At 53.8% G+C, this 67,061-nt stretch overlaps 10 protein-coding genes across 10 annotated transcripts; 6 read left to right on the top strand and 4 right to left on the bottom strand.

Moving 5' to 3' along the window:
- Positions 1–16,044: 16,044 nt before the first annotated feature.
- IUM83_12525 (Transposase) lies at positions 16,045–16,932 on the top strand (the record flags this gene model as incomplete). Its single annotated transcript, XM_067937154.1, has 1 exon — positions 16,045–16,932. One exon carries the CDS (start codon positions 16,045–16,047, stop codon positions 16,930–16,932), a length of 888 nt encoding a protein of 295 aa, XP_067785332.1.
- A 13,263-nt stretch (positions 16,933–30,195) lies between these two features.
- IUM83_12524 (Ca2+-binding protein/EF-hand superfamily protein) lies at positions 30,196–31,411 on the top strand (the record flags this gene model as incomplete). The annotated part of the gene is made up of 3 exons (XM_067937153.1): positions 30,196–30,672; positions 30,758–31,051; positions 31,124–31,411. The coding sequence occupies 3 exons, from the start codon at positions 30,196–30,198 to the stop codon at positions 31,409–31,411; spliced, it is 1,059 nt and encodes a 352-aa protein (XP_067785283.1).
- A 799-nt stretch (positions 31,412–32,210) lies between these two features.
- On the top strand, positions 32,211–32,636 carry IUM83_12523 (Molybdopterin synthase catalytic subunit; the record flags this gene model as incomplete). Its single annotated transcript, XM_067937152.1, has 1 exon — positions 32,211–32,636. One exon carries the CDS (start codon positions 32,211–32,213, stop codon positions 32,634–32,636), a length of 426 nt encoding a protein of 141 aa, XP_067785217.1.
- A 572-nt stretch (positions 32,637–33,208) lies between these two features.
- On the bottom strand, positions 33,209–33,613 carry IUM83_12522 (Beta-glucan synthesis-associated protein SKN1; the record flags this gene model as incomplete). Its single annotated transcript, XM_067937151.1, has 2 exons — positions 33,209–33,450; positions 33,571–33,613. 2 exons carry the CDS (start codon positions 33,611–33,613, stop codon positions 33,209–33,211), a joined length of 285 nt encoding a protein of 94 aa, XP_067785280.1.
- A 177-nt stretch (positions 33,614–33,790) lies between these two features.
- Positions 33,791–42,404, top strand: IUM83_12521 (Kinase A-anchor protein; the record flags this gene model as incomplete). Its single annotated transcript, XM_067937150.1, has 3 exons — positions 33,791–34,782; positions 39,637–41,955; positions 42,035–42,404. The coding sequence occupies 3 exons, from the start codon at positions 33,791–33,793 to the stop codon at positions 42,402–42,404; spliced, it is 3,681 nt and encodes a 1,226-aa protein (XP_067785282.1).
- A 1,459-nt stretch (positions 42,405–43,863) lies between these two features.
- Positions 43,864–45,735, top strand: IUM83_12520 (Proton-dependent Oligopeptide Transporter (POT) Family; the record flags this gene model as incomplete). The annotated part of the gene is made up of 1 exon (XM_067937149.1): positions 43,864–45,735. One exon carries the CDS (start codon positions 43,864–43,866, stop codon positions 45,733–45,735), a length of 1,872 nt encoding a protein of 623 aa, XP_067785281.1.
- Positions 45,736–46,147: 412 nt separating this feature from the next.
- On the bottom strand, positions 46,148–46,738 carry IUM83_12519 (uncharacterized protein; the record flags this gene model as incomplete). The annotated part of the gene is made up of 1 exon (XM_067937148.1): positions 46,148–46,738. The coding sequence occupies one exon, from the start codon at positions 46,736–46,738 to the stop codon at positions 46,148–46,150; it is 591 nt and encodes a 196-aa protein (XP_067785166.1).
- A 1,042-nt stretch (positions 46,739–47,780) lies between these two features.
- IUM83_12518 (Transmembrane protein) lies at positions 47,781–51,572 on the bottom strand (the record flags this gene model as incomplete). Its single annotated transcript, XM_067937147.1, has 1 exon — positions 47,781–51,572. One exon carries the CDS (start codon positions 51,570–51,572, stop codon positions 47,781–47,783), a length of 3,792 nt encoding a protein of 1,263 aa, XP_067785167.1.
- Positions 51,573–53,507: 1,935 nt separating this feature from the next.
- IUM83_12517 (uncharacterized protein) lies at positions 53,508–54,812 on the bottom strand (the record flags this gene model as incomplete). The annotated part of the gene is made up of 1 exon (XM_067937146.1): positions 53,508–54,812. One exon carries the CDS (start codon positions 54,810–54,812, stop codon positions 53,508–53,510), a length of 1,305 nt encoding a protein of 434 aa, XP_067785169.1.
- A 2,598-nt stretch (positions 54,813–57,410) lies between these two features.
- IUM83_12516 (uncharacterized protein) lies at positions 57,411–66,556 on the top strand (the record flags this gene model as incomplete). Its single annotated transcript, XM_067937145.1, has 3 exons — positions 57,411–57,586; positions 57,638–57,910; positions 66,205–66,556. The coding sequence occupies 3 exons, from the start codon at positions 57,411–57,413 to the stop codon at positions 66,554–66,556; spliced, it is 801 nt and encodes a 266-aa protein (XP_067785241.1).
- Between the last annotated feature and the right edge of the window lie 505 nt (positions 66,557–67,061).

Raw genomic sequence — 67,061 nt, 5'->3', positions numbered from 1 at the left:
GTGCCCCATGGCTCCTTGAATGCGATACGCGTATACGCCTCGTTGTCCCGCGACGCTCTCGTCCTGGTTCACGTCCCTGAAGTTGTACTGGCCGCTACAGGAAGCCCCAATCGACGTGAAGGCAAACACTTGGTTGTAGGCACGGATGCGGCGCCGAAACTCGGCGTCCGTGTACAACTGGTGCAATCGCGGAGGCGCAGCTGGTAGTGAAGGTAGCTGCACCGCTCCCTCTAAACAGCAGCCTTTCTTGATCTCCGCAGGCCATTTCCACGCGTTGCAATGAGGGCAGACCGTAGTCGGAGGCAGTCTGTGGCGCCCATTGACGATATTGGAACCGCTGAGCATAGAGACTCTGAAATCCTCTTGGTTTGCGAGTGCATGACCTCTGCGAAGAGTGCTGCGCCGTATACGCTCCTGTTGTCGTCGTTCCTCTCTCTCCTCTGCGTCTAGAGCATCACGAACCACGGCATGGTATTCTCGATCGGCTGCTCGCTCCGCTTCAGCTTCCTCTTGCGTCATGTTACCCCGACGTTCTTCACGGCGAGTACGATCGCGTTCTTGGCGCTCTTCACGTTCATCAGGAGTTTCCCGTTGACGGCGTTGTTGGTGCCTAAGCCGATCAACCTCCTGTACAGCCCGCCGTTCATTCTCCGGCAGATTCTCACGTCTCTCCGACTCTCGCGTACGCTCTCGATCAGATTCAGTTCGTAAAGCCCTACGTGCCCGTTGTCGTTCTGCATCTCTACGTCTCTGACGCTCGCGCTGGGATCCCGTCATGTTAGCCCTTCTAACTCGTGCTCTCTCTCTTTCGCGTGTACGGTTTCGTTCTGTCTGAGACGCTGTCATTGCTGCGCGCCGCCTACGCGCTAGCTCCGCCGGGGTTGGGCCAGGAACTTGCTCCGTTGTACCGGTATCTGCCGCTACAACTGTAGAAGCAACAGGCGCGGCTACCGCGACCGGAGGTCCTTCTCGGTGGGCTGGTGGAGGCTCAACAGACGTATTCCCGGCCACGGTGTGACTCTCGACTGCTGTGACCGTTACGGCTCTCTCTGTCACGTTAAGTGCTTGAAATCCCTTGTTCAAGTTGTATCGTTTAGCCCTCCGATGTCCCTGGCGACGCCTTTTAGCGGCAGGCTCCTCTGGGGCAGCGGGAGTTGCGTTGATACGCTCGTTGTCCCGCATGGCCTGCTCGATCTCCTCGCGTGTCCTTTTCATTTTGGTTCGACCCATTGTAGCCTACAAACACGTAACAGAGTCACATGGCGCGTTAGACATAAAGTCTAAGAACACCGTCGCCATTTCCAGGGTCCTATACACGCGCCCCGCCGGGGACACAGAAACGCAAATAGGTGCGTCCACCTAGAGCGCCGGTCCCATACACGACCACTGGCCCGGAGATGAGGCAGGTCACCCGGCTTCGCCGAGATCTGCCCCATTTACCCCGGATTGGTATGAGATTTCCCGCGCCGCTGGTGGGGGGACGTGGGAACCTCAGGATCGCGGCTCCCAAGAGCGGTCGCTGCGGCAAGGGCACGCGAAATCCTACGGCGGCGGCGGGTGCCAGCTGCAGTCTTTCTTATCATCTTAAAATGGGTATTGCTACCCACTTTAGAGAAGGTAACGGTCAGTATAGTGGAGAGCTGCAGTACCCAAATGCCATTCTCCAAGGTAATTAAAACCGGGATGCAAGCAAGAGAGCAATGTTGCAGATTCGGGACGGCCTGTCTGGCATCTGTGCACCAACGGGGGAGTCTCGACTACATGGCCGTGTCGTAGAACCCACTGCAACTCCCCCGTGGCCCCACCGGAGTAGGCACCAGGCCGCCCTTAATCCCACACTATAATACCTCGACTGCCCTGAAGGTACTAGTTATCCCAACAGGCGGAACTCCCGACACGGATACTTCTATTACAGTTAGGAAACTATGTTGCTAAGCGTACCTTAGTCCCTGTGCGGCGCTCGGGTCCTGTAGGGCTCGCAGCGGCGCCCGACGTCCGAGCACTTCCTCGCTCCGCTGCGCGCGAAATTCAAAAAAGGAAATGTGGGCGCAGAGGCAAAATCGGCCAATCACAGCACGAATAAAAATAACGCATGGCTATGCGCTGTAATTTCGAGCAAAGATAAGGCAGTCCGGAAGATGGTGAGATGCCGTAGGGCAGGCTACTAATGCGCTAATGCAGGGCGGTAAGATGATGCTCTACGGCAGGCTGATGCCCCAAGGGCGGAATACGACGGACACCAGACAAGCCGACTGGAGACTCTGTTAGTTGTAGGGGACTAGCCGATCGCCGCCGCTTCGCGGCGGTGTGTGTGTGGTTAGTCATAGGCGGTTACGCTCGCTGTTCCAGCTCGCTCCACTATTTGTCATAGCCCCCTCCGCATCGCTCCGGCGGGTCTACAGTTCGGCGCAACCCGTTACGCTACTTGACATACCGTTCGTCTCAACCCGTTACGCTCGCTGTTCCGGGTCGCTCCACTACTGAACATACCGTTCCTTGCAACCCGTTCCGCTCGCTGTGCTAGCTCGCTGTACCAGCTCGCTTCACTATTTGGACTACCATTCGTCTCAACCCGTTACGCTCGCTGTGCCAGCTCGCTCCACTACTACGCGATCGCGCTCGGTACTCGAATGTCCAGCATGCTTGAAGGTTCGGCGTGCTTGAAGGTCCTGTGCGAGGTGCTTGAAGGTCCGGGTTCACCCCTGTCCAGCGCACGTCTTGTATTTCGCGCGCTGTATCGCGAAATGTGTGTGGCACCCCGAATAGCAATATATTCTAACAGAGAGGATTTCGGCCAATCACAGAGCAGTAATAATATATTATGTATTTATCCAGTCAACGCTCAGGCCCAGAAGGTCGTCGTCTATTAACTTTAGAGCACATATGCAGGTTGCTATGTCGCACACGCAGCGCATTGTAGTCCCTGTGCGGCGCTCGCAGCGGCGCCCGACGTCCGAGCGCTTCCTCGCTCCGCTGCGCGCGAAATTCAAAAAAGGAAATGTGAGCGCAGAGGCAAAATCGGCCAATCACAGCACGAATAAAAATAACGCATGTCTATGCGCTGTAATTTCGAGCACAGATAAGGCAGTCCGGTAGATGGTGAGATGCCATAGGGCAGGCTACTAATGCGCTAATGCAGGGCGGTAGGACGATGCTCTACGGTAGGCTAAGGCCCGAAGACAGAGAACGGACGGACTGACGGACAAACACACAGGATACTCTGTTAGTTGTAGGGGATGCGCCGTCTTCTTGTTGTGCTGAGCCCGGCTCCGCACGGTGGTTCTTCTTGTCCAGGCCCGGCCATGGACGGTTGTTCGCCGGTGGACCCTGTCTGCGGGCGCGCGGTATCAAGCCCGGCTTGACCGCATGGCGCTTCGTCGTGCAGCCCGGATGCACGACAGCATGCAAATTGCGTCAGTGCGGTACGTTTGCAACCGTCCGTACTGTTTGCAGCGTCAACCCCCGGAGTTGACGCGTCGTCGTCGACCTGACCTCTTCGGGTCAGGGCCTGTCCCATGCGTACTTGAACGCGAGTGTTGGTTCCCGGAACCAGCACATCTTTTTCTTCTGACGTCGGCAAGGCTGCCGACGTTGGTCTCACTTGTGCGCACCCTCGCGCACTTCCTGGGCACTCCGGGACAGCAGCATTAAGCGCTGTCTCGACTGGTGAGCCGCGCGCACCTGCTGGTGCGTGCGCTGCGGTAACAGGGCCATCGCTCTCTGTTCCGCAGTTGCGACCGAAGTGTACGAGTGTGTGCTTCTTCCAGTCTATTACCGGATCATGCCGTGTAAGCCACGGCATGCCCATTACCACGTCGAACTTATCGTCCAGGTCCAGGACGATAAAGTGTTCGACAAACACTCGTTGTTTGTACGAGAAGCGCACGTTCACGATGCGCTTCTCGGTCTTCACGATGGCACCTGTTGCCAGTCGTACCTCCAGAAGACTTCGAGGTACATTTACCTCCTCGAAGTCAAGTCTCGACAGGCTCCGTAGTCGAACAAAGTTGTTCGACGCGCCTGAATCTACCAAAGCTCGAAGAGAGTCACTCGCTCTCTTCGAGTAAACCTTCAAGATGACTAGGTTCGGCCTGGCATCTTGTTTCTTGCAGTGAGAGCTGGTCTCACTGGGGGCTGCAGTCCTCAGTGTCGCGTGCCCGATGTCGGCACGCGTGACTGCATTACCAGTAGGGCGCCCCGCGCCTACTGGATGTTCACGTTTTTTGTTTGTTCGCGGCGATGCCCGGCATCGCCACGACGGCCACCATTGTAGTGCACGGGAGCCGTGCACTCTCTGGTAAAGTGACGGCGTCGTCAGGGACGATACCGCGTGCTCAACCATTAAAGTTGAGCATAAGCAATTACGTGGGAAGAGAGGGCGAGCCTCTTCTCCGGTGGCTTGTCGAGCTCGACACAGCCATAGCGGCTCGACGCATCGTCGACCCGTTGCCAAAGGTCGCGTTCGCCATGTCCTGCCTTGGCGGACGCGCAAGGGGTTGGGCGTACGGACGACGACTCTCCGATCCTACGTGCTTCAGCACGTACGAAGTATTCAAAGAGGAGCTCAGACAAGCGTTTGAGCCCCCGCAAAATGAGTTCCGGTCCAATGGACCTCTCGAACGCAACAACTGCTGGTTACCAGCAGCAGCGAGGCAACGTGCGATGCTTCCGTTGCGGAAGGATCGGTCACTTTGCACGGGAGTGCACAGCTCCCATGCCCCCTGGAGGTGGCCGTCGTGGCGATGCTAGGCATCGCCGCGGACCAACAAAAAACGCGAACATCCAGTAGGCGCGGGGCGCCCTACTGGTAATGCAGTCACGCGTGCCGACATCGGGCACGCGACACTGAGGACTGCAGCCCCCAGTGAGACCAGCTCTCACTGCAAGAAAGAAGATGACAGGCCGAACCTAGTCATCTTGAAGGTTTACTTGAAGAGAGCGAGGGACTCTCTTCGAGCTTGCTTTGATCCGGTAATAGACTGGAAGAAGCACACACTCGTACACTTCGGTCGCGACTACGGAACAGAGAGCGATGGCCCTGTTACCGCAGCGCACGCACCAGCAGGTGCGCGCGGCTCACCAATCGAGAGAGCACTTAATGCTGCTGTCCCGGCGTGCCCAAGGGGTGCGCGAGGATGCGCACAAGTGGAATCCACGTCGGCGGTGCTGCCGACGGCGGAAGATGAGGATGTGTCGGTTCCAGGAACCAACACTCACGTTCAAGTACGCATGGGACAGTCCCTGACCCGAAGAGGTCAGGTCGACGACGACGCGTCGACTCCGGGAGTCGACGCACCCTAGGTTACGAGGGGCTCCGCCAATAACTGGCGTCGAGGTGACAACGGCGTGTCAACTCCGGGGGTTGACGCTGCAAACAGTACGGACGGTTGCAAACGTCCCGTACTGACGCAATTTGTATGCTGTCGTGCAGCCGGGCTGCACGACGAAGCGCCTTGCGATCAAGCCGGGCTTGACACCGCGCGCCCGCGGACAGGGTCCGCCAGCGAACAACTGTCCACGGCCGGGCCTGGACCGGAAGAACAACTGTGCGGAGCCGGGCTCCGCACAACAAGAAGACGGCGCAAGCGGAGAACGCTGCGCAAGTCTCGGTCCGGACCGAGACGCATCAAAACCAGTCTGCTGGGCAGACTGAGGCGGTGACGCCGGATGTCGAGACGCTAAGCGTCTTGACACGCACCGATACTGGATTCCAGTATCGTGAGGTGGAACTCGCTAATCCTCCGACGTCGGCGTCGGAGTTGACTTCGCTTACAGCCATGAGCTGGAAGCGCTTCACACGCGACTTGCACGATGGACGCATCGAGTAGGTCTGCGTTCTTCGAACAGCGAAAGAACGGAGAGCGAGAGCGAAGGGCTGAGACAGCTCTTCATGGGAAGTACCACTGAGAGTGAAGACACTCTCAGTGCGAAGACGAAGCGAGGGCGCTTCGAGGAACAAGGTTGGGGCTCGTTAAAGTCGCGTCCCTATTACGCATTGTTGAGGGAGTACAAAGACGTACTCCCGGAAGAGATTCCTGCGGAGCTTCCGCAGGATAAAGGCATTCAGCACGAGATTGATCTCGTGCCGGGCACGAAGTACTGTGTCACGCGGCAGTGGCCACTGCCGCGAGAGCAAGTAAAAGCAATCGACGACTTCTTTGAAAGTCGTCGCAAAGCAGGACAAGTGCGGGAATCAAAGTCCACGCACAGTGCTCCGACGTTCTGTGTCAAAAAGCCACAGGGCGGATGGCGCATCGCTCATGCGTATAACAAGCTGAACGATGCGACGGTACCGGCGCAGACGCCGATACCGCGAAAAGATGTTATCATCGATTCGATGGCCGGGAGCACCGTTTACAGTGCTCTCGACTTGCGAGACGGATTCTATCAGATCCTAATGCGTGAGAGCGACATCCCGCTCACGGCAGTGAGCACGCCAATCGGCATGCTCTGGGAATGGCTAGTAATGCCACAGGGGCTTAAGAACGCCCCTGCGACCTTCAACAAGTGCGTGGCGCACTTGTTGCGCTCGGTGCGCGATTTCGCACCGAGCTACTTCGATGATGTATTCATCCACAGCCGGGCTGTGGACGGGAAGGCCGATGTAGAGATGCACCGGGTGCATCTCCGAAAGCTACGTGAGCTTATGCGAAAAGATAAGCTCTACGTGAACCTGAAGAAGTGTATCTTCGGGGCGAGCGAGATACCCGTCCTCGGGGTTCTCGTAGGGAAAAATGGCGTTCGCCCTGACCCGGAAAAGGTCAGAGTGATCAATGAATGGCGAACGCCTTCAAGTGTCAAAGAACTGAGGCAGTTCCTTGGCTTGGCCACGTACTTGTGCAAGTACGTGGAGGATTACGCGGGCAAGATCCGCCCGCTGTCACAGCTTCTTAAGAAGGAAGCTGTGTGGAATTGGACAACCGATTGCCAAAAGGCATTCGATGCAGTCATGCGGGGCTTGACTGATGCACCGATCTTGGCAGTGGCTGACCAAGATCGTCCATTCCACGTTGTATGTGACGCATCCGACTTCGCGATCGGATGTGCGTTGATGCAGCACGATCACGAGGGCCGTGATCGTGTCGTCTACTACCAATCGCGTCAGCTGAAAGCAGCTGAGAGTATTTATCCGGTACATGAGAAGGAACTCCTTGCCATGAAATACGCACTCGCAAAGTTCCGAGTGTATCTACTTGGAAGTAGACCATTTGCGGTCTACACCGACCATCCATCACTGCGCACCGCAGTGAAGTCGCCACACATATCACAAAGAATGGCGAGATGGATCTCATTCGTTGCGGAGTATAACTTCCGGGTCGAGTACAAACCCGGAAGATTGAATGTAGTGGCCGACGCGTTATCACGTCGGCCGGACTACGCAGAAGCTGCTGACGTCAATACCATTGACGTCATGCGATCGAGCAAACCCACATCGTCTCTGTTGGATGACGTGAAGGCCGCATACGCGCACGACGCGGACGCGAAGCTCTTGCTGGCCTATGGCACAGCACCTTCTGACAAGTCCCGTCAGAAGCTGCCCAAGCATCTTCGTGCGCGTGCATACCGCTTTCGGGTGCACGACGGACTACTGCTTTATAATGCAGTCGACGACAACGCGGATCGCGTTGCCGTGCCGAACGATCATGACCTGCGACTCAGGATCATGTACGAATATCATGATGCTCCGACTGCGGGACATCTCGGACGTGAGAAGACATACGTCCTTCTCACGCGCGACTTCTACTGGCACCACCAGTATAAGTGAGTGCGCAAGTACATCCGTGCTTGTGATGTATGCCAACGCGTAAAGCCTGCGCCATTCGCGCAGGCTCCGTTACAATCACTACCGACTCCGTCGGAGTGTTGGAAGTCCATGTCTCTGGACTTCATCTTTGGTCTTCCCCCGGACAACGGAGGGAATACCGGTGTTGTGGTCTTCGTCGACCGCTTCAGCAAGATGGTACATCTTGCTGCGGTGCCAGCAGAAGTGACCGCGAAGCAGACGGCCCGTCTGTTCGTCGACATGGTGTTCAAACACCATGGCATGCCGACCGACATTGTGTCGGACAGAGACCCGCGCTTCACAGCGCACCTGTGGCAAGAAGTGTTTACACTTCTTGGAAGCCAGCTTTCCATGTCGACTGCGGATCATCCGCAGACGGACGGCCAAACCGAGCGCGTGAATCGCGTGCTCGTCGATATGTTGAAGGGCTACGCTCACTCGTTACAATACTGGAGCGAGTGCTTATCGATGGCAGAATTTGCCATCAACAACTCAGTGCATGCCTCGACCGGGCATACACCGTTCTACGTGAATGCCATGCGGCATCCACGTCTACCGAGTTTACTCGGAGTGATGGCTCCCACTTTAAGTGGGGGAGGATCTACGACTGCAATACAGCAGCCGCAGAAAACCGCTGACACTTGCACAGTGTCAGCAGCAACAACGAACAAAACGCGTGGGTCTGCGCAGGGCGCAGACTCCTCCAGCAACAACGACAAAGACCACGGGTCTGCGCAGGGCGCAGACACCGCAAAGAATCACGCAGAGGCCGGGCCTCTAGCGGAGAGCGAGCTGAATGACTTCAGCTCGGATGCAACCAACTTCATTACCAAAAGACAAGCCGCGATTCGGTTTGTCCAAGATGCAATAACAGCTTCTGTTGATCAACAGAAGCTGAACGCAGACAATGTGGGCAGAGGCAACACAAATGCATTCAAAGTTAGTTCATTGGTTTTGTTAGCTACTCAAAACCTGCCTAAACATGCAGTTTCGGATTTCGGAGCAAGCAAGCTTGCTCCGCGCTCATCGGGCCATTCCCGGTGATGGCACGGCACGGTAACGCATACACGCTAGACATACCGTCCATCATGCGGCTCCACCCGACATAAATGTCGGGTGGTTAAAGCCATACCTCCAGCACGAGCCACATGGCTCGTCTGACCCGAAGAGACAGACTCGGCTGGGGAAACCGTCCTCCCAGCGCGACTACACGCTGGATCAGTTAATACGGTCGGGCCTACAGCCCGACCGGCACGTTCAAGGCGGTCTGGGAGACCGCCACAGCCGGGACACGAAGGTACAGAGCGGCAACCTCCGCGCTCTGAAGGTACTCCACGACCGTCACCTGGTCGTGGAGCGACACGAGATGAAGGTCAACACGGCGTTGACCATCGGGACGTGTTTCCATCACCTCCGCCACCGCTGCGAGACGCACGCGGAGAAATTCGCTGGATCGTCCAGCGAATTGTTGATCATAAGAAAACAATCCGAGGTCCGAATTGTTTTCGCATGGGCTGGAGAGGTTTCCCTCCCCAGCACGACACATAGGAACCACGGAACGTCCTGATGGAAGACGTTCCGGACGTGGTGAAGGAATACGAAGCCCAACAAACACTACCAGCAAGAAAGTAGTGCGAGCGCTGTAGTAATCTACAACGCGTGACGACTCGCGTGCTAGATAATTAGCACGGAGATCATTGAAGCTTTCAGGTATACACATAGTATACCTGTTGTGGTCGCGGCTGCTAATACGCACCGCCACCTGGACGAACAGGGCGCACGGCGCACGGACACCAGCCTCTACCGCAACAGCGTGGAGTGACTAATACTTGCCTCGCTTCGAGAAGGACTCGAAGTGCTTTGGCGCTTGCTTACCCGGTCACGGTAAGCAACATAAATTCGCTAAGAGATGTAGACGTACAGACGCGGTCGACATCGCAGAATCGTACACAGACACTGCGTTGTCTGTCCCCGTGGTAGCGGCGCACCTCGCCCTGCCGCGCATGGTACTCAGCAACAGAGAGCTTACCCTCTGTTGCAATGGCAGTCTTCAGCTAGGTCGTGTTCATTGCGGATGAGCACGGAAACCCCCAGCACAAACAATTGACAAGCAGTCAATATTAATTGACGTGTCGAGGCCAACACGTCTAAGCTTCACGGGGGGATGGTGTAACGGGGTTACACACACAAGTGACAATGGTCACTTGTGCATGACAACTGTCACTTATGCGTGACAATAGTCACTTATGGTTTTTGTTAAAGTGAAAGAACGCTTTTGTTTTGTTTGCCAATTGTCTTTATTAGCCACTTTACCGCTATTCTAATGCTATCTATCAGACGTGCTCAGTCCGAAGCAAAAGCGGAAGTGAGGACACCGTCCTCGCTTCCGATCCGCTGCTTCCGTTCCTCATCGCACAAATCCTGCCTCTGTATCAAAAGAGAGGAGGCAGTCTCCCTAACCCTAATGGCTCCATACCAGCCATTAGCGTAGTACCGTAGACTACATCGACACTTGCCTTCGTATACTGAAACTAAATATACCTAATCTTATTATGTCTGGCCCGGTGCTTGCGTACCCATCCCGGGAAGCCCAGTCGGTTTCCGAACCGCACCTAGCATTCCGCGGGGCTGGCACAGCACCGGCGCCAGGCCATCGAGCCCCAGACTCAACACTCCCACTAAGTGTCGTGAGTAGTCTTAAGATTTTTCACCCCTATTAGCTCCCTGAGCTTAGCAAACTGTGTTGCCGGTAGTGCCTTTGTCAGAATATCTGCTGCCATGTCATCCGTACGGCAGTAATGGATATTCAATCTTCCCTCTTCTACTAGTTCTCTAGTGAACAAATAGCGAATTTGAACATGCTTTGTCGCCTTATGGTTTCCTGCGTTTTTGACCGTGCTAATAGCAGATTTACTATCACACCACACCTGTACTGGTTGCTCTTGCGGAAATCCCATTTCCCTCAGTAGGTACCACAGCCATTCGCTTTCTTTTGCTCCTTCGCTTAGTGCAATGAGTTCTGCCTCTGCAGTTGAGAGAGAAACTGATGCCTGTTTGCTGCTACACCATGAGATACTGGTTCCAGCCATAGTGATCACATACCCAGTTACGGACTTACGTTCTTTGGGTTGACACGCGAAGCTTGCGTCTGTGTACACTTCATACGTCACCATTCTCGAATTTCCATCAAGAAGGAGACCGTACGTCGACGTCCCTTTCAAGTATTTGAGCACTCTCCTCGCTGCCTCCCAGAGGGTCTGATTGTAACACGAAAGGAATTTACTCAATTCTCTCACTGCATTTGCAATGTCCGGCCTTGTTCCTCTTACCAGATATTGCAGTGATCCGACTAGCCCTCTAAAGTCAAACTTTTGGGCCACTATTTCCTGAGCTGACATCTTCGTTTCAGCAACGAGCTCTACTCCTCTGAGCTGCGGTGTAGTCACTGCTGTACAATGCCCCATATTGAACTTTTCAATAGTTCATCAATGTACTTGTGCTGTGAGATTGTCATGGTTCTGTTCTTTCTGTTCCTTCTAACCTCCATCTTCAATATATAGTGGATGTCTCCTAGGTCTTTCATCTTAAATCTCCCCGAAAGATCCTGTTTGAGTTTGTTGATCAGTTCCATATCCTTCGACATGATCGTAAGATCGTCCACATATACCACTACAATGATCCAACTCTCTCCCACTTTTTGGACATAGATGCAGTATTCTTTATTGCATCGGACAAAACCAAGGTTGGTGAAGAACTTGTGGAGTACCTTGTACCAAATCTTAGGTGCTTGCTTCAACCCATATATGCTTTTCTTGAGCTCACAGACCAAATCCGCATGTCCTGCTAACATGTACTTCGGTGGTTGGTGCATATACACCTGCTGTTCACCCTCCATCGACCCATTGAGAAAGGCTGTACTCACATCCATCTGGTGAATATGGCAATCCAGGATTGTTCCAATTGCCAGTACAAGACGAAGCGATTCGAATCGTGCCACTGGCGCATAGACATCGTCACAGTTGACACCATACTCCTGATGGTTTCCTTGTGCAACTAATCTAGCCTTAAACCGCTCAATGGTGCCGTCAGCATTATACTTAACTGCTAATACCCAATGACATGGTAACGGCTTCTTGCCAGGAGGCAGCCGAGTTAACTTCCATGTTCCATTATCGAGTAGTGACTGGTACTCCAAATCCAGTGCCTTTCTCCATTGTGTCCTGTGTTCTCCGGTTAGTGCCTCCCGGAGACTTTTGGGAACTGAGATCCTATTCGCAATAGTATCTACTGCAATTGCCTTATCGATGTGGGTTTGAAAGCACTTGTTGTCCGAGTACAACACAGGAATGATCCGTGTACCGTCCTGTTGGGTTGGGCGTTGCGCGTTTATGGCTTTGATCCGGCTTGATCTGCGCTTAGCTCCCACTGATACTGACGATTTTCTCTTCTTTCGTTTGGCTCCCACTGCTCCTGATGACCCCCTCAGTTGTTCAATCACAGGAACAAACACATTGGTCACATCGTTGTTGGATAATGTATCTAGTACATCGATCTCCTTTAGCTCCTCCTTGCTGAGCTGATCCGGTTTTATCCCAAATGACCGAGTAATTATGCTCAAGCGGTTCTCTGTATCGAATGTTACCGACCTGGACACTAGGAACTTGCTGTTGTAAACATCAAACAGTCGGTATCCTTTAGTATCCTCAGATATTCCTAGGAATCTGCACTTGATTGCCCGTGCGGATAGCTTTTATCCTTTCGTACAACCTCTGGTACATATGCGAAACACACGCATCCCCATACCTGGAGTGTCTTTGGGTCTGGACCCACTCCTTTAACCAACTCATAGGGACTTTTGTTCTTTAGACGGCTCATTGGCGTGCAGTTCTGCACATACGTCATGTATTTCAGTGCTTCCGGCCACCATTTAGCCGGCATTTCTGCGTCACGTAGCGCACACCTTACTTTACTCATCTTAGTCTGATGGTCTCGCTCAGCCGCTCCATTTTCCTCTGGGCTGTACACATTCGAGGTCTGAAACGTTATTCCTTTATCAGTGCAGAATGTTTTCAGAGCTGCGTTCACGAACTCCTTCCCTCCGTCGGATCTTATACGACGAATCGTGAATTTTCCCTCTCTTTCCAACTGCAGTAGCAGCTCTTTGACCTTTATCTGAACCTCTGTTTTCTTGCGGAGGACAAACGTCCATCGCCACGACGTCTGGTCGTCAATGATACTGAGAAAATATCTGATCGATCCTAGGACTCCGTATACTCCTAACGTCCTCATGGGACCATTTGTATCCATGTGTATGGTGCTGATAGGTTTATCGTCCCTAGATCCCACCATATTTCTGTAACTCATTCTGCGCATTTTCATTTCGGTGCATGTATGGCAGAAGAACGGCACTTTCGTCAGTGCTGCTTTACTAAAGCTCGGTAGTCCTGGTATCAGATTTCCGCTCATTACCTCTATTAGTTTGTATTTATTGAGGTGTCCCAATTTTACATGCCACTCTCTAAAAGCAGTCTTTATTTGTCTGTACCCTGGTTCTTTTAATGGTGCAATCGGTTTTGCCTTTACTGCAGAGCAGTTTAATTGCCTGTCTCTCAGCGTGCGCGCCTGCACATAGTAAGCCCCGTTTACTGCAATGGCTACAAATGCCAACTTATGCTTCCAAAGTACAAACTTGTACTTCCCGTCTATACTTTCCACTATTTGGTAGCCTGTTTGTTTTAGCCAATATTCACTAAGTATATTTGCCTTTGCTTTAGGCACCAAAGCCATATTATTGAACTTAAAAGGACGAATTCCATCCGGACTACTCAAATAGAGCTGTATGGAGCCAACATGTGTATTGCTAAGTTTAGTCCCTTCTCCAAATGTAAACCTAAACTCTTGGCTCGGCCGTTTGCTCAAAACAGCGTTGCATCGGCGGTTAGTCCATAACCGCAGCCTGAATCTAGCACCCAATCATAACCGGTGATGTTAATTACATTTCGTTCTAACAAGTCAGGGTACAAATCTCTTACCGCCTCTTCAATGGCTTTCGCCGCCACTTCGATGTTGCCGGAAGCCTCCGAGACCTTTCCAGCAAGTGCCGGAACGATCGTTGGCTCAAAGTCCGCCACGTCGTCGTCGTCACTCATCGGCGTATCCGAAACGACTGGTGACCCAGGTGTCAGCGGTGGCGAAGCCATCAGCGCATCGACATCCGCCTTGGCTTGCTCCGGTGTCAGCGTATCGCTGTGTCGTGGCTCTTGCACATCGCTTGTCACTTGAGCGACCGCAACCTTCTTGGCCCTCTTGATTTGCCGAATCATCACAGCATCGACCGGAATTTCGACGCGCGCCGCCTTGGCCTTTTTCTTGGCGGCCGCTTTTGACCCCTTCACGTGAGCGACCGGCACTGGCTTCTGCAGCGTGGGGCTCTTGAAGATGTTGGTGCGATACACGCCCAAGCTTCTGTCCTTTTTCATCGCGGGGCAGTCACGTTTCATGTGCGCGAGACCGTCCCGGTTGTAGCGCCCTTCACAATAGAAGCACTCGTCTTCGCGTTTCCGCTCAACAACACGCGCCTTGCGCTTGCCCAGATGCTGCGACGCCCTCACATGATTTGCGGGCACAACCACCGCTTGCATAGCCTCAATTTCGCGGCGGCTCTTGTTCACGAAGACATTGCGCAGCAATGCTTCAACCTTGTCCAGATGGAACCCGCCGTTGGTGTAATCCACCTGGTTTCCCCAGTACTGGCTTGAGAACAAAGCCAGAACCTTCATCGCCGCGTACTGGTTCGGAATCATCGTCACGCCGTCCAGTGCCTCGCGCGATTGACGATTGATCCGATTACGCGCCTCCTTGACACGCAAGATGAGCTCGCCCACTGACGCAAAATCCATTGCCAGAGCCTCGTCAAACCTCGCAATCATTGCGGCCATCCCTTGCGCATTCGACTGACCGAACACAGTCTCGAGTCGCTTCCATGCAACAGGCAGACTTTCGTCATTGAACGAGACGCGCAGCGACTCCATGTACGACCTGGGCAGCGTCTGGTTGAGCAGCGACCTAATGTAGGTGTCTTGCTCGCTGAGATTTGCCAGCTGCCACTTGTATGTCCTCTGCGCTTCCGCATCGTCCGTGTCCATCGGACGGGGAATCTCGCAGCTTGTCCGCAGCAAATCCTCGTAAGCGAACGCTGGCTCTACCAGGCCCTTTACTAGCGCTTCACGTCGCATAGCCGCACTCTTCTGGCGAAGGTGCCCAACGATCAGGTCCTTCCACACCCCGAACTGTTTGGTGTCGCTCGGAAAGACGAGACGGTCGAACGGGTTGCTCGCGTTGTTGCTCATGATCACTTGTACTCTTAACTTGAAATGTTAAAGTGAAAGAACGCTTTTGTTTTGTTTGCCAATTGTCTTTATTAGCCACTTTACCGCTATTCTAATGCTATCTATCAGACGTGCTCAGTCCGAAGCAAAAGCGGAAGTGAGGACACCGTCCTCGCTTCCGATCCGCTGCTTCCGTTCCTCATCGCACAAATCCTGCCTCTGTATCAAAAGAGAGGAGGCAGTCTCCCTAACCCTAATGGCTCCATACCAGCCATTAGCGTAGTACCGTAGACTACATCGACACTTGCCTTCGTATACTGAAACTAAATATACCTAATCTTATTATGTCTGGCCCGGTGCTTGCGTACCCATCCCGGGAAGCCCAGTCGGTTTCCGAACCGCACCTAGCATTCCGCGGGGCTGGCACAGCACCGGCGCCAGGCCATCGAGCCCCAGACTCAACAGTTTTAACAGATAAATATCTGTTAAAAGTTTTAGACATTTCCTCACATTGGTGTAAGTCACACCAATGGATACATTGAAGTGGGCCACCACAATGAGTGGTTCACACATACCCTAAGATCCTATTGGTAGAAAGCAGCATCTTTCTACCAATTAGAGACGCGCATATTGGACACCAGCCGCTGCCAACCCCTTTCATAGATGATAAACAGTTTTAGCAGATTTAGGAGGAAGATCAATTTACAAACAATACAGTTCTCATTTTACCTTAAACTAACTACTTGGTGTTTTATTTGATTTATATTCTACTTGTGGACTCAAGTATAATTAATTTAAATTATTAATAAACTCCTACGCTTCCTCATACACGTAGCGCAACGTGTAAGCTAAAGTAGTGAGCCCAAGTAGGCCCACTACAGTCGAGGTCATGTCCAAGCTCGAGGAGTAGAGTACCTGGACGAGCAGGCGGACATGACCATGGCCGTCATGAAGGAGCGGTTGCTCAGCGACGTGTCAGCCGAGGTGAGCATATCCTCCATCCACCGCACTCTCCATAGGATGCTGTACACGGTGAAGGGACTCCGGAACGAGAAGGCCACCATGAACAACGATGTGAACAAGACGAAGAGCAAGGAGTTCGCCATCGCGCTGAACAAGCACGTGTCCGCGGGCGACATGATTGTTTACCACGATGAAGCAAATTTTAGTATCTACCTAGCGCGCAACCAGGGCTGGGCGCGCACAGGCGAGCGCGCGGTGGTAATGCTGCGGCCATCCAAGGACAAAACTCTGCACGTGCGGTGCGGCGTGTCGCCCGGCAACGGACTCGCGCTGCTTCGCACGCACGAAGGCTCCATCCGCATGGAGAAGAACGCGCGTTTCGTTGCGGACCTGTTTGTCGCCTCCCTCAACTCGGACGAGTACAAGGAGTGCTGTGTGGGCAAGAAGAGCGTCGTGGTTACCGACAATGCCCCCGCCCACAGAAAGGTGGAGACACTGGCATGTGAGCACCTTGTAGCTGATGGAATCGTCAACAGCAACAAGCTGGTCATCCTGCGTCTTGCGCCGTACAGCCCGATGTGCAATGCCATCGAGGGCTGTTTCAATGCACGCAAGGCGAGCATGAGACAGCATCTTGCAGTCAAGCCTCACGAGCTGCTCTTGCGAGGCGAGTATGACTCGCTGGCTTCGCACAGAGTGGCACTCATGAAGGAGGCCGTGGAACTGAGTAAGATGCTCTTGACTCAGCGCTTGGTCTGGCGCATGGAGCGACACTGCTTTAAAGCATTTTCCTGGCCGAGCGCGACGAGGACATGGAGCTCGGTAAGTAGCTTAAGTACGAACCACTTTGCTTGGTAAAAATATATCAGAAAACCACTTTGCCTGGCAATTGACCATTTTTCTTGAATAAACGATCAGTTTGCTTGAGAAAAGGTGTACTGTGGGATAGTGGGGGAGGGTCCTACCGGTGAGACACTAAAGCATAGGCTGCTTCGATTACAATTTCGAAGATGGCTGAAAACAAACCCAAAGCAGTACAAACGCATTTTGGTCGACTGTACGCACTATCTGCAGGTACTGCAGTTTTAGATGCTCACAATGATACAGACAAAGCTATCGCCAAATCTTACCCCTTAATCAGTAACTCTTAACGAAAGAGAAAAAAATCAATTCTCGTTCGTGTGCAAAACGTCCTTGTCGTTAGTGGTTGTGCTCATCAATCGCTGAGAATGTTGAGAAAAAGAGCTAAATCATTTGTGGACGTTTAACGCGCTTTTCATATCGCAATGTTTCGACAATGCCGTCACGTTGGACAAGCCGATCTCGAGGGCGAACTGCGTTAGTGTGGTTCCTCGATTTGGCATTATTATCTTGGCTTTTCTGTGGCCTAGCACATGGCATACGTCAAAGTTCCTCTGTCTGTAATGCTAGAAAGGATTTTGAACGAACCGCGAGGTGGGTTAGATTCTATCCACCCCTTCAAGTGATTGATTGGATATTCTGCTGCTGTTTTCACCATGCCCTTAAAAAAAGCATGCGGGACTCAAGCTGAACAAGCATCTTCACCGATGCGAAAGCACTATCGGCTACTACAGTACGCCCACTTCCTCGAAATGGTGTAGTCACTTTCAAAACTACTGCAATTCCCTCTCCATAATCAGCTGGGTATTGGGTTTGGCTTTGGTGTGCAACGCCCTCAACGACTTCCAAGCCTAGCATTGTTCTGGTATCACCATCCGCTATAGTTTTCATTTCAGCTCCCAGCCCTGTTGGTTTTGTTGCTTGTGTGGAAGAGGGGAAATACCGAAGCGAGATTTATCGTTAAGCCTAATTTTACTTTACTGTCCTCCTCTCCCTGTTGTTCTCCTTGCGCTCCTTGATGCCTCTCATCATGTTGTTTACCAGAAGCTGGATTCGACTTGATCTCATTGTGGTACCCAACCGAGATCTCAGTACCAGTCTTCGGTCCACCAAATCGCAACGTGGCGAGGAACGTGTCGTACTCGTTCACCATCAAGTCATCTCCGGGTGAGTCTTTGCCGTGTCCTTATCCTTCCTGATTGCACTGGCGGCGCACAATACCAACAAGTCCTTCATTTTTTCAGCAATCTTTGTCTTACGAGGTAATCTATCGTGACAATAATTCCCTTCTATTCCAGTCACTCATCGACCCGTCAACACATAACATAGTGTCCACTGAAATACTAGCTGGTGACATCCATTGAATCCGTCAAAAATTGGTCGGATTAGCAGCCATGGATCGGCATCTAAATCTACACTGCCAAATGTCATGCAGTATAATGTTTGTTCAAAGCAATGCCATGCCAAGAAGCGTGCTCCATAGAGTACAGGCGGAACTATAGCTCCCTCTCTAACATCACAACCCCAATACACCTTGAGCGGACCTGGTCGTGGTTCAATTACCATGGCAAGCTGGATTCCAATGCACTTGAACCAGTTCCCCTTTTGGTGCTTTGATACTGATTTCGTTCTAAGTTGATGTTCCCACAAGCTAGCGTATTCTCAGCAGTAGACATTGGATGTATGAGGTAGAAGTATTGGCCAAGTGTCTTCTCACCAAAAGCCAGTGACCGCAACCAAATCAGTAGAGATCTGCGAGGCTGAATGTGGGCACCAGGATCTAGCAAACAGAGGTAAAAGGAATCAACTTTCGCTTGTTAGCGAGTATGAATACATCCTCGTTGTGCTCGTCGTCAGCAGCATCTTCATCATCTGGTGATAACTCAGGATAGTCAATAGCAGCTGTAGTAACCGCGTTTGACAGTCGAAGAAGCTCCGTGAACGATAAGGTTGAGTTTTAGTCTCCGCTAGTAGATGCATTTTGGTCCGCCGCAATCCTATTTGCTCGCGCTGATACTGTCTAGGTCGTTCCCCAACTCCACTGAACATCAAATTTGTGGTAAAGTGGATTCCGGTAATTTTGGAAGATGGGAGAATGATAGATCCGGACCCAGTCACAAACCACAAGACTAACGAATTTGGATCTGGATCCGAGATATGAAAGTGGATTATTACAGGATGTGGGTCTAGACTACGGAAAAATCACAGCGATATGCGGAGCATGTAGAATTGACATTCAAGGAACCTTGAAGGCAACGTAGGGAACGAGGGGGCTGGATCAACAGGTTGGTCGGATCTGATTCCTGGATTCAACCTGATTATGGGATCTAGGGTTACGCCATGGATATTAGACTATGATTAGGCGGTATAGACAGTCAGTAGAGAATGATGAGAAGATTATATTCATAGAGATGATTGGACTTCGGGATAGGACCGAATTTAACGGTAAACAGACTCGAATTTGCTTGGACATCGGACTCCCTCCCTCCCTCGCCTAAAGCCGGAACTACATTGGCCCTACATGGCGTAGAGTGGCTATTGAAAGACCAGGAATAGAGCAAGTTTGGTTGTGAATTGTTTGGGTTGGGCGTCTCCGAGCTCTAAGGGAGTCGGGAACCTGTTGACTCAAAATTGAAACTCCTGCGCAGGTAACATTAAGCTCCCTGAACAACGCACACCTCGTCACACGACCGTGCCTTGTGTGCTCGCGTACAGCTTGCAGCGTACCACCTTTTAAGAACTGCAACAGAGGTTAGAGGTAGGAGCTACCGACGTTAACGCCACGAACGACACTTATACCGGACCTTTACCCCCCCCCCCCCCCCCAAAAAAAAAAAAAAAAAAAACACACACACACACACACATTTGGATGTAGATTGGACGGTGTGTGTGTGTCGTTTCGGCTGTGGGAGAGGGCGTTGCTGACGTTAAAGTGGGAGGGGGGCATCGCCTACCGAAGCATGGATAGGTCGAGTATAATTTTGAGAAAGTCACGACTAATCTTGTGTGAATACTATAGAATTGGGAGCTTTTGCAGAGTAGGATATGACAACGGTGGTGAAAGTGCCGGCCCTAATACGTGAAGCACTTCCGCTAATAGTGAGCGGAAGCCCGGCGTCTGTTGTATTGGCCCAGGTGGGCGAAATGAAGATGAACGAGACGGTGCTAGTCACTACTGCGGCTGGAGGAACTAGTCAATTTGTTGTGCAACTTGCCAAATTCGCGGGCAACTACGTGGATGGCACCACGATCTGAGATGCCGAGGCGACACAGTTAAAGTCGATTGGATGCGACCCCGAGTGATCAATTACAACACGGAGAATGTGGACGAACAGGTGAAGAAAGAGTATCCCATTGTCATCGACCTAATGTTCGAGACGGTCGGCGGTGACTTGATCCGGTCAGTGGAGGAGAAGGTGGCAATTAAGTGGCGTATCATTGCTGCTTTGGATCCATTTCGGGCTACCATGGTGCCAGGGACAACTTCACGGCTAGTGCCTTGTGTGGCGAGGTTGGAAGAATAGTTTCCGAACCCGTCAGTCGGCCACCCTAACCCACTCGGTCCGACCCACGATTGCCTACGCTAGACTTCAAGCAAACTGGCTCGTTCTTGGTGGATGGTCTGGTTAGGTCAGACTTGCTCGAAGCGTCCATCGTGCAAGTCGCGCGTGAAGCGCTTCCAGCTCATGACTGGAAGCGAAGTCAACTCCGACGCCGTCGTCGGAGGATTAGCGAGTTCCATTTCCTGATACTGGAATCCAGTATCGGTACGCGTCAAGACGTTGAGGTCTTGGCGTACCCCGCTCAGACTCTGGGCTGAACCGGCACATAGTCGAGACCCGGGGTGCTTGACGATGACCACCCATGATTTGAGCTGAGATCTCTGAGTCTGAGCCCAGCTCCCGCTGTGGTCATGCAGTCTCAATCGAGAGTCTGAGGTCTGGGTGGAGTCCGAAGCCTGGGCGTGTTGGCCCAGAGGGGTAAGGGTGTAGTGGGTCTAACTTGACTCACTACTTTAGCTTACACGTTGCGCTACGTGTATGAGGAAGCGTAAGTACTAAGTAATTACTTAGGTTAATTATATTTGAATACACAAATATAATTTAACTTTATATAAGACTCCAAGTAGCTAGTTTAAGGTAAAATGAGAACTGTATTGTTTGTAAATTGATCTTCCTTCTAAAACTTTATCATCTATGAAAGGGGTTGGCAGCGGCTGGCTGTCAGAGCCCCGCTAATATGCATGTCTCTGATTGGTAGAAAGATGCTTCTTTCTACCAATAGGATTTTTGGGTAGGTGTGGACCACTCATTGTGGTGGCCCACTTCAATGTATCCATTGGTGTGGCATACACCAAGGTGAGGAAGTATCTAAAACTTTAACAGATATCCTATCTGTTAAATTCACAAGTGGCTTGTAGCCACTTGTACGTGTAACCCCGTTACACCATCCCCCCCTTAAGGTTAGACGCGCGGGGTCTCCGCACGTCAATCTTCGGAATTGACCATTCGTCAATTCTTCGCGTTTGGAGAAGGAATCCGCGCTCATTCAACGATGAGCGCGCCTCAAGAGAAGAAGACTTCAAAGTCGTTGGGGAGTCATCTCTCCATCGACGACTGCTTTGAACGCCAGAAGGCGAAGTATGGCGACGTCGTCGACCTCGACGACGACGATGAAGATATGGAGGGCGAGGAGGACTCGCCCTCAAAGCACAAAGACTCAGTGTCGAGCGAATCGCTCGACCCTCATGCCAAGAACGTTCGCCCGCGTGAAGGGGACGAATCGGACGCTTCGAGTTCGAAGCGCTCGCGAACTGAGAGCGATACCCCACTCGCTTTCGCTGGGGCTCTCAGTACTCCGCGCACTGCTGCTGCAGCGCGTGATGTCAAAGCTCAATGCTCTCCGCGTGCTGCGCCTGCAGCGCGCGATCCGTGGATGCCGTCCGCGTCCAAGATCACGGACCGGTATGGGAACTCGGTACCTCCGAATGAGGTGCCGCTGTACGTATGCAGCGCCATCAAAGATGACGCTGTGGCTGCCGAGCTGCACTTTGATGCGGAAACGCATCAAAGGCGCGATTACTACATCGGACTCTTCCATGAGCTCCCATGGTTTCAAAGCAAGAAGCCATCTTCTCGCAGCAAAGTGCCCGAGTGGCAGGCGCTTTGTCAAAGTTGGAATGCTTTTGTTGAGAACTTCAACAAGAAGCCGAGTGCTTACCGTGATCGGATTAAGCAAGCGCGTGATCGCTTCGAGACGTACTCGAAGCGTGGAAAGTTGGAGCAACTCCACGTTGCTGCGGAGGAGGCTAACGTGCCGTGCGCTGTGCCCGAAGGCTTTCAGTGCACGAAGTGCTTCCCAGGCGCGGTCCGCTTGAGCGACCGCGACCTGAACGGGTACACGTCGTTCCGTGTGCCCGAGAGTCTCAAAGAGCTCCGTGCTAAGTTCTTAGCACGTGAGGGTTCGGGCGCTAGCGATGATCGCAGCGCTCGTATTACTTCCGCTGCGCCAGCGCGTACTGCTCTTCGTACGCCCTCACCATTTCCGGAACGTCCTCCAGCAAGCCGTTCCGCGGCTCCCATGTATCTTGATGGGGAGGAAATCCTCTCCAACGAATACGAAAACGAGCCCCTTGAGGGTTCGTTTTCGGGATACTATGGTCAACAATCCGCTCAACAATCCAGCGGGTTGAGCCGCGTGCGTCACGGATCGGCGGTGGTGGGGGTGGAAACATGCCCCGGGTATGATCAGCCCCGGGCTGATCAGTACGCGTCTCTCCACGACCGGGTGACCGCCGTGGGGCGTCTGCAGGGCGCTGAGTTCGCCGCCCTGAAGCAGGAGCTGGCGAGCCAGAAGGTCCAAGTCGCGGTGGTTTCGCAGACCGCCTCGAATATCCAGGTCGAGTTGGGGACCCAGATGAAGGGGTTGCTCCAGCGCGTCCGCGCGCTGGAGGAGAGGCTGCTCATCGCCGAGGCCAAGGCTTCCGCTTCTACTTCGGCGAGGCTTCGAGTCAGCCGAGCTAGATGGCTCGTGCTGCAGGTATGGCTTCCGCCGCCCGACGTAAAAGGTCGGATGGAGGCGCATGTTAGACGGTGTGTCTAGCGTGTAAGCGTTGCCGTGCCGTGCCAACACAGTGAACGGCCCGATGAGCGCGGAGCAAGCTTGCTTGCTCCGAAATCCGAAACTGCATGTTTAGGCAGGTTTTGAGTAGCTAACAAAACCAATGAACTAACCTTGAATTCATTTGTGTTGCCTCTGCCCACATTGTCTGCGTTCAGCTTCTGTTGATCAACAGAAGCTGTTCTTGCAGCCTGGACAAACCGGATCACGGCTTGTCTTTTGGTAATGAAGTTGGTTGCATCCGAGCTGAAGTCATTCAGCTCGCTCTCCGGTAGAGGCCCGGTCTCTGCGTTGTTCTTCGCGGTGTCTGCGCCCTGCGCAGACCCGTGGTCTTTGTCGTTGTTGCTGGAGGAGTCTGCGCCCTGCGCAGACTCATGTGGTTTGTTCGTTGTTGCTGCTGACACTGTGCAAGTGTCAGCGGTTTTCTGCGGCTGCTGTATTGCAGTCGTAGAACCTCCCCCACTTAAAGTGGGAGCCATCACTCCGAGTAAACTCGGTAGACGTGGATGCCGCATGGCATTCACGTAAAACGGTGTATGCCCGGTCGACGCATGCACTGAGTTATTGATGGCAAACTCTGCCATCGATAAGCACTCGCTCCAGTATTGTAACGAGTGAGCGTAGCCCTTCAACATATCGACGAGCACGCGATTCACGCGCTCGGTTTGGCCGTCCGTCTGCGGATGATCCGCAGTCGACATGGAAAGCTGGCTTCCAAGAAGTGTAAACACTTCTTGCCACAGGTGCGCTGTGAAGCGCGGGTCTCTGTCCGACACAATGTCGGTCGGCATGCCATGGTGTTTGAACACCATGTCGACGAACAGACGGGCCGTCTGCTTCGCGGTCATCTCTGCCGGCACCGCAGCAAGATGTACCATCTTGCTGAAGCGGTCGACGAAGACCACAACACCGGTATTCCCTCCGCTGTCCGGGGGAAGACCAAAGATGAAGTCCAAAGACATGGACTTCCAACACTCCGACGGAGTCGGTAGTGATTGTAACGGAGCCTGCGCGAATGGCGCAGGCTTTACGCGTTGGCATACATCACAAGCACGGATGTACTTGCGCACTCACTTATACTGGTGGTGCCAGTAGAAGTCGCGCGTTAGAAGGACGTATGTCTTCTCACGTCCGAGATGTCCCGCAGTCGGGGCATCATGATATTCGTACATGATCCTGAGTAGCAGGTCATGATCGTTCGGCACGGCAACGCGATCCGCGTTGTCGTCGACTGCATTATACAGCAGTAGTCCGTCGTGCACCCGAAAGCGGTGTGCACGCGCACGAAGATGCTTGGGCAGCTTCTGACGGGACTTGTCAGAAGGTGCTGTGCCATAGGCCAGCAAGAGCTTCGCGTCCGCGTCGTGCGCGTATGCGGCCTTCACGTCATCCAACAGAGACGATGTGGGTTTGCTCGATTGCATGACGTCAATGGTATTGACGTCAGCAGCTTCTGCGTAGTCCGGCCGACGTGATAACGCGTCGGCCACTACATTCAATCTTCCGGGTTTGTACTCGACCCGGAAGTTATACTCCGCAACGAATGAGATCCATCTCGCCATTCTTTGTGATATGTGTGGTGCCTTCACTGCAGTGCGCAGTGATGCATGGTCGGTGTAGACCACAAACGGTCTACTTCCAAGCTAATACACTCGGAACTTTGCGAGTGCGTATTTCATGGCAAGGAGTTCCTTGTCATGTACCGGATAAATACGCTCAGCTGGTTTCAGCTGACGCGATTGGTGGTAGACGACACGATCACGGCCCTCGTGATCGTGCTGCATCAACGCACATCCGATCGCGAAGTCGGATGCGTCACATACAACGTGGAATGGACGATCTTGGTCAGCCACTGCCAAGATCGGTGCATCAGTCAAGCCCCGCATGACTGCATCGAATGCCTTTTGGCAATCGGTTGTCCAATTCCACACAGCTTCCTTCTTAAGAAGCTGTGACAGCGGGCGGATCTTGCCCGCGTAATCCTCCACGTACTTGCACAAGTACGTGGTCAAGCCAAGGAACTGCCTCAGTTCTTTGACACTTGAAGGCGTTGGCCATTCATTGATCACTCTGACCTTTTCCGGGTCAGGGCGAACGCCATTTTTCCCTACGAGAACCCCGAGGACGGGTATCTCGCTCGCCCCGAAGATACACTTCTTCGGGTTCGCGTAGAGCTTATCTTTTCGCATAAGCTCACGTAGCTTTCGGAGATGCACCCGGTGCATCTAAATGTCGGTCTTCCCGTCCACAGCCCGGCTGTGGATGAATACATCATCGAAGTAGCTCGGTGCGAAATCGCGCACCGAGCGCAACAAGTGCGCCACGCACCTGTTGAAGGTCGCAGGGGCGTTCTTAAGCCCCTGTGGCATTACTAGCCATTCCCAGAGCATGCCGCTTGGTGTGCTCACTGCCGTGAGAGGGATATCGCTCTCACGCATTGGGATTTGATAAAATCCATCTCGCAAGTCGAGAGCACTGTAAACGGTGCTCCCGGCCATCGAATCGATGATAACATCTTTTCGCGGTATCGGCGTCTGCGCCGGTACCGTCGCATCGTTCAGCTTGTTATACGCATGAGCGATGCGCCATCCGCCCTGTGGCTTTTTGACACAGAACGTCGGAGCACTGTGCGGGGACTTTGACTCCTGCACTTGTCCCACTTTGCGACGACTTTCAAAGAAGTCGTCGATTGCTTTTACTTGCTCTCGCGGCAGTGGCCACTGCCGCGTGACACAGTACTTCGTGCCCGGCACGAGATCAATCTCGTGCTGAATGCCTTTATCCTGCGGAAGCTCCGCAGGAATCTCTTCCGGGAGTACGTCTTTGTACTCCCTCAACAATGCGTAATAGGGACGCGACTTTAACGAGCCCCAACCTTGTTCCTCGAAGCGCCCTCGCTTCGTCTTCGCACTGAGAGTGTCTTCACTCTCAGTGGTACTTCCCATGAAGAGCTGTCTCAGCCCTTCGCTCTCGCTCTCCGTTCTTTCGCTGTTCGAAAGAACGCAGACCTGCTCGATGCGTCCATCGTGCAAGTCGCGTGTGAAGCGCTTCCAGCTCATGGCTGTAAGCGAAGTCAACTCCGACGCCGACGTCGGAGGATTAGCGAGTTCCACCTCACGATACTGGAATCCAGTATCGGTGCGTGTCAAGACGCTTAGCGTCTCGACATCCGGCGTCACCGCCTCAGTCTGCCCAGCAGACTGGTTTTGATGCGTCTCGGTCCGGACCGAGACTTGCGCAGCGTTCTCCGCTTGCGCCGTCTTCTTGTTGTGCGGAGCCCGGCTCCGCACAGTTGTTCTTCCGGTCCAGGCCCGGCCGTGGACAGTTGTTCGCCGGCGGACCCTGTCCGCGGGCGCGCGGTGTCAAGCCCGGCTTGATCGCATGGCGCTTCGTCGTGCAGCCCGGCTGCACGACAGCATACAAATTGCGTCAGTACGGGACGTTTGCAACCGTCCGTACTGTTTGCAGCGTCAACCCCCGGAGTTGACACGCCGTTGTCACCTCGACGCCAGTTATTGGCGGAGCCCCTCGTAACCTAGGGTGCGTCGACTCCCGGAGTCGACGCGTCGTCGTCGACCTGACCTCTTCGGGTCAGGGACTGTCCCATGCGTACTTGAACGCGAGTGTTGGTTCCCGGAACCAGCACATCTTTTTCTTCTGACGTCGGCAAGGCTGCCGACGTTGGTCTCACTTGTGCGCACCCTCGCGCACTTCCTGGGCACTCCGGGACAGCAGCATTAAGCGCTGTCTCGACTGGTGAGCCGCGCGCACCTGCTGGTGCGTGTGCTGCGGTAACAGGGCCATCGCTCTCTGTTGCGCTGTCGCGGCCGAAGCGCACGAGTGTGTGCTTCTTCCAGTCTATTACCGGATCATGCCGTGTAAGCCACGGCATGCCCATTACCACGTCGAACTTATCGTCCAGGTCCAAGACGATAAAGTGTTCGACAAACACTCGTTGTTTGTACGAGAAGCGCACGTTCACGATGCGCTTCTCGGTCTTCACGATGGCACCTGTTGCCAGTCGTACCTCCAGAAGACTTCGAGGTACATTTACCTCCTCGAAGTCAAGTCTCGACAGGCTCCGTAGTCGAACAAAGTTGTTCGACGCGCCTGAATCTACCAAAGCTCGAAGAGAGTCACTCGCTCTCTTCGAGTAAACCTTCAAGGTGACCAGGTTCGGCCGGTCATCTTGCTTCTTGCAGCGAGATCTGGTCTCACTGGGGGCTGCAGTCCTCAGTGCCGCGTGCCCAATGTCGGCACGCGTAACTGCATTACCAGTAGGGCGCCCCGCGCCTACTGGATGTTCGCGTTTTTTGTTGGTCCGCGGCGATGCCTAGCATCGCCACGACGGCCACCTCCAGGGGGCATGGGAGCTGTGCACTCCCGTGCAAAGTGACCGATCCTTCCGCAACGGAAGCATCCCCTGCTGCTGGTAACCAGCAGTTGTTGCGTTCGAGAGGTCCATTGGTTCTGGACCTCCCGTCCTCGCTACCGGGCGCGGTTGCGGCCTCGGTACATTTACATGGAGTTTAGCCTGCCGCAGGCTAAACTCTTCTTGCATGGCAAGGGTGATTGCAGCTTCGAGAGTACTCGGGTACTCTCGGAAGAGATAGGTCTTTACGGGCCCATCTCTAAGTCCTTTCATGAACGTGACGGCCTTGGTCGCCTCGCCAATCGGGTTAGTCACGATATTTGATACCAAGTATCGTGCGCGCTGCGCGTAAGCGTGGACGTCATGCTTACCCTGCTGAAGGTCGAGGAAATCCGCCCTCGACCGGAACTCGTTTTGCGGGGGATCAAACGCTTGTTTGAGCTCCTCTTTGAACACTTCGTACGTGCTGAAGCACGTAGGATCGGAGAGTCGGCGTCCATACGCCCAACACCTTGCGCGTCCGCCAAGGCAGGACATGGCGAACGCGACCTTCGACAGCGGGTCGACGATGCGTCGAGCCGCTATGGCTGTGTCGAGCTCGACAAGCCATCGGAGGAGAGGCTCGCCCTCTCTTCCCACGTAATTGCTTACGCTCAACTTTAATGGTTGAACACGAGATGTCGCGCCGTCACTGAGGAAGCAGCATCACGCTGCTCCTTCATGATGAATCCCAGAGCAACACCATGTTGCTCCGTCGGCGATAGCGTACGCAGCATCGTAGCTATCGCCGCTTCTCCAATGACTGTTGACAGTCGTTGGAGGGCTTCCCACTCTGGGTCAGACAGGTGGGGGCAGTCAGCGCGTGCAACATGCGTTGCAGGCGTGTTGGAGCCCTCCATGGGCACCTCCGTGCTCATGGGGTTCTCGGCTCCGCGTTCGTACACCTCGTACGAACGTCAAGCAGTCGGTCGTTGGACGGACTACAAAGTGCTACCAGGTGTAGTGGGTCTAACTTGACTCACTACTTTAGCTTACACGTTGCGCTACGTGTATGAGGAAGCGTAAGTACTAAGTAATTACTTAGGTTAATTATATTTGAATACACAAATATAATTTAAATCAGATAAGACTCCAAGTAGGTAGTTTAAGGTAAAATGAGAACTGTATTGTTTGTAAATTGATCTTCCTTCTAAAACTTTATCATCTATGAAAGGGGTTGGCAGCGGCTGGCTGTCAGAGCCCCGCTAATATGCATGTCTCTGATTGGTAGAAAGATGCTTCTTTCTACCAATAGGATCTTTGGGTAGGTGTGGACCACTCATTGTGGTGGCCCACTTCAATGTATCCATTGGTGTGGCATACACCAAGGTGAGGAAGTATCTAAAACTTTAACAGATATCCTATCTGTTAAATTCACAAGTGGCTTGTAGCCACTTGTACGTGTAACCCCGTTACAAAGGGAGAAGTCGGTTTGATGGTTTAAGCCAGTTGCTTTGTATCAGCTGTATTACACTTAGCCACCCCCTTTGTGGGTATTAGTGCCTCATTCGCACCGACCAATCGACAGTTTCGTTGGCGCCTACGTGGCTGGCCTGTCGATCGCGACGGCTACGGCGCCCCCGGCGTGGAGAGTCACAAAAGTCAGATCTGACTGTGGTATGCGTGCGCGCTGTTCAAATCAACAAGTGGCCAAGCGTATGCCCTGGTCAGCATTCGACGGATTAAATCTCACCCTTGTTCAAGGTGTACCCAGAGGTAAATTGCGCCCTCACGTGGTGAGTCTTAGTTTGTGCCCGTGTTAAATTCAATCAGAGTTCGATTTGCACCAAAGATGCAAGTGGTGCTTCCGCAGGGTCCAAGGTGATCATCCGACCAATTTCAGCTCCACATACCAACACTACCGATGTCTCTCCGGTGTGGCGGCGGTGCGGGTATTTATATTCACTGCGCATTGGGGTGTTTGTGTCGTGTTCCCTTCAGCCAGTAGCTTGGTGGCGTTCCCCTCCCCCAAATCGGCCAGCTCACCGTCGCCTTGGGCTGCTGCGCAAAATGGGAGTGAAACAAGAGAAGTCACTGTGCAAGATGTAAGGGATGCATACGTGTCTTTCAAACACAGCGCGCATATCGAGGCAGCTTGGCGGTTACATCTCGACGGATTCGATCAACTAAAGGTGACGAGGCACCGATGTATTTTACAAGCCCTAGTCAGCTCGACCCCACATACTTTACGCCGAGTGGTTTTGAGGCGTTCCTGTAGGAGAAGCGCAAAAATGTCAGTGTGGGGACGTTAAGTGGGGATCGCAGCGCAATAAAGGATCTCTATCGACGCCGAGAAATACCTCTTCCTGCAGGTTACGAGAAGGGAGTGGCTACATTGTTTTCTTCGGCTACGAATCTCGATTAGACATTACTCAAAAGCAGGCACAAAAAATATTTAGGGTAGGAATGGAGAACTTGCCTCTCCTAGTTTCGACTCGCAAGCGCAGAATATCCGGGCTATCCCTCGGAACTACGCTCCGCCTTCTATGTGCTCGCGGATCTTGCCATAATTGGACAAAATTCAGTGTATTTCCACCAATAATAAGAGAGACTTTGTTGCCCGCGAGAATTCCTACGTTTTTCCTAGATGAGTGATTATCGAGTTTTTTGTGTACGGACACGTGTTGGTGTGCGATACACAAAATGAAGTTTGGTCACATACATGGCTACACAGCCTATTTGTAGTTGAAGTGAGCTAGTACAAGGTGGACTGATGCTGTGAGAGGACGATGGCGAAGGCGCAGCGCAATAGGAGCAAGCCCGTGAAGCTCGAGGGCTGGTGGTGGCAGGCGGCGCCCGATCCGGCGGCCGCTCCGTCGGCCGTGGCCATCGCGAGGCACCGCGCGCTGCAGGAGCAGCTGCTGCACTTCGACCAGAACGCGTGGCTGGCCAAGCACGCCAAGCAGCCGCGCTTCCGGTTCTCGGGTGAGCAGAAGCGCATGCTGCGGCAGTGGTTTGACGCGCTAGATTCCGATGGCTCGGGCAAGATCTCTGTCGAGGAGTTGGAGGACCCGATGCTTTCAATTGGCATCGTGACCGACACGAGAGAGATCGAGCAAATCGTTAGCAAACTGGACAAGGACGCCAACGGGCAGATCGACTTTCAGGAGTTCGTCGACTTCCTTACGCCGCACGCCAGGCACAACAAGGGCGCGAGTCCGCAGAAACACGAGGTGATGTTCCACCAGCTTACCAAGAAAATGGAGGTAACGTATGGTAGCGGAGAGACCTTTTCAGTAAGTTATATGGAGTAGATTGATAACATTTTTTTGAGTGTGTACTTTGTTGCAGCACCAGAGCTCTGGGTTCTTGGAGGTTAACACGCAGCTGTCTATGGAGCGGAGGCGGTTCATCCTCGACTCCATCACCAGCTTTACGTCGCAGTCTATCCAAGAAGACCTCGCGGAGCTCAAGCATTTCAAGGAAGAGAGGAGTCCTGTTGGCGACTCGACCTCACCGGGACGGTCGCGGCATCGACGGGCGATGACAAAGAAGGCCAAGCTTGCAGCGCTGGCTGCTCGACACCAGGAAGAGTTGCGCTTCCAGGCGCTTGAACAGGTCTTTATTCGTAATAGCGCCAGCAAGGTTTGTGTCTGTTGTGGATGAAGCCGACTGGGTTGAAACACGTATCTCATCGTTGTCAGTTTATTTGGGCAGCGCTTCCAGGCGATGCCGACGTCAATGCTCGGGACTCCAGGTGCGAGCAGGCGGTCACAGCGGCGACTAGACTTCCTGACGCCGTTGCCAGCGGTGGAGAGACCGCCTGCAACGCCGAAGCGCTCCTCCATTGTCGCGAGCCCCAGGTTGGAGTATCTGGACGCCCGGCGTGCCAGCGCGAAGCTGCTGGAGCAGTCGGGCATGGGGAGCTACAGGCGGCTGCTGCCAACGTCAGGGCTCAGCAGCAGCATGCCCAACCTCCCGGCACACACAGACGCAGCGGGCTGAAGCCGGCGACAACAATACATGTTGATTTTGTGGGTTGTGTGGATTGGCTTCACAGATGTTCACGATAAGATCGGAGGGGGCAGCATCAACCACCGTGTTTGACTGGAGCTAGCAGTTTAATCGCCGTGTTTGACCGTAGCGGCTGTAGCCCGTCAGCCCTGACTGTTCAGACAATGAAGAGCCCTTCGTCATGAAGTGTCCTCGCGCCTGCCTACCATTTTCGCAAGTGTCTCCCGCAGCTGAGGCTCAGCCTGAGCCCATCGCAGTGTCTGCTGTCGTGCCAGATGGCATGATCGCGCTCGACGCTGTGCAAACGCACCCCGACCAGATCGGCGCCCGCCCCTCATGGCCGTGCGTGGACTCGACCGTGGAGGCCACGCGGCTTCACTGGCAATGCTGTTCCCATGAGTCATGGACCATGAGCAGCAGCACCGCCCGGGAGCCCTTGCATCAGGTCAGGTCGAAGCACCAAAGCCGTTGCTACAAGCGGACGACGACGCTTCATGATTTCGTTGAAGTTGTAATCGGTGTGGCGCACACAGTATCATTCTTCGCATTAATCTTCCGCTTTCAAACTGCGACATCAACGGACGACCCGGTTCCAGAGGCTTCACCGGGCGTATTCTCACTTTCTTGCCTTGCCAGCGTGGGTTCACGTATAAATTCTCTCGGATGTTGCAAGTTGCAAGTTAGTACGCCGGCTCAACTTGAAGTTGGCGCGTGGCAATCTTCCATACTGAACGCCATATGCCGGGAAGGGCCGCAGCGTAGAAGTGCCGCGCTCTCTTCATTCTCCGAGATGACCGGAACTGCGCAGGTCGCCACCAAGTCCTTCCGAGGCATCCAGCCCACGCCCGTGGGCTCGCCAGGCGCCACGGCGCGCAAGATCCTGCAGAGCCGCGCGCCGAGCAAGCCGCACGCAGGCAGCAACAACAACAACAACAACAACAACAGCCACGAGCTGCTGCCCGACGAGGCGCAGGGGCTCAAGGACCTGCTGCTGTCCACGCCGTCGCACCAGCAGCGCTCGCGCTTCAGCTTCCTCAAGCTCAAGCGCGTGGTGGTGCCGCCCGTGCAGATCCCGCCCGAGCTCAACACGCCCAACGCCATCAGCAACATCGTGGCCGGCAGCAAGATCCCCATGACCAAGGCCATGTGGATGCGCCGCCGCGCGCGCATGATGCGGCGAGTGCCCGGCCGCATCGACGAGCGAGTCGCGTGGTAGAGAGGCAGTCGTCGCCCTCTCTTGCCTCCCTGCCGTTCTCCTAATATCTGGCTGCTGCGTGTAAACTATAAGAATACTATTCCATGGCCGTTATTTACTTCCACCGACTCGCTCTCTCTCGCTCTCTTCCGGCAACGGTGAAAGGGTTGTGAGAAGCTCATGCAATCGCTGCGCTGGCCTGAAGTTACCGTCTTCGCCGCGGGTTGAGCTGGTGACATTGTTAACCGAAGTGGATTTGTTCAGCTGTGTCGAATCTGCCAGCTGAATTTCGCTTGCAGGCGCTTCTCGCTGCGCCACTTGCAGGTGAAGACAGAGGCAAGTGAGGAAGATCATGGCCATGGAGACAAAACCTGACGCCAGAATGGGGGGCCCGAACAGCTTGCTGCACTTGCTGGGGGTGGAGTTGGCAACTTCCATTCAGGACTTGGAGGAGCATTTGCACCGACCGTTGGAGCTGCACACGACTCCGGAATTGATAGTGCAGTCGTTGTTAGACTTGCAGAACGCAATGCCCGAGACAGCAATGTCCTGGTCGACCCACTGCCTGGTCAGGTGGGAAGTAGGGTCACAGCCTACAGCCATGTTTGAGCTGCTGGATGTGTCTTGGTACTGCTCGTGAACGCGAACAGAACACGCCCCAGATTCCCCATGAGTCTGATTCCAGGCCATATCGGATAGTAGTCGGTCGGATAGTAGTCGATGTTGGCGGCGCGAACGGTTGTCGACCCAGTCTCCACGTCCGGGTTCCTCGATTCATTTGTCACGACCCCAAGCAATAGTAACACACCTCGACCATGCCACCCTGTAATTCCAGCTGGAAAGGTAATACAGTAGAAGTTCACCGTTTGGTACATATACCAGAATCAGACTCAGAACCTATTCTGCACCATATCCACTTCAAGCTAAGCGGCGCGAAAAGATCGCGCCACTTTACCTGCGTCTACACTAAATATCGTGCTCAGGTCGCGCCACGACAGCGACCTTCGGCTCGCGTACCCGTCGACCGCCGTCTACCGCCGCTCCTTCTCGCACGACAGGCGCATACATACGCTCCCCTGATCGGCCACCCCCTGTCCTCTCCGTCCCCGCAAGCGCGAGCTCCGCAGCGTCCGTAGTCGCCGAGAAAAGGGCACAACACTGGTCCCCAACACACTATGGAGCAGGAACAGCAGCAAAAACGCGACCTGCAGGCCGACAGGAGCGACTCCGACGACGCCAGTGATGAAGCAAAGCATACGCTTGACAACCAACCAGGCAGCAGCTCCGAGTCGCAGGAATTGAGCGAGTTGTCGCCGTCCAAAGCTGCCCACGAGCTGGTGCGCAAGGCCATGCTGGCCTGCTTCGTGGCGGACAGGGACTGCCCCGCAGCTGCAAGGGAGCAATTAATTCGGGACGTGCAGACGCTCTCCCGGACGTTCGCCAAGCGGCTGCTGCTCCCTCCAGAGGAAAATGCTGCAGACAAAGAGAGAGAGGATGACTCTCAGTCGCAGTACGTTCTACCACGGGGGCGGGTGGTGCCCCCCTCGGCCTACTTCTCCTTCCGAGATAACGGGAGAATGCACTTGCCCATTGTAGACTGGAGCGCCTTCCGAGGCTACTCGGTGGCCATGTGGATCAGTGTGGACTTTTGCCTGGCGCAGGCGAAGAAAGAGAGCGCGGCGGTGGCAGGCGTGGCGCACGAGGACCTGTACGCCAAATTCAATTTGTTCAGGTTCACAAACGGCTCCAATACGCTCGGCGTGGAGGCGTCGCTGGAGTACACACAGGCTTCCAGTGGAGGAGGGCACGGGGTGCTGCTTAATGTGAGTTGTTGTGCGCCGGGGTCGACTACGGACGCCAAGAAGTCGGCGTCCATTGCGGCGTCTTCGTCGAATTCGCCAGAGTGGCGGAGGATTCAACAGGAAATTGACCTGGTGCCAGGTCAGTGGCATTTGCTCGTGGTATCGCACTCGCTGCACTATGTGAAGAAGAGCAAAGTGACGTGTCACGTTGACGACAAGCTTCAGTTTAAGGAAGAGCTTGTGTATCCCTCTGGACTAGTTACAGCCTCCAAGTGCACGGTTGGAGGAGGTCGCAACGCGAAGGCCAAGATTGCCAGCGTGGCGATGTACCAGGAAGAGCTTCCACGAGGCACGATAGACTTAATGTACGCGCTGGGGCCGATGGTTTCTTCTTTTAATCGGTGGTGTGCGGCGCTACCAGCTCAGTCAAGCCGACTCGTTGCTGGTACCCACGAGCGTGCTCTGGGGCCATCCCCTCTGGCTATCCCAGAGAATGACTCCTTCGCGGCTTTTTGCAAGTTACAGGTCGTGTTCGCTTTTAATGCGCAGAACACTGTCAACGAAGACTATGCTGATCTCGGGGTAGAATGGCTATGCGAAGGCACGACGCCCACCACCAACGGAAAGTGGTTGATTTTAGAGAATACGGTGGGTGCATCTGCTGAGATCCAGCAGCGCAACGCTAGACTTGGCAAAAGCACACAGAAAATGATCTTTCCGGACTATCACGCGGCATGGTTTCGGTCAGTGGGTGTTTCATCGTTGCCGGTGCTGCTGGACTACATTTTGACTGCCTACGAAAGAATATTGAAGAAGCAAAATGAGGCAAAAGCTGACACTTCGACTGAAAGAAAGGACCAAGCACAGGAAGGGGAACGCCCACTTTCAGCTATCATGGAAAGCGTAGTGGTCGATCTCTTGTGGATTCTAAAGGGTATGCTGCAGAGTAACGTGGCCAACCAGCAGGAAGTGCTCCAGAACTATGTGTTTCACATGCTGTCGCACGTCATGGTGCAGCATAAAGATTGTCTTTCCGTGATATGGACACCTGGGAGTCTTGTCGTTTGCGTTGAAATGGTGAAGAGTTTGTTTGGGATGATGCCACCACCGAAGAAAAGCCTTGAGTTTGGCGGCAATCATCCTTTCCATGTCTCTATCTGGGCAACGAACCCACTATTTGCCTCCGGCGTAAGGGCTATTCTCATGGATTATCGGTTATGGACACAAGCGGATTTCAAAACGCAGTCCATATACAATCATCAAATGTACGGTCTCGCCTGCGAATACCCACGTGCTTTCAACAATATGCAAGCAGTCCCGAAGGTGCTGGAGATTCTCGGTAATTTTTACTCGGTTTCACGTCCTTCACCAACTGCTAGTGAGAGTGAGTCCAGTCAAAATTCTCAGTACTTAACGGAGCCCGATGACAAAGACCACCACTGGAAGCAGCAAAGTATCCAGAGCCTGGTTGAAGTAATCGAAGTCTGTCTGACTAACCAGAGTACACAGGTACATGAAGTGCTGGAGCAGGAGGTAATGGAAACAACATTTGCTAGATCGAGCAATCCTGCAGGGACGGGCGGAGGCTCCAACACTAGTGGATCGGGACCATCGTCATCTCCTGCTACCCCGTCATCGTCTTCGACCTCGCCTTCGATGGTGGTGCCTGGGCGCAAAGGAGGTGTGTTTAGTATCAATCTGGAGAGTATTGTCTGGAGTGACCAGGCATCTGGCACAACTTCTTCTGGAAACACCGACGCTAACGTCGCTGATGAAAAGGGTGCCAACCCCAAGAAGAGTGTGCTGCAATCTGTCCAGGTCCGGTTCTCACTCGTCCGCGATATTCGCGCCGTTATTCGCTTCTTGATGACTTGTAAAGATCCAGCTGTATGCACTTCCATCCTGCTCCTTCTACGACGGCTCGCGGTATCATTCTTGGACATGCGCTTTGCCCTCGTCAGTTCCAGCATCATGGATTGCCTGCTGTATCTAATGCATGATCGACGCAGTGACGTTGAGATCGACGGTGCAAATTCTAGCAAAGACGACGGAGAAGACTCACACGTCTCTATTCACGTCCGTATGGCGTGTGTTCCATTATTCATTTATCTGCTGGATTGGCTTGAGTCTATTGAAGGGCGGACTGTCTGGTGTGGTCTTGAGGAACACTTGCGATTAGTGCTAAACGGACAAGGCAGTTTTTCGGTTGGATTCCTTGAGCTTATGATGGAGTTCTACTTCGATCCAGCGTGGCTATTGGGTGTCCAGCACAGCATCATCATGAATGATCCTTCCAAGAAGGACTCGCTGCTGTTCCCGATTGCGCCGGCAACAACGAACAGATCGACGGCAGCACATGATAATGGTCTCGAGGATGGTATCGCTGTCGCTTCATCGTCTCTCGCTACTCCAGGAGAAATCAGCACAGGCATCGGAGGTTTGATTGAGTGGATTAAGATGGCCAACCAATTCGTGGGGAAGCGTCTGCAGTTGACGTGGGAAAAGCGCGCTGCCGTGATCAGGCTGACAGCCTTGCGAAGCTTGTCTAACGTTGGTACAGAAGTTAGAAACGGTGCCAGTGACAACTCGGCGTTTGTTGCGGATATGTTCGATGAAGGTGTCAGTGGAATATTGAGTTTGCCTCTCAAAGGCATCTTGCCGTTCTTGCCGATTCTACTAGGAAAGAGTACCCCGCATTTTCGCGAGAAGGTTCTCATGGATATCAATGTGAAGCTTAAGACCGACGAAGATCTCCAGCAGCAGTTACTCTTGATGAAAAAAGGCTGGGCGGATGCACTCCTGGAACTATCGTTGACCTGCTCCGTCGGCATTGAGGTAATTAAGGCTGCTGGGAGTGAAGATGGTGACAACTGTGGTAGTGATGAAAACTGCGTCCGGGCTTATAGCTTCGATGCTAGCAAGACCGGAGAGGATCTAGTTCTGGATACAATTGTGTCATTGCTTTGTATGGCGATGAGCAACTCCCATGGGTGGCGATCATTTACGCACTTGCTGCTGGCCTTAAAGGGAATGCAGGTGAAGTATGAACTTACGGAGGGAGCCACAAGTTCTTCAGTATTATCTTCCCTCCCTCCGCTAGCCCAAGTGGCTCCGCACGTCAACCAGTCCGAGTTATTCCGTGAGCCTCTGAACTGGATTTGTCGAGTGGTGGGCATCGTGTTGCAGCGAATGGCCAGGAGCCGAACAATTTTGTCTCGTACGCTTGCGGAAAATGTGCAGCGTCTGTTGTTTCTGGTCCATGAAACTCTACTCGCGGTGCCGCTAAAGTCGTCGGCTACTGAAGATGCGGAAGCTTCTTCAAATGGCTTATCAGACAAGTATTCGTGGTCTGATACGCAACTTTTCCTGTTGAATGCAGTGTTGGATATCTGCGCTCGATTAGTCGAGAGTACGCACAAAATGCATCGAGTAGGCCTCTTTCCAGGTCTACAAATACTGCAGTATGCGTTGCCATACGTGACAGGTAAAACCATGATGGAGCGTATGGTGGACGTGCTAGTGCAGAGTTTCCAGCAGGAACTGAATGCTGGGTCTGCGCTGCGCGTGTACGAATCCGTGCCAACGCGTGATGTATTTCTCCGAGCGCTCGTGGATCTCCGACGTGCGTTGGTCGTGCATAAAAAGGAAGAGCTACTGGTGTTGTTGCGGGGATTGACGCTTCGGATATGCACGTCTGGGTCATTTAACGAAGAGTTGGGCGTCGCAGGCCTATCTGTGCATGAACTTGGTGAGCTTACTGAGCAACAAGCAGTGGAAGTAGTTTTAGATGCGCTAGCACTGTCAATCAACGATACGGAATTGCACGAGCGAGAGGAAGTGGAAGATATGGTACCATATTTTCCAATCGCCAAGGAGCTACAGAAATCACAGCAAGGATCTGTCGATGTTTCTCAGGAAGCCACCGACTTGGTTTCATCAGCCGAAAAGAAATACGCCAATGTGGACTATACTGACGACAGTGAGCGAGTCCTTTGGGCAGCTCTTGAAGTGGAAGAGAATCGAATGTTGGCGACGCTGCGGGATGTAACAACTCGTGAGAAGCAACGTGCAATGACTGAACTCTCAGTCCAGCGCGAGCAGAAGCAAGAGTGGACTCAGAAATTGTGGTTGAAACACGAGTTTATATTCCGCTCGCAAAACCAGTATGATTCCCTGCGACGGACTGCACCCGAAACGTTAACAACATTGCATAAGACACTTATGTGGAGACTTGGGCTTTACGAGACACCTTTTCCAGCTCGGATGCGACGAACAGTGGATGTGGATTTGCAGCTAAGCTCAGAGAAGCTGTTGGCAATAGAAGCTGAGGGCTCCGCAGACGAACAAGCGACGAAGAAAGAATCAGTGTCGAGACGACATAGACATTCCTCGGCGTTGACTCTTCCATTGGAAATGCTACATAGCTTTGATGGTGATGCGGAAGGTAGCGACACGAGTTCGGCTAGTGGTGAGAACTTGCTGGAGCGAGTTGGTCGAGTCGTAGCGCAGCAGCGTGGTGGTGAAATTAAAGATATTACGTCGGATGATGCGCTCCCAGCGTCTGAGTTGGCGGATACGTATGTACCAAGTACAGACAGCGGTGACAAGGGCGGCGACGAGGCTGAAGCACGTATTACTGGCGAGGACGATCCTCTAGATGAGTACAAAAGTGATCCCTCAGCAGGCAACGCGGGGGCGGATGATGGCAAACAAACATCGTCCACGGCATCCTCGTCAAAGGGTCCCGCTCTGTTGGGTCAGGGTGAAAAGGGATTGGATCCTAGTGCCGGCATTGCAGTAGCACCGGATGACCAGGTCTATGCTTGCGTAACGTGCCGACGCGTCGTACCCGAGGGAGTTGTGCTTGGCCGTTTGTCCCTGTGCGGCAAACACATCGCCTTTGAACCCCAGCAGGAACTACCCCAGAACGCACAAACTCCCGGAGGAGGTATCGCACCGGGTACAACTGATTTTGACGATGGTACTCTTCCTGCGCCGTCGACTGTAACTGCGGATGAAGCTGCCCCAGGACTACATCGATGCTGGCGCTGGAAATACAGTCATCTCGTGGGCGTTTATCTCCGCCGCTATCGATTACGCGACTCGGCAATCGAAATTTTCCTTCGCAATGGTAGTACGCATTTCTTGGATTTCCCGATGACAACCAAGCAACGGCGCAATGAGTTCGTGAGAGTATTATACTCCTTCCTTCCCCGAAGTACTCCCAAGCAGTGGCCTGGACGCGTGATTCCGCACTTGGCATCAACGACAAAGGCGTGGCAAAACCGCCAGATCAGCAACTTCGACTACCTTATGGCGCTGAACACATTTGCAGGACGCAGTTTCAATGATTTAACCCAGTACCCGGTTTTTCCTTGGGTGCTTTCAAACTATGAAGACTCCACGCTGGACTTGAGCGATCCTCACAACTTTCGTGATCTCTCGAAACCTGTTGGTGCACTGAACGCAGCGAGACTGGAAGAGTATTGGGAACGTTATCACTCGTTCGATGATCCCGTGATCCCCAAATTTCTGTACGGCTCACACTACTCAACTTGTGCCGGAGTTGTGCTCTTCTTCCTGTTCCGACTGGAACCTTTTGCGAGCTTGCACCGGAAAATGCAGGGCGGAACTTTCGACCTACCCGACCGCCTCTTCTTCTCCATTCAGGAGACTTGGCGAATGTGCAATTCGCAGATGTCCGAGGTTAAAGAGCTAACCCCGGAGTTTTTCACTAGTGATGGAACGTTCCTACGAAACAGAAATGGCTACGCGTTAGGCAAACGCCACGACCAGAAAGCTGTGGGAGATGTGCAGCTGCCAAAGTGGGCGAGTACACCCGAGGAGTTTGTACGGATTCATCGTGCTGCGCTTGAGAGCGAGCATGTTTCTCGCCATTTGCACTTGTGGATCGATCTCATTTTTGGTTACAAGCAACGTGGTCGAGCGTCACTACAGGCGAACAACGTGTTCTACTACCTGACATATTACGGCGTTGTGGATCTTGACAAGGTGGAAGACCCCTTCTTAAGGGAATCCATGGAGCTTCAAATTGCGCACTTTGGACAATGCCCCATGCAACTTTTTGCCACTCCTCACCCCAAGCGCCATGCTGCATTTGCTCGTAGTGCTGTCGGGAAAACAGCTCCCCCTCCAGCGCCTAACAGCAAGCCTATATCAGGGCGAGCAAGCCCACCTCTTAACGCAGGATTTCCGGGAAAAGAGAGCTCCTCTAACGGACCGGCCAGCAATATCCCTCGACCGCTCTCACTGGCATTTCAAGACTTTTCGCCTATCGCGCAGGAGAAGCGTCGTAATTGGAGCCCTGTTGCTACAGTGAAGCCGATTGCGCACAGCGGTATCAGGTTGCTGAAGATTCTCCCCGACCGTGTTGTCAGTGTCAACGACCTGGGAGTGATTGAGATCTACTACTGGAAGCTGCTGCCGAAACCAGCTCCACCGTTGCCGTCTTTGCCGCACGTGGGCTCTGCGTCAGCATCGCCGAAAATGCAGATAAAGACGTTCTCTGCTGTTGATCTCAGTGAAACAATGTTGGAACCTAGAAGTAGTTTCTCATCGATTACAGACTCGCAACGGGATAGCGAGGTGGACACATTGTTAGGTGACGGCGAGGAGGAAGCTGGCGTTGATACAGTGAACGATTGCCCTTGGCTACTGGAAATAGCTCGCGACGATTCTCCGTTCGACTACGTCCCGCGGATACCTGTCTTCGACCACGTTCATCATGACGAGGAAAGTGTTCATCATCACAAGCACCACCGCGGATTCCCTGTGGTTATTTCGCGCAATGGACGTGTGATTGCTTCAGGTGGCGCTCGTAATGGCGCGTTGCACTTCCGGTTGCTTGACCTGGATAATGGACATGTGATTGGCAAGGCCAGCGTGGTTGGACATAGTGCCGCGGTGACATGTCTGAGTCTTGATCGCTGGAGTTACCACAGTCACAGCCAAATCGTAGTTTCGACGTCACAAGAAGATGAAGAGCTACTGATATCTGGATCGCAGGACGGTACACTCGCGATCTGGCGTCTCTCACGCCTCAAGCCTGACATGCTCTTCCGGTTGCCGCGCGTCTCACCCCGCCCAATCCAGATCTTACGTGGTCACGCGACTCCTATCGTCGACTGCTGCGTAAGTACGTATCTGGGCATCGTTGCTTCATGCTCGAATTCCGTGGGCATGGCGCACTTCCTGTACGACGAGGGACAAGTCGCGTTTGTGTTCGAGCCTGCTGAGGACGGCGGAGATCTCATTCGAGTGCGGTTATCAGTCAAAGGATACGTCATTGCGATCACGAGCATTGCACGAAGTGTGACTGACGCTGATGAGGCAGGAGGTGAAGCTGAATCACGAACGGTGATTTCCAGCGTCTGCCAGATATTCAATCTGTCAGGCGTGTTGATCCAGTCTCATCACCTCCCGGCCGAGGAGATCTCGGACGTGCAGGTCTCGGCCGAAGGCGACCTCATCTTCCTCACGCTCTGTCCGGGCGTCATCCGCATCTGCCGCATCGAAGAGTAAGTGCTGTCTGCCACTACTTGATCTGTCGAATGGTACACTAGATGGCTAACTTGTCTGTCTATACTGTATTTCCAGCTTCGTGACGGTGCAGGAGTACGAGTCGCCATCGTCAGTAGGGTCGATGATCTCCGCGACGTGCTTCGGCCCCAAGGAGGCCGTGATCCTGCTGGCCTCTGGCCACGAGGACGGCACGTTGTCGCTGCAGCTGCTACCAGACGCGAGCGGGTCCGTGTCGTTCCTGGCGAACGTGCGCCGCCTCCTCGGCGTGTCGTCCAAGCTCAAGCGCGTCAAGGGCACGGTTCAGCACGCGCAGACGCTGGCTATGTCCACGCTGGACAACGCCAAGGCGGTCACAAGCACCGCACGCGACATCGCTGGTGAGGCGCTGGGCGAGGCCAAGGTCATGATGCGTGGGCTCTTCTCCTACCTCCAGAAGGGCAACTAGACTTTTAACTACTTCTGTAGTAAGCGTTAACGTAAAAAAATAGATCCGTATCAAGTTGAAGATGTGCTTTATTCGCGTTATGATTGGTCGATGCTCATGCACACCTTGCTCTCTCCACATGATCCACAAAAGCACTCTCACAAGTCACGGACGAAAAACGCAGCAACTGGTGACTTTACTACGAGAGGGTGACGATGCGAAGCAAGTGTACGCGGCAAGAATGCTGTGGGAACTTGGTGTGGACCACGACGAGAATGTTTCGGTGATCGCAGCAGCAGGCGGCATCCCAGCGCTGGTGGAGTTGGTTCACGACGGCACCCCGAGGCAGAAGAAGAACTCGTCCGGCGGTGGTCTATCTGGCTGCCAACGCGGAGAACCGAGTAGAAATCGCTGACGCTGGGGCATTGAACCATTGGTGGAGTTGCTTAGTACCACGAACCCCATGACGAGGCTGAACGCGACCAGAGCCCTGTGGAAATTGGGGAAGCATAACGAAGCGAACCGAGCGGAAATCGCCAGCGCCGGAGCCTTTGAACCACTCGTGGAGTTGGCTCGTGATGGCAATGATGAGCGGCGTTTTACGCAACTAGAAGCTCTACTCGAAGAAGAAGAGTGGTTCATTGCGCCTCGAGATATTAACCGTTGGAAGTCGTGGGGAGAGAGAGCGTTTGGTATCGTATATCGTGAAACGTGCTCATCGATTTTGGAATGAGCTCCGTTGTTTCTGGAGACAGAGCTCAAGTTAGCCAATTGGGTGGCGCGCACCGGAGTTAGTCTTGCACGGAGCTGTATCATTCAAGGCAGATGCATATTCGCTTGGAATGTTCATTGTGGCAGCTTTGACACAGCCATTCGACACCGGTTTCGGCGTGGAGAGTTTTTCGCGAAGCCAAGAGCTATGTTGGACGAGGAGTGGGAGCTGATGCTCGAGATGTGTGCTGTTGACCCATTTAACCATCCAGCACTTGCTGAGATGGAGCCAACAATCGTGGCGTTTGCCACCAGGGAGCCGAATTTGAAGCTGGCGTTGCCATCGCTGAAGCCGCATGAATGGAATCAACGGCATGCGGTTGTGACAACTGAATGCTATGCATTATTGATAACCCCACAGGGGGTTACTATAGCTAAAACCCACGCTCACGACAGGTCTACTCAGAAACTATATCAACCACATCTTCAAATCCCTAGCGTTAAAAAAAAATAGATCCCCACCGTCAAGTGAGCCAAATCATGTCGAAGTTGTCTCTAAAAATAGTGCGCATTTTGATTGGTCCAGTGGTAAGCGCGTCACGACGCAACGTCTCTACCACGACTCAAAACACTTGGAATTTGTATGCTTTCAGCCGTTACAGCCGCTCGTAACGGCTGCCTCAGTTATTGGGCAATCCGCTGGTGCGATGGTCTCAGTTGCCAATCTGCGGCGGAGAGCGCAAGTCGAGAGCCAGCCGATCCGGTGACAATGGCGCCGCACTCAGGCAAGGAGTCGCTGCAGGAGCGCCCCAACGCCAGCGAAAAGGTGAGCCTGCTGCCCACCAAGCAGTCCGAGCGGGCGCCAAATGCTCGCCCGCAGTACCGCTCCGTGATCGTGAGCGTCTGCTCCTTCATCCTGGTGACCGAGTTCTGCGAGCGACTGGCCTACTACGGGCTGTCCGGGTCGCTGCCCATCTTCTTCCATCGCAACCTCGGGCTCAGCACCGTGCTGGCCACGGAGCTCAACTCGACCTTCACGTCGCTGTCGTACCTCACGCCGCTGCTCGGCGCATACGTGGCGGACCGGTACCTCGGCCGCTTCAGCACCATCGTGCTGTTTTGCCTGCTGTACATCGCGGGACTGGCGCTCTGCGTGTTCGCGTCGCTGCCGGCAGTGTCGTCACTGCCGCTGTTTATGCTTGGACTTTTCGGCGGCGTCGGATTCGGAGCTGGAGGCATCAAGCCGAACGTCGTTGTGCTAGGCGCGGATCAGTTCGATATGGACATCCCCGCCCAACGCGCAGAGAAGGACAGCTTCTTCAACTGGTTCTACTGGGCCATCAACGTGGGGGCGACGTTCAGCTACGGCGTGCTGACCAACCTGGCGGTGAACGGACTCCCACCCTACATCTCGGCGGACTACGGCTTCTTCGCGTCGTTCGCCATCCCGTCCGCGGCGTTCATGCTGGCGGCGCTGGTGTTTTACGCTGGCAAGAGCAGATACCGACGTGTGCCACCGAAGGGAAGCGCTCTCAGCAAGTTCTTTTCGGTGCTGATTCAGGCCGGTTCGCGATCGAGTCGTGGCAAACTTGTGCTCAGTGGAGGGTTGGCGTTCATTCCAGGCATCGTGCTTACGACGGTATCGTACTTCATTCAGGATGATTTCACGCACATGGCAGTGGCGCTGGTTGGCGCGGGAGCGGTGGCATATGGCACGTTCGTGCTCATTCTCTCTGGAGCTGCGACAGACTGGTTGCGGCTGGCGACGCGCACAAACGGCGGGTCCTTTTCGTTCCAAGAAGTGCAGGATGCTGCGCAGGTGGTGCGTCTAGCGCCCTACCTGGGCATTATCATCATCTTCTGGGCTGTGTACGGCCAGATGAACTCCAACTTCGTCGTGCAGGGCTGTCAGATGGACTTGCGCGTGCAAGGCAGCGACGGAGCCTCGGGCAAACCGGTGCTGCTGTCGTCTGCTATGCTCAATGTTGTGGATTCGGGCGTGATTTTGATCTTCATACCCGTGTTTGACCGCCTGCTATACCCGCTGCTCACCAAGATGGGCATCTACCCGACGCTACTGCGGAAGATTGGTGCTGGACTCGTATTCGCGTTGCTGTCCATGCTAGCGGCAGGGTGGGTTGAGCAGATCCGCAAGAGCAGCCCGACGATCGATGGTATTTCCTCGAATTGCAGCGCGGCAGGCGAATCGCTGCCGATGTCTACGATCAGTGTGTGGTGGCAGACGCCGCAATACGTGCTCGTGGGTGTTGCTGAGATCCTGACGAGCATTTCGGCGTACGATTTGTTCTACTCGGAGGTGCCCGAGTCCATGCGAAGCGTGTGTCAGGCTCTCAACCTGCTCACCACCACTCTGGGCTTCATTGTGGCGGGTGCTATCAACAGTATCTTCTCCTTCTGGGTCACGAGCGATCTCAACAACGGCCACCTCGAGTACATCTACTACTTGATGGCGTTCCTGGTGTTGGTGCTGCTGGTTGCGTTCCTGATTGTGTCCCAGTCTTTCGAGTATCACGTGCCTCCGCCAGGCCTCGACTCCGTATCCGGATTCTCGCCTGCGCTCTCGCGCGCCGCGAGAGAGCTACGTAAGAAGCTGCAATTCCAGCGCAATGGCAGCAAATAGGTTCTAGTAGTAGAAGTATGCGACCCAAGTGTGACATATCGGATCGGATTCATTTGACCACGGATAAAGTTTTTCCAGTGTACTGTTAGTGCAATGGATGAGGAGCAGTGAGGCAATTACCTAAACATGCCTCGTTTTTTTTTGTCTGAGCAAACCTTAGTTTCTCCGTAGGTACAATGTACTTAAAGTGGGAGCGTTTCTGTTTTCGCGAAAACCTTCACGCTATTCATACCAGCAGCACAATCAGTTTGCTGTGTACTGAAGTATCACGCTCACTCCATGCTATTCACGACAAGCGGACTAATAGTTGAATACTTGACGTTCATTAGGCTGCAGGTAACTACTTTCTGCATCTTGATGCTCTTCCTCATCGGGAGGGAATTGGTAACATGGATTCTGACGGCGCGTCGCCTCAGAGGATGAAGTACTCGAGGAGCCAAATGTCCTCGGGCTCAAAGCTACTTTCTTGCAAACGCATTGACGGCGTCGAGATGGGGGACATACAGTGCGGGACCCAGTTCACCAACGACACGTCGAAGTCGACGGCTGTGGGGCTGGTTGATTCGTGAGACTTCTCCTGGTCTTCACCAACCGATGGGTTTCCGAACGCCGAGAAGTTTGACGAAGCGTACTCGTCAATCTGTGGTGCGACGATCGAGGCGAGCGGTGACGTGGTCGGAGACCAACAAAGCGTGTTGCGCGCTTGGGTGACCGTACCAACCGAGTGTTGCTGCTTCTTCTGCATCTTCTCGCGTTGAGCCTGACGCTTCTTGGCGCGGTCGTGGCGGCACTTCATGTCACTACGCTTCTTGGTCCGGTTCTGCTGGTTGCGGTGGTACTCGCAGAGCAGTAAGAGCGTGCCGTTCGCTTTGACTGCGCGGCTATTCGGGCATCGGCCCGTCTTGTACCGACAGCGCGTGGAAGACGAGCTAGCCTCGACACTCGGTGACGTCGGGGTCAAGGCCACCATCGATGCAACACCATTGCTCTGCAGGTTTGCCATGTTATCCGCGATAGCGTGACTGGATTAAGGCGGTCGTCAGCCTGGAAATCTCGAAATGGCGAGTCCAGAGCGCGGGCCGAACGGCCCGCGTGGAAAGCGCTTCAACTCGAAACACGTCGAGCCTCACCGTATAATTCTAGCCCGCTACGTCAGAATAAATAGCCTTACCGGGCCGTTGCAGCGCGCCAAGCAGCAAGCTTGGGATTGTTAAAACCAAGGATGGGATGGCCAGCGGCCGGTCAGTAAATATAGGGCTGACTGTGGGATGGTTCTTATGAGATGATAGATTTCACCGTGGGGGGCCTACAACCAAGCCAAGCCTAAGCACGCACGCGCCGTTATGAAACGAACTCGGTTTGGCCCCAAACAAGACTGATGTCACTTCCATTCTAATGAGCCTAGCATCAAGTTGAGAATGCTACCAATGCAGCATCGCACGAACGCAGCCGTCAAAGCGGGGGTACCAGATTTCAAACGAGATGGCCAACTGCACTAGTAATAGGCTTTGGCCTCCGAATTGATAGGCCAACAAGTCATATTTTCACTGTGAGGGCCACGCTTTACCAGAGAGTTCGTTCAAGACGCACGCCACTCCGGATAGAGCAACCCCAGTCAGTGCGCCGACTCGACAATCGATGATGATTGTCGAGCTGTTAGCGTTGCACACTCAGCAAACGTTGCGCTGCCTCGAAACGCATTCTTGTCTCATACAAGTTGCGGATCAACCAAGCCTACATTTAGCGCTCGATAGCAACAATCGGAAGTTGCGTGGTAAGCAGGATCTCATGAAAAAAACTATAAATGCAGCAAGCACCTGAGGCCAAATGTGTGTGGCGTTTGCAAGGTTTGTTTGACGTTTGTCATTCGTCACCAAGCAAGTATCCGCCGACTTGAGACTGGCTACTTCACGAAGGTCGTAGGATCTGTATCAACAGTGGTGAGTTCAACGCAGACCAACCCGACGACAGACATTTCAACGACTAGGAACAAAGCGAATATTCAATTAAAAAAACAACAAAACTGGACTTCCTACGCCATAGGTTTAGTTATCCACGTAGAAGAAGGTCGAGTCTCGCGGACGCGAGGCGTCCGTGGCTTCGGATGCTCGGCTCATGTTGCTGCGGCGCTGCTGCACCTCGGAAGAAACTTCGCTCAGCACGCGGTGCAGCTCGATGGGGTCGCACGTACGGCGAATCTCGTCGTTGTAGGCTCCGTTCAGCGGGTCGTACAGTCCCAGCAGACAGGAGAAGAAGCGGTCGTGGTTCACGTGCTGCATCATAAGGCAGCACGTGGAGAACGGCACCTTGCCTAGTTTGTTCTTATCCATGTATCGGAAAATGAGTCCGGAGTACGGCAGCAGCTCCGACGGGTGCTTGCACAACCAGGCTGCTAGAAGCTGGATCAGTTCGGGCTCCGCCAGGTGGCCATCACCATCCACGTCGTGCTTCTCGAACAGAACTCGCAGACGCTGCACATACTCGAGCTGCGAAGGCGGGGCAGCCGGAGTGGCCGTCAAGTGCTGGATCTGCTTTAGTCGCAGATAGCCCGAGCTACGAATAGAGGCGGGAGTCTTATCGACCTGCATCACCAAGTAGCGCACGCAGAAGCTCACATGCTCCAGCACCACGAACAACACGATCTGGTACATGCGCCAACTCGGTGTGCTACTATCATTTACGCACGTGCTTGGGTCAGCTGTCTCGTCGGGCTCGATCGTACCGAACGGAATCATGTAGGCGTTGCTGAACGTGAAGTTGCAGTCCGTTCGGAAGTACCCGTAGTGATATACCACCACGAAAGCTGATACCACCGTCACACCGATAATGTTGGCGTACGCAAGCACCGTAGCCCACTCACCAATCGATGTATCACGCCGCGGCATTGGCCGCCGGTTTGCAAACAGCAGTCGGAACGCATCACCACGCACTTCCAGAATGTTGTTAAAGAAAGCAGGGAAAGGCAACAGTGGCCACACCACTGTAAACATCATCACGTAGGAGAACTGGATGCACGCGTCTAGGTAATCCAGCACCGGATCGAAGATCGGTAGCTTCACTTCTGCCAGGATTTCGTACGCCGAATACTTGTTCGAGTCATCCGACATGGGCAAAACGTTCACAAAGAACCCTGTATCCTTCTGTACCAAATGCGCTAGACGAGTCGACGTCAAGTTGGTGACCGACGCACCATCATCCTTGGCGCCACGATTGCTCTGTCCACTGGTAGCGCTTGCAGTCTCTTGAGAGCTGAAATTCATGGTGGCCTGCGTGGATTCACGCTGGTGGTTTGCAAAGCGGAAGCACCGTGACAGGTGGCGCATGCACCACGTAAAGGGAGATGCCTGACGACAACCGATAGAAGGACGACCTCGAAGTTTTCGGAGTAGATACGGGGCGATCGTCTCTAGCAGCATGTTCAAAAATTGTGTGACGACGAGAGGAGTAACGAACAGTGTATCGAGCGTGAGAAGATTCGGGTTCCAGCCGTACGGTGCTAGTGCTCCTAGCCCAATCTTGTGGAACATTTTCAGAATCGTATCGCCAAACGGTAGATACACGAACGAGATGAAGAGGAACCAAAAGAACCAATTGCTCCACACGAAGACGAATCGACGGTGGATCAAACGATTTTCATGGTCGGATTTCTTCGCGTAATTTTCCCACTGCACAAACTTCTCCGACATCCAGTTGAAGAGCTCGAAGAAAATAATGTCAATGAGCAAACCCAAAATGATACCCTGGATCAGGATATACACCCACCGATCCGTACCCAGAGCAGAGTTCGTCGAATTGAAGCACGTAATAAACCAGATGCAGGCATAGGTGTCCTCCCCACTGTCACCATTACATGCATCGCAAGTGGGGGCATTTTTGGCGTACACATACCATTGGATGAATGGCACAAGACACACACACTGGATGAAAGCGCACACCAGCACGAAGCAGAACATGGTCAGCTGAATCCAGTGGTTCTTGCGCTGCTTGGGGATCTTCTCCATTTCGTGTGTGAGCTGATTCTTCACCCAGGTATATTTGAAGCCAGGGTTGTCATCGTTACGCTCGTACACAGTGTTTTTGTACTTGGTCAGGTTCCACTTTTCCACGAGCAAGCGTGTTTCACGAGCCCAGCATACCAGGAAAGACGGCCCCCAGAAGCAGACCACGAAAACACCGATAACTGCCAGCCCTTCCACGTATTGCTTCCATAATGGGGCGGACGTGAAGCGGAAGCACAAGTAGTAGAATAGGCATGACACCGTGAGGGGCACCAAGTGCTTGGTGTAAATGTGCATGAATGCGAACAGGAACGCCACACGCTCGCCGAAGTGCAGTCGCAGCTCTTCAACAGCCCAACGATCACTGTTACCTGCGGCAGCCTTGCGCAGGTTCAAGTCGAAAGTCCGCTTGCGATACTCGTCGAAAAACTTCCGGTTGAACGCGCGGTCGTGCAGCGGGAAGCACTCGACGATGATGTCGTTGACCGTAAGCTCCTTGTTCACGTCGATCACCCACTCCTCCTTATCATAGTCCTTGAACGCGTTCTGGATAATGTTGTGCGTGAGCTGCAGCTCCAGCGCGGGCGAGAAGCACATCTCTTTGAGCGAGTCGAGCGACTCCTCCGCCAGTCTGCCCAGCGCGTCGCCGCGCTTAATGGACAGCTCGTCCAGTTCTCGCTTGAACTCGTGCAGCAGCAAGTCCGGGTTCTTCTTGGGGTCGATCAGGATGCACAGGTTCCTGGCCACGTCTTCCTCCTCGCTGTCCGGGTCTCTTTTCCTGCGCACGCCGCGCTGGTCCTCCAGGTAGTTGTCATACAGCGCGTTGTCCAGCAGCACGACGCCCAGGCCGGCCTGGATGAGCCTGCGCACGCACTTTTGCTGCAGCGCGCTCACCTGCTGCGGCAGGTCGCGCCGGATGGACGCGGCGGACCTGGACGGGAACCGGCGCTTCAGCAGGTGGAAGATCTGCTCCGTGTGCTTGAGCACAATGGCAAAGGTGTACTTCTGCGACTCGTCAATGGACACATGCGGTGCCCCGCTCACGAAGTAGTGCATGGCGTCCAGCGGCGTCTTCTCGCCCTGGGCGCTCTCCAGGTCCCCGTCCTCGTCTCCGTAGTCCTCGTCCCCCTGTCTGGCCAGCGGCTTGCGCTTGGAGCGCACCTGGTCCGTCTGGAACACCTGCAGGGCGAGGTTGGGCTCGCCCACCTCGGTGAGCACCGCGCCCTTGCGCTCCGACACGTGGGACACGCCGCTCTTGGTGCGTGCTCGCGGCGCCGAGTGCACCGTGCTGGGCGCGGGCGACTGCGGCGCGTAGTACACGTCGAAGGAGGCGTCCGCGGCCTCGAACACGCGCTTGCTCTTGCTCTGACTCTTGTCCTTCTTGCGCCACGCGCCGCGTCTGCTGCTCGATGGAGCGGCTGTATCTGCAGCCAGCGGCGTGACGCCGGCCCTGCCGGTCTCCTCGGGCGCGTGGTAGCCGTCCAGCGTGGGCAGACTGCTGCGGTCCTCGTCGAAGTGCTCGCGGAAGGCGCCGATGGGCTGACGCAGCCGCGCGCTCGTGTTCTTGCGCGCGCGCAGCAGCCAGTCCGAGGCGGGCGCCGACTGCGCCGAGGCCAGCGAGTGGTGCGACACGAGGCTCGAGCGGTGGCTCTCGGCGCCGTCCGTGTCGTCCGACGGCCGGCGCCGCAGCTCCACGGCCTGCACGCGCGAGCGCAGCGCCTGCTCCTGCTGCGCGGCGGCCAGCGCCGCGTCGATCTCGGCGTCCAGCTGGCGCTGCTCGCTGCTGAAGGCGCGCGGCGACGCCGGCGCCGCGTCCGCGGCGTCCGCGCGCGTGGCCATCTTGAGCCTAGGACGGTGTCTTGCTCTATGAGGCTGTTGGGACGTCCTGCGGATTATGAGATGGCCGCGGATTGGCTGGAAATTCGGGTTTTCGCCAATGGGAGCGAGGAAGTCAGTGAAAGGCAACTTAACGTGGGCAGCGATTGGCATGAGTTGCTGGCCTCTTTTGGCTGATGGCTCTGGGCGGATTTGGACGCGCGTGAGTTCGTAAGGTGGGTGGAAATCAGCAGAAAAAAGGAGGCTTTCCTCACAGTTTCGACCGAGAACGCGAGGCTTTCGCCCCCGCGTAACGACGACTCCTTATAAGTTTCGGCGGGTGGTAAGCCCGGATCAAATTGGCTGCACCGTGGTGCTGTGTAGCTGAACCCGTGGCGGCTGGGGCGATAGCTTCAGGCCTGTCGTGGCGGGAGCTGATTGGCGACGCGGCCTGAGCGAGGACCAAAACATGCATGCTGCGCCCGGTCTTTGGGGGGCCGTGGAGATTACTCCAAGTTGCAGGACCGCAGAGTTTGTGACAGACCAGACGCGGTAAGCTCGACGAGCACATCGGTATCCGGGCGCAGGGGAACGCGGCTGGATACCCGTGCGCGAAGGCTCTTTGCAGCGAGGAGCAAGGTGCAACCAGCGTGTGACTGCATTGCCCGGCCGATCAAACAGCAGGAGTTTCTCCCGGCCTGTTGTGGCAACAGTGTTGTCCGCTTGTCCAGGAGATTTAACAGCCCTCACTAAGTACGATAGCAGCGATTTGCTACTGTACATGTAGTTGCAACTGCGGGCGTTTTGCGCTCGGATTGACATGCGAGTTGTTGTCGCTCTGTACCATGCCGACTGAAAGCACAGAAGTGATTTCGATTATGGAGCATTGATACGGCGATCCTTGCGACTGAGGCAGCTGGCATATGTCTGAAATTCCGCTGTGCAATACCGTGCTGCGTTATTCAGGAGATGCAATGCAGAAAATACTGGTCAATTGCAGCGATTCCTTCCCGGTACAGTTAGTACCAGCACACGAGTCCAGTCAATTGGTCGTCGAGGCGCGATACCAGTTGTAGTTCGCTAGATGACGGACACCGTAAGATATTCCGCAGCTAAGCGATCTCGCGCCCCGAGAGCCTTGCACATGCATGCTCTCATGCTCTCATCGCCAACACTTCTCTACGCGCTAGCGGGGCAGCGATTGGGTCGCCGCTTTGAGTCATCTGCCGCATGGAAGACGACAGCCGACTTGGACAGGGCTCGACAATGGCCGTTTGACAGTAGTCTGCAGGTGGCAAACTGTGCAGCACACGACAGTCGTAGCCGCACAAAAAAGATGTTTGGGTACTTATTTTTATGGTGATACTAACCTAACTCGGGATACTTTGCTAGCACGAGATCTCATTTGTATTAGATATCGTTTAGTGGAATCCTCAAACGCAAATTACTGTTTTACGATAAATTTGCACAGAGTACTGAGTCATGGGCTTTCTCGTTGCCCGGTAAACACTTCTCGTCAGAAACATAGTACCAGAATATATGCAATTCAGCCAGTCGGATTTTTTTTCGAGGCTGTGATTGGCCCGAAAAAATCCGCTAACAGAACGAAAAATCATTCCGGTCGAGCAGCAGCAGCAGCTCAGTTTTTTTTTTCTTCTAGCAGTCCAAAGGTCCAACAGGGCCGCAATGGCCTCGTTCAAGCTGAAGAGGGGAGGTCAAAGCTCTCTGCTCGCGATTGGTCAATAAACATGTTGATAAAAAAAAAATAGTTACTGCTGCGGACATTTGCGGAAGTTGAACCACTCCGGTGCCTAGACAGCTCGCGAAATGCGTTACCAATACAACTATACAATACTGCGGACATTGACAACCCCTATCAGGGGTTGTAATATACTAAGTGTTTTTTTTTTGGCGAGGGGGGAGGTACATGGATCGATATCAAAGTCCACTAAGTTGCTGTCATAGCTTCTCTAAAAACCGTATACTCTCGTGCTCATCCACTTTGATCGCTTCCTCAACCATAGCCTCGAAAGCCTTTACAGCGAGGCCTTCTGGATTAGCGGTTATGTACTTCACCGGGACTCGTCGCGTACACGTCTGAAGTAAAGCTCGCGTTTTTGAGCCGTCGGAATGCGGCCGAATGGTAGACCACCAAGTCTCGTCGATATCCATGCCGCTGAAGATGCCTTCGCCCTCCGAGAAAACCTTCGTCACTATCACGACCCGCCCACTCTCGACAATCCGCCTCACGACGACGCGCTTCAAGATCGACGCTGTTGAGCCGCAGCTCAGCGTCTTCCTCACACGGAACTTGAAGGCGATAGTGTTTTCCGGGTCCGAAATATCACTGTGCTCATGGCGATCAATTTGTCTGTGCGGCAGTCTACACAGCGTCCACAGTTTGGTACAACCGTCTTCGAAGCTGAATGGCTGCAGCCACTTCGTCACGTATTGACTGGACTTGACACAACCGTTCGGGTGATGCAGGCGAAGCGAACATGCCGAGCCAATCGCTAAAGATCCCATCTCGCATTCCTCGAAGACCCTATCGATACGGGCATAACTGTCTTTGACGTCCTGGAGGAAAATGTCGTACACCGCAGCGTCCGACGATTTCAGACGAAGCCACCTCCTGTCATCCAATCTATCGCACCCTTCGGAGCTAGCACCTACGATAACAGATACCGGCCAACTCGGACACTCGCGTAGAGTCAAACCAAGGCTCTCGAGGTACATGGCTTGCGAGTTCACGATGGCCAGAAGTCGATCCTTGTCCTTCTCCGCGTGAAGCCGTCGCTGCTTTTGATGCTCGGCAACTTGTTTCCAGAACGACTTGGAGAGCACCAAATCTGTTCGCGCGGTGGTGTTGGTGCCTTGCCTCGCTTCGAGGATTTCCTTCACTTGCTTGCTCAGTTCGATCTCCAGTTGGCGCAGCTCCTCGCGTTCGCCTTTTACACGCAGGCGGTACTTTCGTTGCCGCAAGTCAACACCATCGCTGCGATGTTTGTTCTTCTTGGAGGGTGAGTTGTCGTACTCGCTGCTGCTGCTATTGTGATTCTGACTTCTGTTCTCTTCGGCGAGACGTATCGAGGCCTTGACTGGGGAAGGGTGGAGGGCTTTCCACCCAGGAACGGATTCGTCAGCTAGGAGAAGCTGCCCCAAACCTCCTTCTTTGGTCGATTTCCGAGGTATCAGTCCGTCTACCAGCATCTCCGATTCGAGGAAGGATGAAACCTCGTCCAGGAACGCTTGGTGCAGCTCCATGGTGAGTATAATTCGGCGAACTTCGAAGTGGCACGCGGACACTGCAGTCCATGCATGAACCTTTCAAGTAATCGCCGATTTGGGCGGGGACGGGATAACGACGTGGGATAGACAGACCTACTGTTTTGTTTCCCACATGATTATGACTGCCCCAAAACCGAGGAATTTCCATAATCCAGTAGAAAAAGTACTGAATCGTGCCCCACGGCAGTAGAAATATGCAACTAACTACTGTCGCGTTAGGGTAAAGTTCGCTTTGCGTACTTAACGTCTATACATATATTTCATGTGTCTACTCCTAACGCCTTCCAGGTCTTACGCTTCTTCTACTGGGGTGTTGCCGATAAACCCTGAGCCTTCCCCGAGTGGACTGGTAGATCTATACAAAATTGATGGTATCGTGTTCAAACTACATCTTGAGCCGTGTGGGGATGTGACTTGCTGGCTCCCACATTAATTCTCTATACCTTACCGACTGAATTAGATTAAAAAAATCTAACAAAGGCGTCCACGGGTTGGCCGTCCACGTCGTTTATGTATCCGATGTCGTCCTCCAACAAATTGACGGCCCGGTCAAACTGCGCGCGCTCGTCCTTTGACTGCGGGAGCTCCTGCAGCTTGACGCACGTGCGCCGCCTACTAGTCCAGTCCCAGCCCCGCTCTCGAGTCGCCAGCGTCAGGAAGCGCAGCTCCAGGTCTTTGAAGTGCAGCACCGACAGCTCCGACCAGAGGGATCTGTCCTGCAATTAGCTGTGCAGCCCCGACGCCGCCTGTACGAAGTGCAGGACGGTGTCGAGTGTCGAAAGGTCCAAGCAGCGCAGGACGCAGTGCGCGATGCCCTCCGCGGCCCACAGTTCCATGCCGCTCGACACTGACGGGGGAAAGAACCTCCATGCTGAACGAAACGTTGAAGTTGAAAGGGGGATGAAAAGCTTCAGATGGCAAGAGCGCTATCTCGCGTGGGCATGCAGCAAGTTCATGAAAGCCTGTGAACGTAGAATACACAATAATATGGTGTTTGGATTAGAGTAAAGAATCCCACGTGACCTCATAATTGCCGCTGGTGTCACACGCCTCCAACCCCTCGTCACTGGACTCCATGTTGGCGCTATTTTCTATTTGTGCTGGGTCTGGTAGCAACGTAGCATCCGATGGTTATATTTCACATTTGCTGCCTAGAGGTGGAGACTCTAACTTATGCAAGACAAAGTAGTAAGTGTTAGTCGGCGTGCCAAAGCTTGCGGTTGACACGAAATTTTACATCACGTACAGCGGCGCTTTCAAACCCGCTGCAGCGGTAGCTCCAGCAGTTATTCATGTGGCTACAGCAGCACCCTCAAGGGCCGAAAATTTAGTGAAGACTTATTCGTCACGAAAGCACGAGACCCTAAACAGAAGCTCCGTATAATGTGATTTTGGTTCGAACACGATCACCCCGCTACGTGGCTCACCGCCGCCCTCGCAGCAACTTTGGCCGAAGTGATACTTTGCTCGACTTGAGGATACGTATCCTCCAGAGCGGAGCCGGGAAAATCACGATTTTGCAAAATGGTCGTATCATCGAACACGGCCTTAAGTGCGCATAATGGCAGCATGCGCACTTACCTGGTAACTACTCCGGTTTGGATATACCTAATCTCGTCGGGCACGATTCAGTACTTTTCTACTGGATTATGGAAATTCCTCCCCCAAAACCAGTAGAAGTTTACAGAGTGCGATCCATGCCTCGATGCGTACTTAACTACGAACCAAAATAGAAATCCGTCTGCGAGCGCTTGCTCTCAGATACAGAGTACGCATAGACCGATAGAAAAGGCAACACTTCCTTACGAAAACTCACGACCGCTTTGCTTCATTGCCAAACGAGCAGACTAGGACAAAAACTCAATCAACGTTCAGCAACGCTCGCTTCGCCCTGAATGCATTCGATATCGACGGTGCTGTAGCGTGGGGGCTTCTACAAAAGGGACGTTGCAATTGAAACCTCGGATCCTACCAGCTCCAAGTACGGTGTTGCGTACAATCAGCGCCGCAACAGTGCAGACACCGAATTTCCGTCAGAAAAAGCAGCTAGGTCCGTATGCAAGGAGTTTGTGCTACAGTGCGGTTTTCAGATTTTTTCAAGCAGACCGGCGTCAAATCCAACAACCCAGGTAATGCAAAATGCAAAAAGCTGAATGGAATGCAATTTTTTTTATGTCAACACCCCTGTCACCGAGCTGGAATGCCCATTCTTCATCAACGTGTATGGAGAAAAACGGTTGCACCGACAAAGTAATAAATGGACAGCTATAGCAATGTAACGGGCCATTCACCAACTGAGCATGCTGTACCAATCGTCAGTTTGAGAGGAAGATTGAAAATTGAAAAGTGATTGATTGAATCGTTAGTTTGGCGTCGGCTCATTGCCGCCGCACAACCAGTAGTTCTTGGCGACCTCAGCACGGTGTCCAAGGTCCTTGTGCAACAGCCTGAATCACCGCGAACGTCCACGCCGTTGGCTCAGATCGCTTTCTAGGATCTGATGTTGGCTCAGCTGAGCGTGAGCGAATATCCGATCCGGCGCTGACTTCGTCGCACCGTTACTTCGGGATCAAGATGTGCTTCTACCGCCGGAAGAGCAAGTCGCAGACCGTGGGGTCCCCAAACTACGCACCGCAGACGAGCGAGACTCAATTCTTGAACCTCCGCTGGAGCGCAGAGTTGTACACGGCGATTCTCCCACTGAACAAGCGCGGCAAGAGCGTCAAGGCCAAGCTCCCATGGAACCGCATGTAAGCTGAGCGCACCAAGGTCTTCTATTTCCACTCTGCATCCAAGCTCAGCGCAGCGGTCATGGCTGGTCTCTCGCGTTACGTGGATTTCATGGAGGCGAACTGTCAGGCTTGGTGGGACTTGCTGCACTGGATCATGATCGACGTTGAACAAGAAGGCAAGTCCAAAGATCTCTACGACAAGCGCCGAGTCCGGACGGACTCCTTGATCCGCAAGTACAAGACTGAGGTCACGCGCCTTCGACGCATTCCCAGGTTTCCTGAGAGTCTGTTCCAAGAGCCGGGGCTCTGGCCGCTGCCTCAGCGTGCCTGTTACTGGATCTGGTAAGATCCTCGTGTCGTCGACTCCAAGGGTCACCCCAAGCTACTGTTAAGCAACTAGAAGAGCTGGGCGAGCGTGAGCCTGCCCGCACCATGTGGACAACTGCTGCCAACGAAGTCGAACGCACCAAGCATGTTCCTGACGAGCATCGCAAGAAATCCATCCCGCTCCCCAAGCGCGAGCGAACTGGATTGTCCCGAACCGTGCGGACAACTCGACCGAAGATGACGAAGATGAAGACGACGATGACGATGAGGAGAGCGAAGAGGAGGACGAAGAAGAGGAAGAAGGTGAGGAAGAGGAGAGCGACGAGGAGCTGGCCGTGGTGAGCTGACACACTCACACGTCGCCAATTTTGGACGCAGCTTCAACATTAATTTTTCTGCATGTAGCGTAATGAAGCATTTTTGAATCACTTGCGTCCTATCTCTTTCTCTAACTCGCAGTCTTTCCTTCCTTATTGCACTCAGTCCTCGTCCTTGGTTCACATTCTCCATTCAACAGTCATCTCTGAGTCTTGTCGTCGAAGTCATAATTATGCAAAGCCATCTGAGCTCTCTGTTAACTTCTCCATATCACAACTTCTTCATTTCCGCAACAATCTTAAACTCCACTCACAATCTCCATTCTCATTTGCACTGGGGTACCTCCAGAACTTTATCTGCGGTCAGCACCCACTCGCCTTGTTTCAGGGTTTCATCAGTATCAGGGGCATTTTCAGTCATTTTCACATATTCCTCGATCTGCAGTCAGGTGTGAGCGTTCAACGAGCACTGCACACTTGGATGGTCGTCGCCTGCCTGCGTGGCCTGGAAGCGAGCTCGCGCTCTTGCTCCCTGGTTAAACTCATACAAGTGGGTACCGCAGTTCAATTGAGTGACTGGTAGCCACTCCAACTCTTCGTACCCTTTCCACTTGACAAGATATTCTCGAGTGCGGCAAGTGGTTCGGGTGCGTTTGACCCAGCGCAAGTCCAAGATCTTCTCCATTTCGTATTTTCTGCTCACAGTGTCAGGCTCCCAGCTGTTCTCGGGGAGTAGGGCGGCGTCAAAATCATCATCTTCCGCGACCTCCACATTCTCGGTCGGGCGATAGCCAGCGTCCTTGACCTTCAACTTGACTCTGAACCCGTCATGAACTTCTTCGATCCTGAGTGGACCGTGCCACTGGTGAGCTAATTTCCGACTCAAACCAGGTTGACCCTTGGGTATGTAGAGCCATACAGCGTCGGCGACTTCGAACCCGGCCTTGATGCGTTTAGACAAATCTTGCCATTGCTGTATCTGCGCCTTCGAACGTGACCGTTTAGCCTTCTTCTGCAAGTCCTCCGCGCAGGCTTGGGCGTAGCCGTAGTCTCGCTGCATCTTGTGACGGCACTCATACGCGCTACGTTCCGGCACACTAGTTGGCTTGCGTCCGAGCATCGTTGATAGTGTTCCTTGGGCGTCCCAACCGTGAACCAGGAAGAATGGCGTTTCGAGACGAGTTGCGTGGATGGACGTGTTGAACGCGAACAAAAAGCGTTCAGCGTGTTCGTCCCAGTCGCTCCGGTCCGATTCGGCGACATACGCCCTAACACTGTGAATGACAGTCTGGACTGAGCGCTCCTGCCTGTTGGCCATTAGCTTGAGGGCGATTGGCCATGGTTGCTCGCTGTCTGGTGCCATGTAAGTCCTCGAATCGGGAGAACACTTCACTCATGAAACTGGGGTCGTGGTCATGGCGCAACATTGAACTTGTACCAAACTGCCTGAACACCCGCTCCTCGTATGCTTCGGCCACGTCTTGAGCGGTCGTTGAACGCATGGGCTTGCACATCACAAAGCCTGAAAATGCATCCTGAAATAATAGCAGGAAGGTATTTCCACGTTCAGACTTCGGCAGATGCGTGACAAAGTCCATGGACACCACTTGAAATGGTCGGCTAGGCTCGATATTCCCCGGTGAGGGGCCTGCATTCAGAGGCCGTCCCTTGGCCGACGCGCAATCAGTACACTCCTTCACGAAAACTTCCATGTCGGCGTACATGCGTGGCCAATAGAATTCTGAGCGCAATTTCTAGTACGTCCGAGTTATGCCCTGATGTCCGCCTTGAAAATCTCCGTGGGCGTAATGCAGCACATCTGGCCGCAGATCTGTTGGAACAACCAACCTCAACTCAGACTCCTTGTCACGGGGTCGACCTTGAGTGGCTGCAGCTAAGCGGTAGAGGACTTCTCTGTAATCGAGGACGTACTGGTCAGCGTACTTGGCAATATTCTTGAACTGAGCGTGGGAGAATTGATCAAGTTCTCCCTTCAGATACTTCTTGATATTCATCAGGAAGGCGATCCCATCCTGATGTGCCTTAATTCGACGCCAACGTTCCGCCTGGTACTCCAGCGGTCCCATCGGTTCGGCTTCGCCTGCCTCCTCTCTTGAACGTGCTTGCGTTATCACAGTCAGAACCTTGGCAGCAGGGGTAAACGATGCCGAGTCGAAGTCTGATCTTACTCCATCCAAATCAGCATTCACGGTCGAAGTGTTGGGCTCGGCTGTGGGTTCACCACTGGCAGGCTTCATCACCTTTTCGGGGATCTTGGACACCAACGGTAGATGCAATCGTTCTTCGGCGTCCTCAACCTGCCAAGTCTTGCCAAGCGCCAAAGTCTTCGTTGTGAGATAATCGGCAGTCTGATTGAACAAGCGCTTCACATGCACCAGCTGCACAGTCTTGAACTTGGTCCTGAGGAGTTTGTACTCGGCGAGTCGGCGTCGGAGGTTTGGGTGATTGCAGTTTATCAGTCCGTGGGCCTGTTGTATCACAATCCTTGAATCACCAACTGCAACCAAATCCTGGACTCCACGCTCTGAGGCCATTTTCAGACCGTTAAGCAAGCCAAGGTACTCAGCGTCATTCACAGTCACATCCTCGAGAATGAAACCTCGCGCGTCCAAGACCTCCCAACCGGGTAATTACCACAGAATACAACCACAGCTTCCCGCTCGTGTTGAAGTCTTAGCTGCACCGTCGAAGCTGAGGACCACTCCTTGGTAGTCTGACTCAAGCATCTCGATGCTGAACGCTGGTGGCTTCTTGACGCGTCCCTTGGCTGGAATCAGCTCTTCGACGACTGCGTCCAGGTGGACACGGGGAGTAATGTCCGCTCCCAATATGGCAGCGAGGCCATCTTCGTCACGTTGGACGCGGCGAATCTCCAGCGACCATCTTGACAACTCCAGTCCCCACTTCAAGCTTTGTCCTTCAGCGGAACTCGAATTCAGTAACCACTCCAAGACCGAGTAGCGAGTGTAAATCACCACCGGAAACTCCGAACCGTAGATCAAAGGTCTGAACAACTCAAAGACTCTCAGGATTGCCAAACCTCCTTTTCCGTAATGTGATAGCGTAGCTCAAAATCATTCAGAATGCGGCCGGTGAATCGCACAGGCTGAATCACACCGCCATACATCTGGTCAAGGACTGCACATGCGGCTCAAGGATTGGGGTGAGGTATGATGATGAACTGCCTTCCGCGATCGATCAGGATGACGTAGCATGGGAGTTGAGACGATCTTGTGCTTCAGGATCTCGAACGCTTCTTTCGCTCGATCAAGGTCTCGTCCTTCACGCACTTGATCCTCGGTCAACTCGTAGAGAGACGCGGCCACCACGGGGAGATCCTCAATGAACTTGTTGTAGTAATCCAATCTCCCCAAGAAACTCTGAACTCCTTTGAGCGTGGACAGGAACGGCAGGTCTTGAACGGACAATCTTAGGTATGGCTCGGATCCCTTCTGCGCTGATCTCATGCGAAAGGTACGGAATGGTCAGCTTGCCAAACTCACTCTTCGGGAGGCTCACGGAGATATTCCAATAACTCAGCCGGAACAAGAGTGCATACAAGTCCTCGCATAGCTGGTCCCATGTCGCTGCTCCATGCGCAATGTTGTCAATGTACGAGCTGCGCCCGAGTACCGGACCCATCTGAGAAGGTGCGGGGATGTTGCGCTTGAACACTGTCATCTCGTCGGTTAACACTGGGACAGCAGCTGAACGCTCCACCTCGTCTCCATGACTTTGGGCTTGAACGTCGGAATCACTCAGGCCTTGGCCACCGGTGCGATTGAGCTTGTCCAGCTTCAGGAATTCCAACACATCACGATCAACGAGAGCTTCCTCCTCCGGCGGCAAGCGTACGAATCCCCAAAAACAGCTGTTATTCACAGCCTGGTAGACGAGCGGCGCATGCTTAAGTCCAAACGGCATCCTGATCCATTGAAAGTGTCCAAATGGACAGATGAACGCTGAAATCAGTTTGGCGCGTTTAGTCATCAACACCGCCCAAAAACCACTGGCCATGTCCTAGCTCATGAACCACATCACCGACTCGAACCCAATCAGGAGATCATCAATCTACTGTGATAGCTTGAAATACTCGCTAACTACTCGGTAGTCAATGCACATCCTGATATCAATTCCATTTTTATTGAGCACGACAACGATCGGCGAAGCCCACTCTGATTCAGAGTGCTCAATCAGGCCCGTTTCCAGGAGTTTCTTGAGCAACTCGTAAACCTTGACCAACAAATGTGGAGCAATCTGCCTGGCGCGCTGAACCACTGGTCGCACATTCCCGACATCCAAATCACAAACGACTCCACGAGCAGGGGCAGGAGTTGCATTTCCATCACCCAAGAAGATCCGTCGGTGATACTTCAATATCTTCTTCAGCTGAGCTTCCATTTCGGGAGTCGCGACACCTGGCTCGCCGACATCCGCTTCTTCAATCTTGCACTCAGGGCTCAAGTCTTGAATCTCTGGCAACATTGTGAGCTGGTCGCGCAGTTGAGCCATCAGCTCGCTGGCTTCTCGGATGTATACAGGCGGTTCCAGGTCCAACTCCGCCACTGAGACTCGCATGACTCGTGCATATTCTGCCTCCAATTGCTGCACAGGCGTGTTCGGGAAAGCTTGGGCAGACGGGCTTGAAAGTGCATTAGTGTCCCCATTCGCGTTCAAAGTTTGTTCATCTTCAGCGACTGCAGGGGCTACAGGAGCGCTCCCCCCAGCGACTGCACTTTGAGCGCGGGTCACTTGCACGACCGGATCAGTTTGCACTTCGGCGTTCCTAGGCCTTGGACCAGGGTCAGCAGGTACCTCTGACTCCACCTCGCTAAACGTGACCTTCAGCTTCTTCGGCATTTTGTTCACATGCACCATCCGAACCTGAGCAGTGCCGGGAGTTGATCGTAGCATGATCTTGGACGGCCACGGGTAACTCGGCGGTGGCTCCTGGTCCAGGACCTGGCAGGACTGCTGGATGAAGGGGACATCGCTTGGTTGGCCAGGCACACCAACGTCCTCCCCGTTGATGGTGTCGGCGTCTGCACGCAGGGCGGCTCTTGGTCATACAACAATTGAGCCAGCCGATCAGCTCGCATCTGGGCTTGGACAGACAGTGTGTTCTCATAAATGAATTGTTGCCACTCTTGATACTGCCTTTTGCCTGGACACACGAACCGGCCAGCACGGGGGAAGAAGCCATACTCTACAATTCGAGGAACATCGGTACGTGTGTCAATGCAAACCAGCTTATCAGAAATGTTCACCACTTTGACTGCAGTCGGCCAAGTCCTAGCCGAGTAGATGATCTTGGTCACCCACCGATCACCGCGTCCGGCCCAGATCACTTCACGCTGGGGATTGGATTGCCCATAATCGATGCGAATAATTGCACTCTGCCCTGATTGCAAGTAAAGACTCTCCTTTGGTCTCACAGGCAGATCCAAGCCCATACGGGTGCGGTCAGGTCCACCATACATTAAGATCGTTTCCTTAACCGGAAACTGAACTAAACCTTCTCGTATCGAAAGTCGCACTCCAGCCCCGATGCATGAAGTTCATGCCAAGCAACATATCCGCTCCTTCACCGATATTCGCAACCCAGAGCCTGAAAACGTAGACCACTCTTGGCCCAAGCGTGACCTTGACCTCGGCATGTGCTGATATATATGTCGGAACACCTCCCAGTCCTGAAATCTTCTTGTGCGTCTGTAGCTTGAGCTTCAACTTACGCGCAAAGTCAAAACTAATAGACGCGCCAGAGTCCAGGAGGATTTTGGTTCGACAATCGTTCACAGCACCATGCACTACGGCAACCTCATGCACTTCATCTGATTCATGATCTTCCTACCATCCATAACGCTCGCCTGGGTGTAGTCGAAACTCCACCCGGGAATCCGCGCCCGAGGTATCCTGCTGCACATTGTCTGAATGCACAGGGCTTGAGCGTAAGTTGGCTGAACCATATGAATGAATCTTGAAACACATGCATGCATTGTTGGTTATCTTGGTCTTTTCTTCTTCTACTCAGCTCTGGGCCGACGTACACTAAGGTACATAACTCTGGGGTCTTCTTCAGCCCGACGCGTTCTTGAACCCCTTCCAGCGGGCTTAGTAGTTTAACGACTTCTCCCAAGAGTCACCTCCACCAGTCCGGACGGCGTCCAGGGTCTGGTCCTTGAGTGCACATTCTTCATGGCTTGAAACGCTTTCCAATCTTCAGACGAAATTCCACGATGAAACTGGCTCCAACCTGGACACAGGTTCGTCCGGCAGGCTTCAGTCGGATGGTCTTGCTGATGGCATCGATCGCAGATCAGGTCCGCCAGCAATTGTCCTTCGAGCGTCCAAACTTCCCGCAGTTCTCACATGTCCTTTGCCATGGCGCGTTACCTGAACGCGGTGACATGTGCCTTGATCTCGGGTCCGGGTCTGGACGCTGGTCAACTTTCTGAGTCGGAGGACGCCATCCGTCAGCTTCCAGGACGCGGTAGACTTCCTTAGCAACATCTTCGGTCTTGAACACAGGTTGCTGTTCAGCACACGGGGCCTTGGTTGCACGATTCTTGCGCACGATTCTTGCGTCCCTGGACCAACGATACCTGAGCGGCGGGGGTTACTTTTTTTCCTCCGTCACCTAGTTCTTCAAACCGGACATGTCGTTCAGGTTCCAAGTCTGAATCGGGCTCCGAGTTTTTGGACGGCAAACGCACGGCCAGATATGCGAGGCTTGAAGTGGCCTTGAGGGTCATTGTCAGCGTGGAAGTCGCGGCACCTCGGCGGAGGCGCGTCGTAACCTTCTTCGCGCCAGATGTCCTCGTGTCGCCTGAGTGCGTGCTCAACCTCGCTGATGCTCTTGAATGTCTGGCCTTGCAGCGCGGTCTTCAGCTGAGTGTCCTTCAACTTCTTGATAAAGCGACGAATGTGTCACTCGCGATGCTTGGACGACTTCTAGAATTCAATCTCGGCCTTGACTGCAGCTGCATTCAACCTGTAGAAGATCTTGCGCGGAGATTCGCTCGAGCGCACCTTCATTGTGTAGTACCGGCGTAGGATCCAGTCGTCCGGCAATACATGACCTTGAATCGCCGCGATAGCTTCTTCCAGTTGTGGCAAACTGATTTCGGAAGCTGGGCGTACCAGTCTCGCAGCGAGGAAGACATGCGTCCACGTAGCTGGCGGATCTTCATCTTGTCCGGCCAGGAACCTCGAGCAGCCATGTCGATGAACCTCTCCCACCAGCCAACTCGGTCCTCCACAGACGCATCTTCGTTGAACTTCTCGACCGCATTGTAGTTGATATACGGCCGATACGTTCGCACCGTTGTGCCTTCCTTGGTCGTCGTCGACGTGGTCAGGTCCAGGTCGAAGTCGTCGCTGGAGTCGCTGCTGAAGCCACTCGATCTCGAGTCGCCATCGCTGGAGTCCGAGGAGCTTGAGTCAGAGCCGTCAGGGTCGGATGACGGCGGGTCTGCGCCCTCCTCTTCCCCTTTTCGAAAAGAGTATCTTCTGGGCACAAATGTTTTAGCCGCACCTTTCTTGGCCGCGATCTCCGACTTGGCTATAGCACTCTTCGAGGCCACCACAGTCCTCGTCCCTGGGGAGCTTCGGTCGTGTTGTGACGTCTCCTGCTTCAGCGTGCTCTTACCCACGGCCGCCTTGAGCTGGGCGGCACCGACTTCGGTCGTGTTCTCCACGTGTGCATAGCCGGGGCCGGAGACCACGACATCATTGATTGCACCACATGTTACTGGATTCTTGGTTGCAGAATCAGGGACCACCCAACCATCCCCTTTACCTGGGTTGAAGACTGAGGAGTGGCGGTTGCACGAACACCTTGAATCTGGGTCAGTGTTGCACGAACTTCGCGATTCTGGTCAGCCAGAAATTTCTGCCGGTTCAGTGCCGCTGCTGCTTCCGCCTTCCGCTCTGCACGCTCACGGTCTCGCTCCAGGTTCATGGCTTGGATAGTCTGTTGGACGGCTTCCAGGCGCGCGTTCACCTCGCAGGCTACATCCTCGGCGCGGCGGGCGCGGTCGGCGTCGGCGCTGCCGTGCTCGGCTCCCGCCGCGGTCAAGTGTTCTTGCACGCGTCGGTCAAGCTCCGCCTGGTCCAGCTCTCCCTGCCGCGCAAGGAGCTGAGAAGCTCGACTTGCTGCGGCGTCATGCTCGCGCTGGAAGGCTTGTCCGATCCTTGCTTCCAAGTCTTCAGTCTCCACTGGGCCGCAGTGAGGCTTGCACGCAAGTCGCGATTCGGCTTCGCGGATACGCTGCTACGCTTAAAAAAACTTCAAATGTTCCGCCGCCAAAGTGCGCTCGGCTAGAGCCTTCTGCTCTTGAGCAGAGGCCATATCTCCTCCTTCATCGCGCGGACTTCCTCGTTCGTACTCTGAAGTCCGCGTTGAACCTCCAGTCGCATGTCCAGCTGAGCCTGGTTCAGACGAGCTTGGAACGCGGCTTGCTGCTCTTGAAGATGGCGCATGACGTTCAAGGCCACTTGCGCAGCCCCGGACGACGCCGACAAAAGACCGTGATCCTGATCGCAGAGACTCATTGGTCCGGTTGGACCTGTTCCTGGACGAGCGCTCACGGCGTGAGCTCAAGGAAGAGCGCTGGCGGCCGTCCGAAGTCAAACCCGACTCGCTGTGCGTAGGCCCCAACCGCTCAGGCTTCATCTCGCTTCTCGACTTGGACACCCGACGCTTGGACGCCGTCCGACTGCTCTGAGCCTCAACGCTCTCGACCTCGGCCCTGTCGACATCATCTTGATCCGGCAGGGCTCGGCGGCTAGCGGGGATGAACGTCCTGGTCACAGACATACCCGCATCG

This window comes from Phytophthora cinnamomi, assembly GCF_018691715.1.
Source record: "Phytophthora cinnamomi strain GKB4 chromosome Unknown Contig81, whole genome shotgun sequence".
In the NCBI taxonomy this organism is placed as follows: domain Eukaryota; phylum Oomycota; class Peronosporomycetes; order Peronosporales; family Peronosporaceae; genus Phytophthora; species Phytophthora cinnamomi.
This window is presented reverse-complemented; position numbering and strand designations above follow the sequence as displayed.